General features: G+C 39.2%; 3 protein-coding genes across 7 annotated transcripts in view; 2 read left to right on the top strand and 1 right to left on the bottom strand.

Moving 5' to 3' along the window:
- Positions 1–11,443, top strand: part of LOC102130709 (protein FAM24A) — a 16,373-nt gene extending 4,930 nt beyond the window's left edge. Inside the window, exons 2-3 of the mRNA XM_074000859.1 lie at positions 9,923–10,101; positions 11,097–11,443. Of these exons, the coding sequence (XP_073856960.1) occupies positions 9,923–10,101; positions 11,097–11,289 (372 nt within the window). The 3' untranslated portion in view covers positions 11,290–11,443. The remainder of the gene's footprint in view (positions 1–9,922; positions 10,102–11,096) is intronic.
- Positions 11,444–27,945: 16,502 nt separating this feature from the next.
- C9H10orf88 (chromosome 9 C10orf88 homolog) lies at positions 27,946–47,647 on the bottom strand. 2 transcript variants are annotated; one of them, XM_005566660.4, is made up of 6 exons: positions 47,446–47,647; positions 46,210–46,413; positions 45,332–45,404; positions 41,645–41,851; positions 34,096–34,550; positions 27,946–29,100 (listed from the first exon to the last, which is right to left on the bottom strand). In XM_005566660.4, the coding sequence occupies exons 1-6, from the start codon at positions 47,607–47,609 to the stop codon at positions 28,866–28,868; spliced, it is 1,338 nt and encodes a 445-aa protein (XP_005566717.3). In that variant the 5' UTR covers positions 47,610–47,647; the 3' UTR covers positions 27,946–28,865. The 2 variants fall into 2 exon arrangements, with proteins under 2 accessions (XP_005566717.3, XP_073859110.1); XM_074003009.1 differs by having other exon boundaries at positions 47,018–47,647.
- A 103-nt stretch (positions 47,648–47,750) lies between these two features.
- On the top strand, positions 47,751–60,582 carry LOC123566872 (uncharacterized). 4 transcript variants are annotated; one of them, XR_012418254.1, is made up of 4 exons: positions 47,751–48,006; positions 52,574–52,641; positions 57,820–58,375; positions 58,974–60,582. XR_012418254.1 is itself a non-coding variant. In XM_045361712.3 (3 exons), the coding sequence occupies exons 1-3, from the start codon at positions 47,776–47,778 to the stop codon at positions 57,878–57,880; spliced, it is 360 nt and encodes a 119-aa protein (XP_045217647.2). In that variant the 5' UTR covers positions 47,751–47,775; the 3' UTR covers positions 57,881–60,582. The 4 variants fall into 4 exon arrangements, 2 of the variants coding, with proteins under 2 accessions (XP_045217647.2, XP_073859120.1); XR_012418253.1 differs by having other exon boundaries at positions 57,820–58,010; XM_045361712.3 differs by having other exon boundaries at positions 57,820–60,582.
- The last annotated feature ends 366 nt before the right edge of the window (positions 60,583–60,948 follow it).

The following is a 60,948-nucleotide window of genomic DNA, read 5'->3' on the forward strand; positions in this document are numbered from 1 at the left end:
ATCCCAAGCCACCTAAAGCTTGTTCTGAGGCAGCAGAATATGAAAGTTAAAAAAATAGTTACTGATGCATATTTTCAAATACTTACTCAGTGGTAGGTACTGGAAATTTTAGCACATAATCACAGCCACCATGTGAAATCATTGATATTATCCTCCCTTATATTAATTCTGATTCGTGTTTTGGCATTTGCCCAGGATCATACAGGCTATACAGAGCAAACTCATAATTGAACTCTGGTTTATCTCATTCTAAATCCTGTTTCCTTTCCACTTTGATACTGTTTTTGGTGCCACACGTGAAATGTGTTTTGGTTCATAAACATAGATGAAGAGAGGCAGCATAAAGCATTGGAGAGGGCACTGTTATAACAGCCAGAAGAACTAGGTTCTAAGCCAGACTTTTACTAATTGGGTAATCCTTTGACAAAGTAGAAAATTACCTCTAACTTCATCTTTTTAAATGTGTAAACCAGTGGGTTACGTGAGACCATCTTGACTCTGCCTATAATTCTAAATGGCTCATTTATATTTAGTAATTCAGTAAACACTTTGAATAGGCTTCTAAACACCCTTATTTTGTGTTAAAGAATACTACAGTAAGCTGCTGTGTGTTAAAGTCTCAGATTGACATAGTTTATTTTGAGTTGCTTAAATAAATGCAACTTTAATTTTACCTTCTTTCGTGTATTTAGTATTTTTTTTAGTTTGAAAATGATGTTCTTTTATATAAATTGTTCTACTGAGTTTCATAATAAATTGAAACCTCTGACCATTACTGTATTAGGGAAAACTTGAAAATATATTTAAAGTTTATATTTGTTTTCCTGAATGCTTTACTCTTGCTGATAATACAAAGAAGTGACCTTAAATGGTGAATATTGTTTAATATTATTATTTGTTTTTCTGAAGTTTGTATTGTAATAGTTGCTCTCCTTTGGTGAAAGGCAGTGTGTGTTCATCAGTAAAGCTGTGATACACATGAGAGGAGTTTGAGCAAATTCTTCAACAAGCTCTCTGGCTCTAAAATCAAGAGTAGACCTAGACAGGATCCAAACCATAATGGAGTCCATGGGGTCAAAGTTATGTCCTGGAGCTCAGCCATTGATGAATATGGTTAGGTTTCAGCAGTGGGTAAGTAGAAATGGATGACTTTCCAGATACCATTAAAAATTTCAAAGTAATGGCTTTTTGTAAGTACATGTAGTGATGTAAATTTTTTCTTTGAAATTTTGTAATTGATTTAACTGTTATCCTTATTTACTTGTGTAAAAAATAGCATTTCATAGACTTACCGTCCTACAAAATATTTTGACCACAAATCTTCCACTTTTTCATTAATTCATTCACACATTCATTCCACAAGTATTTATTAAGCACCTTAGTGAACAAGGCACTAGTTTGAGTACATTTCAGGATGCAAAGATGATCAGTTTATAATTTGTCTTTAAGGATTTACATTCTAGAACATATAAGTGGGGAAGGATGAAGAAGATTAGGAAAGGCTCACTAAAGGAAGTGGTATTTTTATCTAGGCCTTTAAAGGACAGGATTAGGCAAGTAAATTTGGAAGAAGGCCAATTCAGACAAAAAATTGGGTGAATAAAATCTTGAATGCTAGAAGAATTGGATGTAGCTGAGAAATGAGTAGTAGTTCATTTCTCTGAAAAAGAAGGGTAATAGGGGAAGTTTAAAGTAGATTTCAGCTGGGTCATAGTGAGAGCTTTGAATGCTACTTCATTTATTTTTTGAGATGGAATCTCGCTCTGTTGCTCAGCTGGAGTGCAGTGGCACGACCGTGGCTCACTGAGAATGAGGGTCTAAGATTGAACATAGTAACATGATGCTGGATGGTGAAATGCTAAAACAATGAAACTGTTGGGACTTTACAACTAACTTAATATTGGTGTTGTGGGAGAAAATAGAATCAGATGTGAAATTGAGGCTTTAAGAATGGCAACACCAATAATCTAAATTCAACCCAAGGAAGGAGGATGCCTGAGGGGAAGAAGTTTAGTTTTGGGAATATTGAGTTTTAGCTGTGAATAAAACATTCCCTGGAAGGATGTTGCAAACATCTGAAAACAGAGGATTAGGAGAAATGGAATGAACCGTCAGTGGCTGGAAGGGAAGTTTAGTGGTGTTCCCACAGTAGCTGACGGAGTGTGGTAAAGGGAGGAACTGAAGCAAGGAAGAGAGACCCTTGGAGAGTAGCTGCATTTGTGCAGATATAGGGAGAGGAAAAAAGGAACCAGAAATGTAGAAGGCAGCAGTGTGATAGAGTAGCAAGAGAAAGAATTTGATGTTAGGTAAAATTACCTCAAGCTCTTGTCCTGTCTCCTCTTAATTCCGCATCCTTTGGGCAAGTTGATTCATTTTTTTTTTTTTAACACGAATTCTTCATGTACAAAATCTAAATCTGATATACATTCTTCTTTCCAAACCCTTTCCTGATACATTTAAAGTGTGAAATGCTGAGGTTCCCCACTGAAGGATTAAGACATATGAGTCAAGGAGATTGCAGTTATCTCTGGCAGACTTAATTTTCAGAGATTGTAACTGTTGTGTGTGTGTGTTGAAGAGTGATATATTTGCATCCTAAAAATAAAGGCATCCTCCCTGGAAACTACTTGTCTGAAATAAATAGAAATATTGTCTTTTTATCTAATATTTGTTAAGTTTTTTGGTTTTTTAGATTCAGGGGGTACATATGCAGGTTTGTTACATGGGTATATTACATGATACTGAGACTGGCTTCTAGTGATCCCATCACCCAAGTAGTGAACATAGGACCTAATAGGTAGTTTTTCAACCCTCCCCACTCCCATCCTCCCCCTTTTGGAATCATGAGTGTTTATTTGCATTTTTGTGAAGATGTTTGTTTTTGTGTAAAAGGATGTCTTACACTCATTTAATATTTTGGTGAATTTGCATGAGAACTAACTTACATAAGTTTGTTCATTTATGACTCTGACTCGGACCTCAGTGACATGAGAACGTGTATGTTATTTTTATCAGACTCATCCTAATTTTTTTTTTTTTTTTTTTGAGACTGAGTCTCGCTCTGTTGTCCAGGCTGGAATGCAGTGGCGCAATCTTGGCTCACTGCAACCTCCGCCTCCTGGGTTCAAGCAATTCTCCTGCCTCAGCCTCCCAAGTAGCTGGGACTACAGGCACATGCCACCACACCTGCCTAATTTTTTGTATTTTTAGTACAGATGTGGTTTTCACTGTGTTAGTCAGGATAGCATCCTAATTTTTTTTTGTAACATACGTAGCCATGAGGAAGCATTTCCTTCAGCATTTGGGAGAAATGTGTCTTAGTTAAAGGCTGAATGAACTCTTTAGTGTCTGATAGTTGCAGTCTGTTTTTTGATTCACAAAATGCTCCAATATAGTTATAACTAGAACACATAAGCTATATTTTATAAAATAATTAAAATAGTCCTGTTTGTAGTACAGATAATTCCAATGAGTTTTAATTCCTGATCTTCAATTTCTTCATTTTTACAGGTTAATGAAGACCTAAATTATATTTTATTTATATTAGAAATTCATAGGTATTGATTTTCTTGTGTTATTATATAAGTGCTATACGTATTTATATGTGTATAATTGCTTTGCTAAAATTATTAGTCCTAAGAAAATTCTGCCTGAATTTGCTCAACTAGGCAAAGTAGAGCACAGCACTTACAAAATCTCTGTTCAGTCTTTTTCTCTTATAACTTTTCTCTATTTGTATGTGCTATACCCAGTAAGCCAAGTCTGGATGCTGGGAAGTTAGGGCTGACAAATGCACCTTCAGAAGTGTCAAGGTAACCACTCCAGTTTGAAATAGCTGAAAAGGATGTGTGGGTGATCAATACGTTAAATCAAGATACAGTGTATGATTTTAATTTCTGCATTGCCTCCCCCTTGAGTGTGATTCTATCTTCCTCTTCCCCATAAGTGGCATACTGAGGCTTTCACCACTGGGTTTTCAGTCTACCTGATACAGGGCAGAGATTGAGTTTGCATGCTGCTGCCATATAACTCATCTTAAAGTATGACTGAAAAGATCTGTCCCAGCTGTTGAGACTATAATTTGAGGCTCTTGTAAGGACACCCTATTCAACAAATGATGCTGGGATCATTGGCAAGCCACATGTAGAAGAATGAAACTGAATTCTCATCTTTCTATACAAAAATCAACTGATCAACTCAAGATGGATCAAAAACTTAAATCTAAGATTTGAAACCATAAAAATTCTAGAAGATAATATCGGAAAAACCCTTCTAGACATTAGCTTAGGCAAATACTTCAACACCAAGAACCCAAAAGCAAATGTAACAAAAACAAAAATAAATAGATGGGACTTAATTAAACTAAAAAGGTGATGCACAGCAAAAGAAATTATCAGGAGAGTAAACACGCAACCCACAGAGTGGGAAAAAGTATTTGCAAACTATGCATCCATCAAAGCACTAATATCCAGAATCTATAAGGAACTGAAACAAAAGAAAAAAAAACATAATCCCATCAAAAAGTGGGCTAAGGACGTGAATAGACAATTCTCAAAAGAAGATATACAAATGGCCAACAAACATGAAAAAATGCTCAAAATCACTAATTATCAGGGAAATGCAAATCAAAATCACAATGTGGTAACACTTCACTCCTACAAGAATGACCGTAATGAAAAATTGAAAAATAATAGATGTTGGCATGGATGTGGTGAAAAGGGGAATGCTTCTACCCTACTGGTGGGATGGAAAACAGTATAGAGATTCCTTAAATAATGGAAAGCAGATCCACCATTTGATCCAGCAATTCTACTACTGAGTATCTACCCAGAGGAAAAGAAATCATTATATGAAAAAGACACTTGCACATGCATGTTTACAGTATGCAATTCACAATTGCAAAAATATGGAATCAGCCCAAATGCCCTTCAGTCAATGAGTAGATAAAGAAAATGTGGTTTATTCATACTACTCACCCATAAAAAGGAACGAAATAATGGCATTGGCAGCAACCTGGATGGAGTTGGAGACCATAATTCTTAGTGAAGTAACACAGGAATGGAAAACCAAACATCTTATATCCTCACTTATAAGTGGGAGCTAAGCCATGAGGGCACCAAGGCATAAGAATGATACAGTGGAGTTTGGGGACTCAGGGAGAAGGGTGAGGGAGGGTGAGGGATAAAAGACTACACACTGAGTACAGTGTACACTGTTTGGGTGAGGGCTGCACCACAATCTCAGAAATCACCACTAAAGAACTTACCCAACCAACCAAACACCATCTGTTCCCCAAAAACCTATTAAAAAAAAAAACCTTTGTTAATAAAAAGATAAACCATGTGATGAAAGACTTTTGAGAAATTATAAAATAATAAACATTAAAAAAAAAAAACAGATTGGAGCTCTCCTCATGAACCCACTTGTGGAAGTCATTGGTCATAATGGAATGTAGGCGCTGTGAATGCAGAACCCTGTACATGTAGCCTCTGACCAACTGCCTGACAGCCTTAAATTTCAGAGATGAGGCCAGAGATTCCCAGCACGTACTCCCGAAACAGTCTGCTTTGTCAGAATCACCTGGGGGACTTGTTAAACATGAAGGTTCCACAGCCCTAAACGCAGATCTAAGGAATCAGAAAAGAATGAGATGTGGTCCCTGAAGAGCCATTGCAGGAGATACCAGGGCTATTATTAAACAGACTGAACATGGAGTCCCTGTTTTGGGCTCTATGATGGTTAATATTGAGTGTCAACTTTATTGGATTAAAGTATGCAAAATATTGTTCCTAGAGGTGTCTGTGAGGGTGTTGCCAAACGAGATTAACATTTGAGTCAGCGGACTGGGAGAAGCAGACCCACCCTCAATCTGAATGTGCACCATCTAATCAGCTGCCATAGCATCCAGAATAAAAGCAGGCAGAGGAACTTGGAAGGACTAGACTGGCTGAGTCTTCCAGCCTACATCTTTTTCCCGTGTGGGATGCTTTCTGCCCTCCAACATCAGACTCATAGTTCTTCAGCTTTTGGACTCTTGGACCTTCAATACAGACTGAAGTCTGAAGTCTGCACTACTGGCTTCCCTACATTTGAGGTTTTGGGACTCGGACTGGCTTCCTGGCTCCTCACCTAACAGACCGCCTATTATGGGACTTCACATTGTGATTGTGTGAGTCAGTTCTCCTAATGAACTCCCCTTTATGTATTCATCTATCCTATTCTGTCCCTCTGTGCCTCTGCCTCCCCTGGGGAGATGCTTAGAAAGGCAAGTTCATGGACTCCCCCCACCAAACCAATGAATCAGATCTCTATGGTTAGGCCCAGAATCTGTGATTTAACAAGCTGTCTAGATGATTCTTATGCACACATAAGTTAGAGAAACCCTGCTTCAATAAATGGGTAAGTCTCAGAAGAAACAGACTCAAGATTCCAAAAACTCTGAGTAGGTGACTGTGCAACCTGTGTGTGCAGGAGATGCTCCTGAAAGTTGCTGTTTAAATGAGAACTGTGGGATCTAGAAGAGAAGTAGGAAAGCTCTTTGATTTGTTGAGGAGTCAGAAATCTTGAAACATGATGAAACCAAGTGACGATTCCAATTGAACAGTCATTTGACTGCAGACTTTTTCTAGCAGAGACCCATTGGTAAAGATTCCCTCAAAATCGTCCTCACTTTCACACCTTCTGCCTGGATCCAGCCTGTGGACAGAACACACCTGTGGCTGGAGAAGAGCCACAGCAGAAGAGTTAATTACTCACATTGGCATCAACAGTTTTCCAAACTGTGACACATCTGTCCTTATAGAAACCTCTGAGACTCTTAACAGCCGCCACCGCCATCATTGTCAAACCTCACACCATTCATTATCCCTTCACTTTAGAAAAGAAGCAGCAGGCTTAGGGAGGTGAACTGCTTTATTAGTCTTGGTATCAATAGATGGTGAGGATGGGCTTGAAATCCAGGACCCCTTTCATTTTCCCTATTTCCATCTATCCTGTTCCCCATGCCCATGTAGAACCTTCTTATTTAGAATTGATTCTCTTTCACATTTGGAATCAATGGAAAAGTGAAGCAACTCTTCTGCCATAGCAGCCTCTCAAGGTAAAGCAAATGCTAGCATCTTCCCAGTTGTCTCTTCCTTTTCTCATGTCCCTACTTCCTCATACTGAAAGACAGTCCCGTGCCTGAATTGAGCAAGGAAGCCTAGGATTTTAGTTTTCTGCCTATTCTGACATAATCTCTTCAAATCCCCTCAGAAGATATATGCTCAAGATGGGTTCCAGGAAAAAACACTAGGAAAAGAAACGTGAATTCTCCTTCCACCTTAGTCAGTTACTTGCTATGTAACTTTGGAGAAGTTATTTGACCTTACTTGACCTCAGTTTTCTCTTCTGTAACCACTGGTCTATGTTTAAAAGCACAGGCTCCCCAGCCAGATTGCATGAGTTTCTTCCTAAAATCCCAATAAACATCTTCCAAGGGTGTTCCGTAACAGGCAGGAAAAAATATATATATAAGCTTATACTAGAGCTCTAAGCCCTGCATGTTTGTATCCTTAGCCAGTTTTTCCCAAGTCCTCTCCTGCCATCTCCCCTTTCATGCATCTCCAGTCAAATGGCCTTTTTCTTGTTCCTTGAACACACCAAACTTATTCCATGTTCAGGGCATCAGTTCATTGTCTCTTCTCATTCGGGCATGACTTTTCTGGTTACTGGTATTATGGGCGATTTTTCATTGAATCGTGGACATTTTGACTGTTATGCTAGGAGACTCTAGATCCTATTTAAATATTTTATTTTATTACGTAGTCACTGCCTAGGTTTAGCATGCAGGTCCTGGCTTACTTTTGTGGGATTAGATGCCAATGACAATTTAATTTTCAGAGGTTTCGTGGTCCTATTTTGGTCTACTTCATTTATCTGGTGCTACTGGGGCTTCTAGGTCCCCAAAAGTGCTGCCTGAGGGACAGAAGGAGGGCCCCCAAGCTGGAGTCCAGGGGGGTCTCTAGCACATGGGAACAGAGTGCTTTCTGGGCTAGGTCACTGAATGTAGTCAGATCCCCCTTTAGGGTCTGAGGAGGGGAGTCTCAGGACTAGCAAGGAAGATGAGCACTGCCCCTGCAGACTTATTGCCAGTGGGATTCGCAATCCACCCAACTTGCTACTGCTGCTGGGAAAGCCTGGGGTTGTCAGCAGGACTCACATTAAATCTGGGAGTGGAATAAGCTAGCTTGAGCATTGGAAAACACCAGATCTATCCACCTCCCCTGTTCTACTGCTGTGGAGCTTACCCAGGCCTGGGGTCCCTAGTAGTTTGCTTTCTTCTTTCCAGTTGCAGAGTTCTCCTTTGTTTGATTCGTGTTATTTCCAGGGATAATAATTATGCTTAGCAGGGAGAAACATGTCCACACAATCGTCCTTGAACCTGGTGTCTCTTCATCTAATTTTACTACACTGGCTGGATATGAGTACCTTAAAAATCATACAAACCTAACTAGAACAGATATCCTGTTCGACTTTCATTTTTGTACTTCTTTTAACTATAAAGCATTAAAATCGTTCCATGTCAATGGAAGTGTGCCTGAATCCTAGCAAATGGCTCCATATTATTTCACTGTGCAACGAAAATCTAAAGTCTAACCAGTCTTCTATCACTGAACATTTAAATGTAAGATTATTTTACCCTTCCCACATTTCTTTTTCTTTTATTTGCTAAATTGAGATCTCAAACTTGCTTTTGATTAGCAGTCAAACTCCAAAAATTAATGGAAGGGAAATAAGACCTGAAAAGGTAAAAGACTTAGAATTAAGTGATTCAAAATAGTATTTATATTTCACAAGAGCAAAAATATGCCTATGGAATAGAATTCAGAACTCCATGAAAGAGAGCTGGTGTCCAGAGAGCTGATGTCACACAGCCTGTGGCATGAAGGTTGGAGTAGGCCCATTCTACCAGCTCCGGCTGAACCTGAGCCTCCAAAAGTGAGCTGAGCTGTTCAACCTTGGATCTTAATTACTCCTAGCAGGGATAATTAGATCCCTCTTTCGCAGATTACAGGTTTGAGAAGTTCCAAATATCCCATGCCGTAAAGCTTTTTTTTTTCCCCTTAATTTTATTGTTACAATTGGCCTTTATCTAGCTCTGGATGGTTGAACTGTAGTAAGTATGCTTAGCTCCCAGATTGGTTATTCTTCTCTCCTGGCTCACTGTTCCCCAATTTCAGAGTGTTAGATTAAGCAAATTACTTATTCCAAACAAACTGCATTTCCTGGGAGAATTGAGTATTTATTAAATAGGCAGAGGTAGGCCTATGTTCTACTAGGAAGACAGAATGAAGGACAGGGGCTCCTGGATAAACTGGCTCCTGGTCTCTGCAGACCACCTCCCATCTCTGAGCCCTGGCAGGGGTTTGGCTGGAAGTGTCAGGAATCTCCTTAAACCCTGAGATAACCCAGCTGTCGGTGGGAAGATTGAAAACTGTTTTTCCCAAAATACTTATCACTTACAAAATAGATTTTCATATTCTCAGTATTGTTAGACAATACTTTTTAAACTAATTATCTTAGCTTCATAAAATAATTTTAAACCTAATGTACAGTGAGGGGTGACTTCTGACCCTCGGAGTGAACATATTTCAGGGCCCAGGTGGTGGGGAGTGAAGCCATCAGCTCCAGGGCAGTCCTGTGGTCATTTCCAGCTGCACATCATGCCTGTGAGAGGGAAAGATTCTTCCCCCTGTCTGTCATTATGATTTCCTTCCCTCTGGAGTTTGCATTGAAGTCCATTTTTATCCATAAATAAACCCTTTTGTCTACCCCTGGGCCAGCTTAGGATCCTAGGTGTCTCTGGAAAGATTTGCTTGCAGTTTACATGCATAAAGATCTGTGTTTGGGGTTCACTCTTCCTCTACTAACGGAAGCTTAGTGGCTGTGTGGGGACGGAGGCCATGTTCTGCTTCCCTGCACTTTCTCCCTAGGCGTGGGAAAGATGTTTGATCTCAGGACGAAGATCATGATCGGCATTGGAAGCAGCTTACTGGTTGCCGCGATGGTGCTCCTAATTGTTGTGCTCTGTCTTTACGTCAAAGTAGCCAAGGCACTAAAGTGAGTCACGTGGGGAAAAGTGAATCACACCTCCTCAAATGGGATACCTGGACTCCCTATCTGAGCAAGGTCATTCCTTGCTGCTGTGGCCATACCCCTGAGTGAGTGAGGTCAAGAAGAACAAGCAGTTTTGAAAAGGCAGAAATGGCAGCTGAGTGTAAAATATTTTTCCCTTCTGCCTGGGGTTTGTCGAATGTTCTCAGTTTAAGGTTGTGAGAGTCAGTGGTGCTTGGCTGTCACTGGACCTCAATGAGTTTACCATCAGGTGTTTAATTCAGCACCTTGGCCAAACCTCCCTTTGTTCAGCACCGTGGCCAGTGCCTCCCTCTGTTCAGCACCTTGGCCAGTGCCTCCCTGGGCACTGTAGGCTGAAGACTATAGGGGAGGCTGCATGAATGAGCCTCTGCCTTGTGCTTATGCGGTGGACGGGCTGGATTGATCTCCTCTTGCCTGAGTTGGGAGCTCTCAGAGTGTTCCTTCATTTCTGGTGGCCTTGAGGACAAAGAGGTGGACTTTTAGGACTCTAGGACAGCTGACATATGTGAATATCCTGGGGCACAGCAGAAAAGGGAATGTAGGTTGAACAAAAGACAATTACAGTTTGGGCAGAAGACCCTTCAAGTACCAGAGAGGTTGGTTGTAAGACACAGTCCATTCTAAGGAGTTCACAGTGACACATCCCGGAGCCTGGGGCACAGCTGAATACAGCACCTTCCCATTGTTCCTCCATCTCGGGGGCCTGCAGTGACCAGCTGGGTGACCTTGCTTGCAATTCACTTACCCTTACTTTTGTAACCTGAGTTTACATTTATAGCAATCGTAGGAGAGGCAGGGATTCAAGAGGAATTTGATACAGAGGAGAGAGCCTTAATGTAGGGTTGGTGTTCATGTTTGATTGGCTTTAGCACTAAATTTCCCAGATACCCCAACAGTTCTAACAAAAGGACTGAGAAGAAAAATTCTAAGCCTGTGGTTTGTGTGTGTCTTTTCTTAAGAGCTGCAAAGGACCCTGATGCTGTGGCTGTAAAACATCACAACCCAGACAAGGTGTGGTGGGCCAAGAACAGCCAGGCCAAAGACACCACCATGGAGTCATATCCATCTCTCCAGTGCTGTGAAGGATGTAGAATGTATGGCAGTTTTGATGCCCTGCCACCTTGCTGTTGTGACACAAATGAAGGCCTGTGACTTGGGAAAGGTGGGCACAAAAATCTTCATGAGCAATATTTCTTTCTTAGTAGAACATTTTATTATTCAAGTCAAGTTCTAGAGTGTTTACATGCTATTATATAATGTACAGTGTTATTTTCTGTACTTTTGCATAAATGTGCAATATTGGAAATAATCCTCTGCCTCCAGTATTTTTGTTAGTTATAAACGTCGCTTATTTAAATATGTATGTTACCCACTTTGGGATTTGGGGTCACTAGCTGGTAATATTACATTGTGGTAAAAGAAAGTTAGAAAATGAAAGTGTCCAGCACATCTCCCACCCTACAAGGAAAATGCACATTGATATTAGGACATTTCCAATGTCAGTCCCAACTGATCTCCCCCAGCTGGAGTAGCTCTTTTGGCTCTCCTGAGAGCTTTGGTCGCTGGCACCCCGCTCCTCCACCACAGATAATGGTCCATTCATCCAAGACAGTGAGAGGAGCCAGGCAGGGCCTCCCTTGCATTAAAGTCATCTGATCTGTGTAAAAGAAGGCCTGAGCTCAGTGGCCTCAAAGGGCACATTTAAAAACCAGATTCCCCTGCTGCCACCCGCAGAGTGTCAGAGCAGGTGCCTCCTTTGTGGATCACGGTAACACTGATGTGCGTTGATCCAGCCATCAGCATCTTCAACTATAACAGGGACTCCCACCAAAGCCCAGACTTTCTGGACAACAGTGAGAAAGCAAAGAAACTTTATCTGAGGATAACAGGTAAACATGATGAGGAATATGAGCCCCCTTTAATTATCAGGCCCAGAGAGGAACTGAAATGAAACAGCAGTCATGTCTCACTGCCCCCTTGAGCTAAATAATAATTACATCCTGAAGCCACTTGCTATATGGGCTCTGGACTGATGCCAAGAAGCCATAAAAAGCCACACGCTGGACACCAAAACTCACACCCCATAATCCAACCCTTTAGAACCAATCACTAACCAATGTCATCTCTATAAAGCAGTGAGAATTCCTGTTAAACAACCCTGTATTAGCCACTCCTGATCACTTTTGCCTTTTTTTTTTTTTTTTTTTTTGAGATGGAGTCTTGCTCTGTCCCCCAGGCTGGAGTGCAGTGGCATGACCTTGGCTCACTGCAGCCTCCACCTCCTGGGTTCAAGCTATTCTCCTTCCTCAGCCTCCTGAGTAGCTGGGGTTATAGGCATGCACCACCATGCCTGGCTAATTTCTGTATTTTCACTAGAGACAGGGTTTCACCATGTTGGCCAGCCTGTCTCAGACTCTTCACCTCAAATGATCCACCCACCTCGGCCTCCCAAAGTACTGGGATTACAGGCATGAACCACCGTGCCTGGCCCCCTTTGCCTTTAAGAACCTGCTAGTAACAGGCCAAGCAGAGCATTTCCCAAAGCACTCTTGAAGTGCATTCCGGCCGCGGTCCTCAACCTTGGACCAAATAATCTCTCTATGTTAATTTTGCTTCAGTTTCTTTCCTTATGTCAAGGACAGCAACACGCAGCAGGAAGCCCCCCTTCACTTCTTTTGCTCCCAGCTGCCTGCTGTTCCGGATCCTTCCCCTGAGCCTCCTGGAACTGCTTTCAAGCACGAGAAAGGCATAACCGCCATGTACACTCCTCTCATGAACTAAACCCTTGCTTGTGAACATCACATGTAGAAAATATAAAGAATTATTCTAGCCTGGGTAACATAGTGAGGCCCCGTCTCTACCAAAAATAAAAATAAAAATAATAAAATCCCATGTCTCATTTTCTGCCTCTGAGTCTCTTCTTTGGCCTCTTGAACCTGGTGTCATCTCCATTGGAGTTGATAGGCGTTCGGCAGGACAGTGGCCCAGCTGGACCCAGAGTTTGCCCAGGTGCCATGTCCCCACCTTGCTCTACTGATCCTCTGGCCTCCCACAGGCTTCCCTTCCCAGGCCAGAGCTCCTAAGGCCTCAGATGTCACTGAGGCCTCAAATGTCAAAGGCCTCAAATGCCAGTTCATGATTTGCAGGAACAGTGCAAAGGTCCAGCTTCCTGTCATTTCCACAGCAAATTTCTCAATGCCTCCTGGGTGGCAGCTGCTAGAGATCCCCACAAAGATCTTCCACTGGGGGTAACCCTTCCAGAAAGGAGTTGGGGAGAGAGAACCCTTGTGGGGACTGCTGATAGGAAACCAGTCATACAGCTGCTCTATTCTCACACAAATCTACCCCTTATATGGATGGAACTGACATTTCCCTGGAGGTGTCCAGACAACTGATGAAACACAGAGCCTATAAAAGCTGTCGGTCCTTAAGGCTGCCCAGCCCGTGGTGAAGAAGGAGCTTGTAAGGAGGCTTATGCCTCTGGCCCTTTTCATTGTCTCCTGATTGGCAGAGTTGTTGATGGAGGCTGAAGGTAAAACATTTTTTTTTTTTTTTTTTAAGTCAAAATACTGCCATTCAAAAGGTCCCTACCAGATATTTTAGAACTTCTTGAGTCCTCTGCTGGCCCCTGTGTGGAAAAAAAATTACTCTTAAATATTATTAGTGGGAGATTAAGTTAGTATCAGATTCATTCATGGTGATACTGCAATACATATAAAAAGCACATGGAATTTAACCAGGTAATTTTACTTCTAAACACTTAGCTTGGCCGGGCGCGGTGGCTCAAGCCTGTAATCCCAGCACTTTGGGAGGCCGAGACGGGTGGATCACGAGGTCAGGAGATCGAGACCATCCTGGCTAACACGGTGAAACCCCGTCTCTACTAAAAATACAAGAAAACTAGCCGGGCGAGGTGGCGGGCGCCTGTAGTCCCAGCTACTCGGGAGGCTGAGGAAGGAGAATGGCGTGAACCCCGGGGGGCGGAGCTTGCAGTGAGCCGAGATCGCGCCACTGCACTCCAGCCTGGGGCACAGAGCAAGACTCCGTCTCAAAATAAATAAATAAATAAATAAAAATAAACACTTAGCTTTAGAAAACGACTATAATAGTGTCCAAAGATGTATGTACAAGCATGTTCATTACACTATATTAATAAATGTAAGAAATAACAAAAATCTCCATTTATTATGAATCTTATGGTAAATACATACAAAGAACACTGCATGGATTTTAGTTTTTAAAGGACAGTGATCCAGGAGGAGGAAACAGAGAAATATGGCAGAATAGAAGCCTCCACCAATCATCCTCCCCACAGGAACACCAAATTGAACAACTATCTACACCAAAAAAGCACCTGAGTAAAAACCAAAAATCAGGTGAGTGATTACAGTACCTGTTTTTAACTTCATATCACTGAAAGAGGCACTGAAGAGGATGGGAAAGATAGTCTAGAATTACCAACACCACTCCCTCCCCTATCCCCTGGCAGTGGCTGCACGGTATGGAGAAAAAAAATCTGTGCACTTGGTGGGAGGGAGAGTGCAGTGATTATGGGATTTTGCAGTGAAACTCAGTGTTTCTCTGTCACAGCAGGAAGCAACACCAGGCAGAGCGCAGCCAGTGCCCAAGGAGGGAACATTTAGACCAACCACAGCCATAGGGGAATCACCCCTCCCAGTGGTTGGAACCTGAGTTCTGGCAAGCCTGGACACTGCAGGCTAAAGTGCTCTGGGTACAAAATAAGCTTGAAAGGGTGTCTAAACCACAAGGACTGCAATTCCTGGGCAAGTCCTGGTGTTGTGCTGTGCTTGCAGCCAGTGGACTTGGGGGGCATTTGACCTAGTGAGATACCAGCTGGGGTGATCAACTTGCACCATGCCTCCCCCAGCCCCAGGCAGCACAGCTCACAGCTCTGGGAGAGACCCCTTCCCCTTGTTTGAGGAAAGGAGAGGGAAGAGTATAGAGGACTTTGTCTTGCATCTTGGATACTAGCTCAGCCACAATAGGATAGGGTACCAGGGAGAGTCCTGAGGCACCCAATCCAGGACCTAACTCCAAGATGACATTTCTAGACACAATCTGCGCCACAAGGGAGTCTGCTGCTTTGAAGGGTAGGACCTAGTCCTAGAAGAATTCATCACCTATTGACTAAAGAGCCCGTGGTACCCAAGCAGTACTTGCCATGGGCCTTGGGTAAGACTCAGAGACAAGCTGGCTTCAGATGTGACCCAGCACATTCCCAGCTGTGGCAGCCATAGGGATGGACTCCTTCTGCTTAAGAAAAGGAGAAAGAAGAGTAGGGGGACTTTGTCTTGCAGCTTAGGTACAAGCTTGGCCACAGTGGGGTAGAGCATTAAGTGGGATCTTGGGGTCCCCAGTTCCAGGGTTTGGCTCATTTCTGTGCCTGCCCTGGGTCAGAGGGGAGCCTGCTGCCCTGTAGAGAGAGTCCCAGGCCTGGCAGCATTCACCACAAGATGATTGAGGAGCCCTTGGGCCTTGAATGAACATTGGCAGTAGCCTGCCTTACTACCTTGGGCCTAGGGCAGTGGTGGTCATAAAGAGAGACTTCTCTGCTTATGAAAAGAAGAGATATTTGTTTTGGGGCTTGGGTGCCAGATCAGCTGCAGTAGAATAGAACACCAAGTAAATTCCTAAGATTTCTGACTCTAGGCCCTGGCTCCCAGACAGCATCTCTGAACCTGCTGAGGACTTGGGGGAAATTGTTCCTCTGAAAAGAAGGATGCCATCCTGGCTGGCTTTACCACCTGCTGATTGTAGAGCCCTAGGGTCTTAAGCAAACATGGGCAGTAACCAGGCAGTGGCTACTATGGGCCTTGGGTGAGATCCAGTACTATGCTGACTTTAGTTCTGATGGAGCACAGTCCCATTGCTGGTGGCCACAGGGGTGCTTGTGTCACTTCATCCCAACTCCAGACAGCTCAGCAGAGAGAGACTCCATTTGTTTGGGTGGAAGTAAGGAAAGAGACCAAGAGTCTCTGCCTGGTAATCCATTTCATTCTTCTGGATCTTGTCCAAGACCACCAAGGCAGTACCTTTATGAGTCAGCAAGAGCCATAGCCTTAATGGGCTTGGGGTGCCTCCTAATGCAGATATGGTTGCAGTGACCAAAAACTTAGATTACAATAGGCACTTGCCTTCAAACATCTAGAAAGCCTTCCCAAGAATGATGGACACAAACAAGACCAGACTGTGAAGACTACGATCAATACCTAACTCTTCAATACTTGGACGCAAACAAACATCCACAAGTATCAAGACCATCCAGGAAAACGTGACCTCAGCAAATGAACTAAATAAGGCACAAGGGACCAATCATGGAAAGACAGAGATATGTGACTTTCAGACAGAGAATCCAAAATAGCTGTTTTGAGGAAATACAATGAAAGTCAAGATAACACAGAGAAGGAATTCAGAATCCTATTGATAAATTTAGCAAAGAGATTGAAATTATTAAAAAGAATCAAGCAGAAATTCTGTAGTTGAAAAATGCAATTGACATATTGAAGAATGCATCAGTCTCCTAACAATAGAATTGATCAAGCAAAATAAAGAATTAGTGAACCTGAAGCCAGGCTATTTGAAAATACAAAGAGAGAAGAGACGAAAGCAAAAAGAATGAAGCATGCCTACAAAATCTTGAAAATAACTTCAAAAGGGAAAATCCAAGAGTTACTGGCCTTAAAGAAGAGGTAGAGAGACAGGGATACAAAGTGCATTCAAAGGGATAATAAAAAAGAACTTCCCAAACCTAGAGAAGGATAGATATCAACATTCAAGTAGAAGAAGGTTACAGAATGCCAAGCATATTTAACACAAATAAGACTACTTCAATGAATTTAATAATCAAATTCCCAAAGGTCAAGGATAAAGAAAGGATCCTAAATGCAGCAAAAAAAAAGAAACAACATACAATGGACTTCCAATATATCTGGCAGCAAACTTCTCAGTAAAAATATTACAGGCCAGGAGACAGTGTATTTAAAATATTGAAGGAAAAAAACCTTTTATTCCAGAATAGTATATCAAGCAAATATATCCTTCAAATGTGAAGGAGAAATACTTTCCCAGACAAAAAAAAAAAAAGCTGAGAAATTTCAACATGAAACCTGTCCTATATAAAGGGAGTTCTTCAGTCTGAAAGAAAAGAACATTAATGAGCAATAAAGAGTCATGTGGAAGTACAAAACTCACTGGCAATAGTGAGTACATAGAAAAACATAGAATATTACAACACTATAACTGTGACATGTAAACTACTCATATCTTGAGTAGAAAGATTAAAATATGAACTGATCAAAAATAATAATTATGACAAGTTTTCAAGACAGGCAGTACAATAAGATATAAAAAGAAACAACAAAAAATTAAAAAGCAGGGAACAATGTTAAACTGTAGAGTTGTATTAGTTTTCTCTTTGCTTGTCTGTTTATGCAATCAGTGTTGACATCAGTTTAAAATAATGAGATATTATATTATTTGAAAGCCTCATGGTAACCTCAAATCAAAGAACATACAACAAATACACAAAAAATAAAACGCAAAAAATTAAAATGTACTACCAGAGAAAATCACCTTTGTTAAAATGAAGACATTAGTAAGAAAAGAAGAAAGAGAAGACCACAAAATAACCCAAAAACAAATAAAATGGCAGGAGTAAGTCCTTACTTATCAATAATAACATTGAATATAAATGGACTAAACTCTCCAATCAAAAACATAGAGGGGCTGATGAATTTAAAAAAAAAAAAAAACAAGACCCAGTGATCTGTTGCCTGCATGAAACACACTTCACTTATAAAGACACACATAGACTGAAAATAAAGGGATGGAAAAAGATATTCCATGCAAATGGAAACAAAAAAGAGCAGAATATATTGATGCAAAAAATGTGTATTTCAAGACAAAAACTATAAAAAGAGACAAAGAAGGTCATTATATAATTATACATAGATAAATTCAGCAAGAGGCTATAACTGCTGTACATATATATGCACCTAACACTGGACCACTGAGCTACGAAAAGCAAATATTATTAGAGGTAAAGAGAGAGATAGACCCCAATACAATAATAGCTAGAGACTTCAACATCCCACTTTCAGTACTGAACAGATCATCCAGACAAAAAAAATCAATGAACATTGGACTTAATCTGCACTATAGATCAAATGGATGTAATTGATATTTACAGAACATTTCATCCAATGGCTTCAGAATATACATTCTTCTCCTCAGCACATAGATAATTCTCAAGGGTAGACCTTATGTTATACTACAAAGCAAGTCTTTAAAAATTCAAAAACTTGAAATAATATCAAAGTATCTTCTCTGACCACAATGGAATAAAACTGTAAGTCAATAACAAGGGGATTTTTGGAAACTATACAAACACATGGAAATTAAACAATATGCTTCTAAATGACCAGTGGGTCAATGAAGAGATTAAGAAAGAAGGTGAAAATTGTCTACAAACAAATAATGAAAACACAACATACTAAAGCCTATGGAATATAGTAAAAGCAGTACTAAGAGGAAAGCGTATACCTTTAAGCCTACATCAAAAAGTAGAAAAACTTCAAATAGACAACCTAACCAAGCATGTTAAAGAATTAGACAAGCGAGAGTAAACCAAACCCAAAATTAGTAGAAGAAAAGAAATAATTAAGATCAGAGCAGAAATTAATGAACTTGAAGAAAACAAAAAAATCAACAGAATGAAAAGCTGGTTTTTTGAAAAGATAAATAAAATCAACAAACCTTTAGCCAGGTTAACTGAAAAAAAGAAGAGAAGACCAAGTAAATAAAATCAGATATGAAAAAGGAAATATTACAACTGGCACTGCAAAGATTCAAAGGATTATTAGAAGCTACTATGAGCAAATATACACCAATAAATTGGAAAACCTAGAAGAAATGGATAAATTCTGGTCACATACAATCTACCAAGATTGAACTTAAAAGAAATTAAAAACCTGAAAATGTCTGAATAGATTGGTAAAAGTAATGAGATCAAAGCTGTAATAAAAAGTCTCCTAGCAAAACAAATTCCAGGACATCATGGTTTCACTGCTGAATTCTACCAAAAATTTAAAGAGGAACTAATACCAATCTTACTCACACTATTTTAAAAGATAAGGTAGGAAGGAATACTTCCAAACTCTTTCTATGAGGCCAGTAATACCCTGATACCAAAACCAGACAAAGACACATAAAAAAAGAAGGAAGGAAGGAAGGAAGGAAGGAAGGAAGGAAGGAAGGAAGGAAGGAAGGAAGGAAGGAAGGGGGGAGGGAGGGAGGGAGGGAGGGAGAGAGAAAGAGAGAGAGAGAGAAAGAAAAAGAAAGAAAGAAAGAAAGAAAAAGAAAGAAGGAAAGAAAGAAAGAAGGAAAGAAAGGAAACTAACTACAAGCCAATATCACTGATGAATATTGATGCAAAAATCCTCAACAAAATACTAGCAAACTGACTTCAACAACACATTAAATAGATCATTCATCATGATCAAGTGGGATTTATCCTAGGAATGCAAGGATGGCTCCATGCACTTAAATCAATCAATGTGATACATCATACCAACAAAATAAAAGACAAAAATCATATAATCATTTCAGTAGATGCTGAAAAAGCATTTGATAAAATTCAACATTCCTTCATGATAAAAACATTTTTAAAAACTGAGTATAGAAGGAAAATACCTTAACACAATAAAAACTGTATATGACAGACCCACAGCTAGTATCATACTGAATGGGGAAAAACAGAAAGCCTTTCCTCTAAGATCTGGAACACAACAAGGGTGCCTATTACCACCACTGTTATTCAACAATAGTTGAATAGAAGTACTATTGAAGAGGTACTATAATAGGTACTATAAGTCCTAACTAGAGTAATCAGACAAGAGAAAGAAAGGGCATTCAAGTTGGAGAGGAAGAAGTGAAATTATCCTTGTTTGCAGATGATATGATCTTTTATTTGGAAAAAACCTAAAGACACCACCAAAAAACTATTAGAACTGAAAATCAAATTCAGTAAAGTTTTAGGATACAACATTAACATACAAAAATCAGTAACATTTCTATATGCCAACAGTAAACAGTCCGAAAAAGAAATCAAGAAAGTAATCTGATTTATAATAGCTACAAATAAAATACCTAGGACTTACACATGGGCTGCATGAGGTGGAGCTTCCTGATCCCCAGGCAGGGAGCAGAGAGGGATGCTCAAGCTCAGGCCAGCCAACTACACCCTGCCCTGGAGTGACTTCACCCACCAGAGTTGGCTGCCACTTTTCCAGAAAGTTCAAGAATAACTCACCCCTTACTTAGCATATAATTAGGCATAGGCAATAATATAGATAGCTAGCAGTCCACAAGTGCCACTCTACCTATGGGATAGCCCTGCTCTGTCCATGGAGTATCCATTTCATTGCACATTGTTGCTCACATAAATGTGCTGTCTTTCACTGTTGGCTCACTCTTGAATTCTTTCAACTGAAGCCAAGAACCCTCCCAAGCTGAGCCCCAATTTGGAGTTTCACCTGCATCAGGTTCATGAGGAGACTTCCACTCCAGTTTTCTTTCCAAGGCCCAGAGCTGATCATGTCACTCTCTTAAACATCATGCATAGTTCTTTAGTGATTCCCTGGTGCCATGAGAAGCAGCTTTCAAAGTCTTCCCATGGAATTTTTTCAAAATTAGTTATGCACCACATAAGGATGCTCCAGTCAATGACGGATTGCGTATGTGATGGTGGTCTGTTGTGCTGAACCCCTACAGACTCCAGTGGAGATGGTACCAGGTTCAAGAGGCCTAAGAGACCCAGAGCCAGCAAATGAGACATGGGGTTTTATTGGGGGCTACATACAGAGGAGAGTCCAGTGGCAGTGGGCTGGGCAGAAGAACTGCCCAGCCTGCAAAAAGCATGCAGTTTATACAGCATTTTCACACTGTACCCTCCCGCTAACCTCCACCTGGCAATCTCCATCTAACCCAAAACAATGGCCTCAATCCTCTGTATGACCTGAGCTCCATGGGATGGACCAGGGGTTCAGATGTTCCTCATAGATAAGGAATGAGTCTCCAGGTTGGCCACTCCTTGATTCCTTTGCTCAGAACTCTGAACACACATTCAAGTGTGCCTGCCATACAGGGTCATTCTCAGGATATGGTCAAGTCATCGCTGTCAGGTGCATCTACCATACACGGTCCCGTAAGATTATAATGAAGCTGAAAAATTCCTATGGCCTTGTAATGTCATTGCTGTTGTAATGTCTTAACACTGGATAATAATAAATTGTTACTGGCTTATTTACTATTTTCTGTCCCTATTTTAGACTCCTTCTACTATATAATTCTACTATATATGTTCCTATTTTGTACTCCTTCCACTTATACAAAAAGAGTAAGCTGTAAAACAGCCTCAGTCAGGTCCTTCAGAAGGTCTTCCAGAGGAAGACATTGTTATCACAGGAGATGACAGCTCCGTGGGTATTACTGTTCCTGAAGACCTTCCAGTGGGACAAAATGTGGAGATAAAGGACAGTGATATTATTGATCTTGACCCTCTGTAGGCCTAGGCTAATATGTCTTTTTGTTTCTTCATTTTTAACAAAAATGTTTAAAAACCAAAAAAGTGTAAATTTCAAAACAGAAAAAACTTACAATGATATAAAGAATTTTGTACAGCTTACAATGTGTTTATATTTTAAGCTAAATGTTACTACAAAAGTGAAAAAGTCAAAAATGTATAGTTTATGCAGTTAAAAATTACAAGCTAAGGTATTTATTTATTTATTTATTTTTGAGATGGAGTCTCGCTCTGTCACCCAGGCTGGAGTGTAGTGGCGTGATCTTGGCTCACTGCAAGCTCCACCTCCTGGGTTCACGCTATTCTCCTGCCTCAGCCTCCCGAGTAGCTGAGACTACAGGTGCCCGCCACCACACCTGGCTAATTTTTTGTAGTTTTAGTAGAGACAGGGTTTCACTGTGTTAGCCAGGATGGTCTTGATCTCCTGACCTCATGATCCACCCGCCTCGGCCTCCCAAAGTGCTGGGATTACAGCTGTGAGCCACCACGCCTGGCCTTTTATACCATATTTTTACTGTACTTTTTCTATGTTTAGATACACCAATACTATTGTGTTACAACTGCCTGCAGTATTCAGTACAGTCACATGCTGTACAGGTTCGTAGCCTAAAAGCAATAGGCTATACCATATAGCCTAGTTGTATAGTAGATTATAATATCTAGGTTTCTGTAAGTACACTCTATGATTTCACACAACAATGAAATCACCTAGTAATGCATGTATCAGAATATTTCCCTATCTTTAAGCAACATGATTGTAATAATTGTAATAATTTCAGTAAAGCATTGTATATTTTTATAATGGAAAATATGTGTGCAAGTAGGAGGACAAATACGATGTAATTTCGGTTTTCAAAACTTGGAAAGATTAAAAATATGAACGTGAGAAATTAATGTCCATAGGAATTATTTCTAGTACTCAAAGAATATTAAATTTACCTCATTGACAAAATAGGATGTGTACTTATAAATAATTTAACTTAAAACATTTCTATAGCTACAGCCCATAATCACTAGAACTTTAAAATATGCAAAATATTTACTGCTGGAAAGAGCAGCAGTAAAATATATGAGGTATTTTTTTTTAAAACAGAAATATGGGTGGGGGGGATACTTTAAAAGCAAGTTTAATTTTTTTCTAAAAGCGAATGAGTTTTAACTGCACCACTATCGGGAGAACCCACTCCCGATGTTTAATGTGAGTTCTTTTCTATTTCCTAAGTGTCTCGGCTGGGAAGAGCACAAGAAAGAGAAATTTAAAGCTGGGTGTTGAGGGGAGACATCACATGTTGGCAGGATCCGTGATGTTCCCCAGCCGTAAAACCAGCAAGTTTTTATTAGCAATTTTCAAAAGGGGAGGGAGTGCACGAATAGGGTGTGGGTCACAGAGATCACATGCTTCACAAGGTAATAAAATATCACAAAGCAAATGGAGGCAGGGCGAGATTACAGGACCACCGGATGAGGAGAAATTAAAATTGCTAATGAAGTTTCGGGCACGCATTGTCATTGATAACATCTTATCAGGAAACAGTGTTTGAGAGCAGGTAACCTGTCTGACCACAATTTATTAGGTGGGAATTTTCCCATCCTAGTAAGCCTGGGAGCGCTATAGGAGACGGGGCTTATTTCATCCCATGGGCTTGGACCATAAAAGACGGGACGCCTTAAAAGGGGCCGTCTATAGGCCTACCTTCAGGGCGCATTCTCTTTCTCAGGGATGTTCCTTGCTGAGAAAAAGAATTCAGCGATATTTCTATTTGCTTATGAAAGAGGAGGAATATAGTTCTGTTCCGTCCGGTTCACCGGAGGCCAGTTCAAAGTTACCTCTCTTGTTCCCTGAACATCGCTGTTATCCTGTTCTTTTTTTAAGATGCCCAGATTTCATATTGTTCAAACACACATACTCTACAAACAATTTGTGCAGTTGACACAATCACAGGGTCCTGAGGCGACATTCATCCTCCTCAATTTACAAAGATGATGACGGGATTAAGAGATTAAAATAAAGACAGACAAGAAATTACAAGGATATTCACTGGGGAAGTGATAAGTGTCCGTGAAATCTTCACAATTTATGTTCAGAGATTACAGTAAAGACAGGCATACGAAATTATAAAAGTATTAATTTGGGGAACTAATAAATGTCCATGAAATCTTCACAACTTATGTTCTTCTGCCACGGCTTCAGCCGGTCCCTCCGTTCGGGGTCCCTGACTTCCCGCAACACCACTATCTACTTTATTAACAATATCAAGTATTAAGGAAAGGTATTTGAATTGTAATACATAGGTATTGCTTTCCTAATTAATACATGTGGACTCAGAAATTTTTAGGCTTAACGGAACTTTGCTATCTTGCAAAGAGAACAAATCCAAAGTGTTAGCTCACATTAGTCTGAGCTAAAGGTTTTGTCTCTCTGTAAGTTTTTGGGTTCACAAACTGGACAATTCAGAGAATGGTATCATCTTTTTCAATATTGAAAACATGAACCTTTGTACATCTTGTAATGCGACCACATTGTTTCAGATGTAACTGAGATGAGACTTGTCCCTTATCTGGACATTACGGAAGATTTCAGGTTTAGTGTCTTTGAAAGGAAGATACAGAAGAGGCACAGAGATGTCTCATATATTCCCCATCCTCACATGTGCATAACCTCTTCTACTATCAACACCCTCACCAGAGTGGTACACTTTTAACAACTGATGAACCTTCATTGACATCATTATCACTCAAAGTTCATAGTTTATATTAGGATTCACTCTTGGCATTGCACACTCATGAACTGAAGAAATGAATGAATTTTGTGTATCTTCAGTGTGAGATTGTGTTATGTGATAGTAGTGACCATCAATCTTGGCTGCAATCAAGGCATATCTCTAAAAGGAAACAAGACATTTCTTCAAACTGATTCAAACATAGGACCTACTGATCTGAACACAGGTCAAAGTTCAAGTAGCAGTTGAAGTAAGAAAAAAGCTATTTCATGAATTAAGAACTCATTATGGCACATTAGGCTTAAGTGAAGCCCTAAATATCACTTTTGAAGTGTTTTTTCTTTCATTAAGCATGCACAGGATTTTTGTCAGTTGATAATATACAAATCACTAACATTTTAAGACAAATATACACTAAAAATTCACCATTACCTGCGTGGCTTTTGACTAACAATATAATGTTTTTATTTTTTAAAACAACACGTAACTGTTTCTTCCCGACTCCTTATGACAGATGTTATTATTAGGTAACCGACTCAAAAGCGATGTATTTTAATTCCCAAATGAGTAATTAGATAAACCAGCAACTCACACAATATTTTTAAAGAAAAAAATTATTTTTAAAATAGAGAAATATTATCTTAACACAGAAGAATCCTTATTTTTAAAGGTCAGGAATCTGAATTCTGACATTGCATGGGACAGAGGGAATGACAAATGCACTCAAGTGATAACTGTATGTTGGCTACATTGAGTCATTTTCTCCACATGACCTAAATATCTTATACTGAATGTATTGAGCTTGACAGATGTTTTGTTTTTAAGGATAAGTCACAATTAAATAGAAACTGTTTAATAATTTATCTTAGGAGAAAATGATCCTGGCTTTAAAAAAAGAAAATTATCCTGGTATACAAGAAGTCCTGTAATGCCTAGCTTTTTATCATTATTTATATGGACCATGAAGAATTATAATTCTGATTTATAACCAACTATTTTTATGTTAAAACAAAACAAAAAGAAATAGGCCATGAGAAGACATGGAGGAAACTTAAAGATTGCTAAGTAAAAGAAGGCCAATCTGAAAAGGCTACAGACCATAGGATTTCAACTATATGGAACTCAGGAAACAGGAAAACCATGGAGATGGTAAAGAGAGCAGTGGCTGCCAGAGGGATGAGTAAGTGTAGCACAGAGGATTTTTAGGGCAGTGAAACTAGTCTATATGATATGATAATGGTAGATACATGTCATTATACATTTGTCCAAACCCATAGACTGTATAACACCAAGAGTGAATCCTAATGTGAACTGTAGACTTCGGGTGATAATGATGTCAATGTAGGCTCGTCAATTGTAACAAATGTACCACTTTAGTGAGGATGTTGATAGTAGAGGAAGTTATACACATGTAAGGACAGGGAATATATGAGAAATCTCTGTAACTTCTCTTAATTTTGCTGTGAACCTAAAATGGCTTTTTAAGTCTGAAATCAAGAAATTAAATGTATTAACTTCTACAAACACATTCACTGCAAAGACTTGCATAATGCATCTATAAGTTTGAAAACAGTTGAACATTTGTGAATGTCAATATGTAAACATCCTAGTAAAATACTGTTTTTCAGTTTCAAGGAAGGAAACTAATCTCCCTGTTAATCAAATGTTTTGGCAACTATGAAAAATACTGACCCTTAATAAATGACCCTGCATGGCTCCTTAACTGTAACACTTTTTTTTCTGTAGAGACAGGGCCTCACTATGTTTACTCAGGCTGGACTCAAACTCCCTGCCTCAGCCTCTCAAAGTGTGAGCCACCAGGCCCAGACAGACTATAATAGTTTAATTTCAGAAGTTTTCTACCTCACACTGGGAAGCCAAACTAAATCAGCCATTTGAAATAGAAATACTTCTAGGGGCTGGGTGCGGTGGTTCACGCCTGTAATCCCAGAACTTTTTGAGGCTGAGGTGGGTGGATCATTTGAGGTCAGGAGTTCAAGACCAGATTGACCAACAGGGTGAGACCCCGTCTCTACTAAAAATACAAAAATTAGCCAGGCATGGTGGTGTGCGCCTGTAATCCCAGCTACTCAGGAGGTTGAGGTAGTTGAATTGCTTGAACCCAGGAGGCGGATGTTGAAGTGAGACGAGATCGCACCACTGCACTCTAGCCTGGGTGACAGAGTGAAACTCTGTCTTAAAAAAAGAAATAAAAAGAAATACTTTCAGGGATATTTTGTCTTTGACTTTTAACATAAACACTAAGCTAATTCAAATAACGGTTCCTCTATGTTATGCTGGCATTGTTCCAAATAACAAATGCATAAGAGTATGTAGAGAAATCACAAATTTATCAAATTTCAAATTGCCAAATATTACTCTTTAAAATTATTGTGATCTTGCTTCCCAATTACTTCATCATCAAATGCATGCAGAAGGAATTCAGAATTGGCCTTTCAACTGTCTGCCTCTAACTTCATTCATCATCCTTGCTTGGAATACAGTAATTGCTACTACATCATAGCGAGGCACTTGGTGAATCAATGAACAGACTGCAACTATCACAAGATGCAGGACTATCAACTAACAGATTCAAACTTGAGACAGACTTCTCAATGAGAACGGAGATACTATCTTATATATGTTATGAACATCCCATAAATAATGGCCCTTCAAGGACTAGCAAAAGGGATATGCAAATCCTGACATTACTATGGTCACAGTTTGTTCCATATACTGTATCACCTTTGTAGTATGATAAAAATGAACAAACAGCATATAAATTAGCCCTCCTTTTGTTACCAACAAAGCTGGTCCTCCAGAAGATGGGGTCTTTCCCTGTTGGGTGTCACAAAGCCGATACATGAAACCAAAAAAGAGTGACAAACAGTGCAGGTTTTATTCAATTGCCACAGAATTGAGAAGCAGCAGCATGGCTCACAAATCAACTTTTCAACTAATGAGGAGTGAGGGGGTTAAAATATAATTTCTCTAGTAAAGGTGTTTCACATTAAAGCAAAGGGAGGAATATTCATGGATTTTTCAGAAATGGGCAGGGAACTTCCTAAAACCAGAGTGCTGCCTTCCTTTTTGTCCTTTCATGGCTTCTTCTGGTCATTGTCATGGCGATTGTCAACTGTCATGGAGCTGGTGGGAGTGTCATTTAGCACAGAAATAAGATTATAAAAAGGCTGAGGTCTTTTAAAAGTCATTTGGTCAGCTATCGCGGTTGTAACCAGTCTCCTCTGGTCTGGTTACAAAGGGAACTTTTCAACACAGGCACCCTGTTTCTTAAAGATAAGCAGAGTTATTGGGGCAGGGTAAAAATTCAGTTATGTCACGCAGGAATTACATCAGGTAACACTTTTAAAGAAGAAATTTGCCAAAACATTAAATGAGTATGAGATACCCATTTTCTAAAAAATAAGACATTTGAAGTAAAGATTAGTTGAAAATAAAACAGTTCTACTAACTAAAGACAAGTAGTTCCCAGAGCAGGTGCATTTATTTTTATATGCAAATATATCACACTTCAATGCATATACAATAGTTACAAGATCCAAAACCTAAGCCTATCAGAGAGAATTGCAATCCCTTGACTCATATGTGTTCATCCTTAAATGGAGAGCCTCAGTATTTCATACAATAAACATGCCAGAAAAGGATTCTGGGGAGAAAACCCGTATCAGCTCAAAAGGAGAGGTTTTCTTACACTGTCTGGAGTTGTTACTGAGGTCAAACAAGATGACTGCATCTGTTTTACAGGAAACATCAAATCCAAAGTACTAATCATAACAAGGACTAGGCTGGTTCTGATGTTTACTTTCCTACCTACAGCTACTCTGTAATGAAACAAATAATATTAACAGCCCCAGAGTGAACTAATTTTACACATGCCAAATATCACATCTTATTCATTATCTCAGATAAGTAATACAAAACGTAAACTGGTAATCTGAATTAAAGGCTCCAAGTCTTAAGTATCCAATTTTCCAAGACAATTAGAAAAAGAAAAAAATTCAAATACTCTAAGCATTATTTTTCATACTTCTAAGACTATAAGATATTCATATAAATAAAAATTATACTTAAACACATATACAATACAAACTAATGAACTGTATTAGAAATCCTCAAGCATTTTGAACTCAAGACAAGTATACATACATTTCTGTAAGACTGAAAAATATCGTGAGCAAAAATAATTTGACTGTATCATATTAACTCGGTGTACAGTACTGGATTTAAAATAACAAGTGTAGTAAAAATGAAAACTGAGGTCACTTTGTGTAAGACAATGATCCCTCAAAGGACATTAAATACTTGCTTTTTATAAATATTTTTGGGTTTTGGCTTTGTAATAAATATGTAATAAATATCTGCAGTACACTGTTTATGTTGAGAGCTTATCTTTCTCCATTTGAAAGTCTTTCTCCAGAGTCATAATGTCTCAGAGGTATCCCAGTGGGCGGGGAGTTGGGATTTTGCAGCAAATCCATTAACAAAGCAATCTTATCATCAATGTGCTCCTGGAGTTTATATATTCGCTGGTCAATGTAATCCATAAGTTTCTTTTCCATCAGTTCCATATTTTTAGAAAGAATCTTTTCCAAGTAGGAGCAAACAGGTTGCTCTTCCATTCTAAAAATACATTTTTAAAAATATGTAAATTTTCCCTAATATTACAACAAAATCAACCAAGCTTATAAAACGAGCAGCCAACATAAATTGCTGAGATTTGTCTCCACAGCGTGCTCTGTCTTCTTACAATGCATTTCTAGGTTCTAATATACATCCACAATAGGCAACCACAGCCCTAAATGCCCAACACATTATTGTTTAATTCTTTTTTAGTATACAATTGAACAGAAATATAAAAGTGAAAAGGAACCCCCAAAGAGCAAGTCTTTAGAAAGGGTCTTTTTGATTTTGAGCTCCAAATCAAAACTGATCTTGCCCAATTTTCTTCTAAAGTCAACATGTGTATTTTCTAATACTTCCCCAAGCAACCCTATAAAGTTTTTCTTCCTTCATACAAACAACCTTACTAAACTACTGGTAGGTTATTTTTTAACCTGATATAAAAACACTTGAGAATTTAACTAGAATGGGCAAACTAACAAAATAAATAAAAAGAACATCAATTTCTAACGTTCACCATGAACATTAGAATAGTAAGTCTCAGGACAGGCACGGTGGCTCACGCCTGTAATCCCAGCACTTTGGGAGGCCAAAGTGAGTGGATCACTTGAGGTCAGGAGTTCGAGACCAGCCTGGCCAACATGGTGAAACTCTGTCCCTTACTAAAACTACAAAAATTAGCTGGGCATGGTGGTGGGCGCCTGTAGTCCCAGCTACCTGGGAGGATCGCTTGAACCCAGGAGACAGAGGCTACAGTGAGCCGAGATTGCGGCACTGCACTCCAGCCTGGGTGATAAAACAAGACTCTGTCTCAAAGTAAGAACAGGAACTCTCAGAGAATGTGGTCCGCAGAACCTTGGGGTCTCCATGATTCTTTTGGGAATTCACTGAGGTCACAAGTAGGTTTATACTAAGATATTATTTGACTTTTTCATCCTCATACTCATGAAAGAGGCTAAAAAATATATGTTACTGCTCTGATGACTAACAGAATCTGTAGTTGTGTATTCTTCTCTTTCCTAAAATTTCACAAAGGAGTAGAGATTTAGTGTATAAATATATGCTTTTTCAGAGATTAATCCACTCTGTTCTCAGTATTCCTACTGTACTCTTACTAGTTATATTTGACTATACATGTATGATTCAATATATATAAGGCAGCCAAAAGCTATTATGTATAGATTCACGTACATTTAAAATAATACTATTCTCAATAAAATTTTAAAATCTGGCTTTTTTTCATAAAGACTGTTATTTATGTTAATACACAGTGGGTTTATTGTTATTTTTAAACAAATATTTTTATGTAGCCTACATAAGTTTATTGGAGTCCTCAATTATTTTTAAGAGTGTAAAGAACAAAAGTCTGAGAACTACTATTTGAAATAATTATGGATTCACAGAAAGTTGCAAAGATACTAGTTTCTCAGTGCCCTTTATCCAATCCTCCCAATGGTTACATCTTATCTACCTATAATCCAATATCAAAACCAGGAAATTGATATTAGTATGTGTGTGTATAGTTCTATGCCATTTTATCACATGTACACATATTTATTTAACCACAACCATAATCAAGAGGCAGAACCATTCTTTAACTACAATGATCTCCTTCCTGCTACCCCTCTATTGTCATATCTACTTCCCTAAAATCTTCTTTCCCTAATACCTGGTAACCATCAACATGTTGTTCATCTCCACAATTTTATTATTTTGAAAATGTTATAGAAGTGAGATCATACAGTATGTGACCTTTTGAGATTATCTTTTGTCACTCAGCAAAACGCCTTTGAGAGATGTCCATGTTGTTTTTTACTGCTCATCAGCATTGCATGATATGGATGTACCACAGTTTAACCATTCACCTATTGCTAAGACATTTTAGTTGGGACTTTTGGGATATTACAAAGAAAGTGTCTAATTAACAACTGTGTACAAGTTTCTGTGTAGACCTGAGCTTTCATTTCTCTGGGATGTCCAGGAGTATAACTGCTTGGTTGTATGGTAACTGTATGTTTAGTTTTTAAGATATTGTCAAAATAATTTTTAGAGTGACTGTACCATTTTATATTCCTACCAACAATGTATGAGAGATCCAGTTCCCACACATCTTTGTCAGCATTTGGTATTGTTACCATTTTTAAAATTTAGCCATCCAAATATGTAGTGATACCTTGTGGTTTTAATATGCATTTCCCTAATAGTCATGAAATCAGTGTTGATCAACTTTCCGTGTGCTTATTTGCTACTTGTATATCCTGTCTGTTGAAATGACTATTCTTTTGCCCATGGTTGAATTGGATTATTAGGTTTTATTTTTATTTTCTTTTAACAGAGTTTTGAGAGTTCATGTACTTCAGATACAGGTCATTTGCTGGATTTGTACTTTGCAAAGAATTTCTCCCAGTTTGTATTTTAATTCCCTTAACAGGGTCTTTCACAGACAAAAGTTTTACATTTTGATGGGGCCCAATGTATCAATTTTTTATTTTATGGATCATGCTTTTGATGTCATATCTGATAACTCATTTACTAGTCCTAGGTCCCTAGAGTTTCTCCCATAGAAAAGCTTTATAGTTTTTTATTTTATATTTTAGTCTATAAGTAATTTTGTGTTAATTTTTGCATAAAGTATAAGGTTTAAGCCAAAATTCATTTTTTGCCTGCGGATATCCAACTGCTCCAGCACATGTTAAAAACACAATTCTACCTCTATCGAATTATTTTTGCATTGTCAAACATCAGTTGGTGTACTTGTGTAGAGTTATTTCTGTGCTATCCATCTATAAGTCTATCCCTCTGACAATAACAGTGTTGAATACTGTGGCTATATGTCTTGAAATCAAGTAGTGATTTCTCTTATACTTTTTCAAAAATTTTTACAGTTCCTTTATCTTTTCATTTAAAAAAGTTCCCCATTTCTAAATTTTAGAATCATCTCATTCATATTTATAAAAAATCATGCTTGATTTTTCATAGGAATTGCATTAAATTTATATATTAACTAGGAGAGAATTGAGGCTTTTACTATGTTGTATCTTCAAATCCATGAATATGGTATGTCTCTCCAGTTTTTAGGGCTTTTCTTTCCTTCATCAGTATTTTAAATTTTCCAGTTTACATATCTTGTATATATTTTGTTAGGTTTATAAATTTTTTCATATACTGTATAAGTACTGTTTATAGATTTACATATTTACATAAATTTACATGTATTTTTGTGTATTTTAATTTTGGGGGGCATTCTAGTTTGGTGTCAGGCTAATACTGACTTCACAGAATGAGCTGGAACATCTTCCCTCCTCTTCTAGCTTTTGAAAGCATGTAAAATTGATGTTCTTTAAATGTTCAGTGGAAACCTCCAGTATAGCCATCTGGGCCTGGATATTTCTTTTTCATGAGCTTTCCAATCATTAATTAAGTATTTTTAGTGGTTATAGGACTATTCTATTACTTATTTCATGTTGGCTGAGTTTGGTTGGTAGTTTGTAGTTTTGGGGAAATTAATCCATTTCTCCTAAGTTGTCAAATTTATGAGCATAAATTTCTTTGTAATATTCCCTTCCTTGTTATCTTTTAATGGCCTTAGGATCAGTAGTGACATCTCATTACATTCCGGATACTGATGATTGTATCTTCTCTCTTTTTATCTGTTGATAGTCTTGTTAGAAGTTTATCAATTTTATTGAAATTTTCAAAGAACTGGCTTTTGGCTTCACTGACTTTGCTTGTTTTCAGTTAAATTGATTTCTGTTCTTTATTATTTCCTTCTTTCTGCTTGCTTTTAGTTCAGTTTGCTTGGCTTTAAAATTGTAAATTCAATTTCTTTAATGGTCATAGGACTATTCAGATTATTTTATTTTGGTTGAATTGTAGTTTTATGCTACTGATTTGAGAACAATCCTCTTTTCTAAGGTAATCATTTAGTGCTATAAGTATCCTTATCAACACTTCTTTAGCTGCATCCCACAAATTTTGATGTGTTGTATTTTCATTCATTTCTGTGTAATACGTTTAATTTCTATCTAGACTTTTTCTTGAACCATAAACTTAAGAATACTGTGTAATTCCCCAAAATCTGGAAATTTTGTTGTCTTTTATTGATTTCTAGTAAGATTCATTTATGGTCAGAAAACATACATTGTATTATTTCAATCCTCTTGAATTTGGTCACATTTGCTTTGTGACTCAAGATATAATCTGTCTTTGCAAATCTTCCATAGATGCTTGAAAAAAGTGTATATTCTCCTATTGTTGGTAGAGTTCTCTACAAATGTCAACTCAATCCTGCTGGTTGTTAGTGGTGTTTAGTTACAAAATAATCCAACTACCTCATTTTCAAATAAAATCTCTTACGCTAAAGAATATTAAACAGTGTGGCAAAATGTTTAAGCCAAAACCACACCTAGAGTCCTGAATTCTAGTCTAGAACACCATTTTGACACACTATATATTAAGCAATTAGGAACATACTAAATACTTAGCTACCTCTTAATCAAATATGTACTGCCAAAATAAGGGATTAAGAAACTGGGGATAATAGCCTGTTAACTACAAATTATTATTATCGTAATATATTTTTTAATAATTCAGGAATTTGCCTAGATCAAACATAATCTTCAAGGAAAATGTCACAATGACATGCTTAACATACCCAGGCACAAAATAGTACAAATATATAAAAACAACATAAAGATTATGATTCCCACAGCTCCCTTCCATTCATGCAAATTACTTTCTATTCCAACTGTGAACTAATACTTGTGACCCTTCCACAAAATGCCTGAGAAGTGTGCAAAACCTCCAGTTATAGGGACTTCTTTCAAAGTAATCCATTAGTTATCCCCTTTAAGTGTTAATGGTAAAATGTAAAACTTGCTAAAATTTTCTCTGGAAACGCATTTTAGGAGTACTCATTGAGACAAATCTGTTTCCTTTTATCTGATTTTTCCACCTACCAAATCAAAACTTCATATGTCTTAAAATAATACTTACCCAACACCAAGAATGCGTTCACCATGCTTGGTGATGTTTTCCTGACACTCGGTCTTATTTCCCACACGGAGATGATTAACTTGACTACATAAATTCTGGAGAAAAGGTAGCAACTCAGAGTTAGGTATATTTGAGTTGTCACTTGCTTTCTTTGGTAAGAAAGAGGACATTGCATTTTTAAGATCATTTTCAAGAAGTGAATGGTTTTGAGGCACAATTTTACACTCATCAAGCTTGGTAGAATTCTCTCCACCAGGTAGTTGTGTACTCTTATCAATGTAAGTTTGTAAGTTTTCAGTCACATTCCCAGATGTCAATCCAGTTCTAAAAGGAAAAGGTGTGGAGGATGACTTGTCTAAGGCTCCTAAGGTAGATGAGGATTGTAGTCCAATCATATGCTTGTATCCAGAATTGCCCAACACCAACTGAAGCTGCTCTCCAATGGGAATACAATTCTAAACAAAGTAAACAAGTAAATGTTAATATTAATAATACTGACAGCTAACTTTTGGAGTAATTACTATGAGTTGGGCACTGTGTATTGTTTCATTTGATCCTCAAAACATCCTTATAAAGTAGGCCACTAATACTATCCCAATATTAAGCTGAGGAGACCAAGGCTAAAGGTACGTAGCCAAGGTAACCAGCCAGTAAGTGGCAGAATTGGGACATGAATGCAGGCCACTTAACTCCAGTCATGACTTTCAATTATTTCATTGTAGTTTTTCCCAAAATAAAATATTAAATACTAGCATGAATAGTCAAACTGCACTGACACTAATGTTTCCACTACAAATTCTCTTTATGATAATAAAATGTACTACTCTCAACTGAGTCACAAGAACAGATAAGTTTCTTAAAATTCAATTATATCATTTCCAACTGTCAAAATATGGTAAGTCACTGACTTTTATCCAGTAGACTCTTTTGCAATGAATTTTTCCTGGAAACTACACAGATAATTATGCTATTTAAAGTTAGATGCTCTATGGATACATTTGTGACATTTTCAATGACTGAAATTAGCTACTTCTGGCTGGGTTTAAGAATTCCCAGGATAATAAGAGTTGTTTTGCAGCCTCAATTCAACTGCTTATGCAGTATTATTTCCTGAGAAGATTCTGGCTTACCTTGAAAGGATGATTACAATATCTCCCTTTTATGCTCTTTAATTTTTCCATTAGATAAAAGAAAATACCTCTAGCCTAAGTGTTAAGGCATATGGCTCTACTCTAAATTCAAAACATAAAAGTCTACTATAGATTCTTATCAGGGGGTATCATCCCACACTTATTGCTGTTCAACAGCTGGTGGAACAGACTGAAAAAGCAATATGTAAATTAGCTGAAGAAACTCAGTTCATATACTTACAGATATTCTAAAAAGTTATTACTAAACTAAGCCAGAACAACATTCATTTATTCAACAGATATTTACCAGGAATCTACTCTGTGCTAGGTGTTGTTTCAAGCACTGGAAATAAAGCAGTGAACAAAATAAATTAAAATCCCTGACCTCACAGAACCTGTATGACAAACTACAAAAGAAAAGAAGGAAAAAGGGGAAATAAAAGAAAGAAAGTAAGAGAAAGAGAAAAGAAGTGAAGAAGGAAGAAAGAAGAGAAAAAAATAAAGAAAAGAAAAAATGTATCATGAAATGGAGATGGTGATAAATACTTTAAGGAAAAATAAAGCGGAAAGGAGAAAAATAAGGGCCAGGGAAGCTGGGGGAAGATTTGTAATGTCATGTCCCCATCTAACTTTTTACAAACTGCACTTTGGAAAAGTGCTCTTTATAGAGAAATGTTAACCTATTGTAAGTTTATCTTGTTTTATAAAATGCAAGTTTTGAATAAACCTGAATATTTAAATATTCCTGGAATAAGATGAATTAAGTAAAATTACAAAATGTTAACATTGGACAACTCCCCATAAGCTCAAAGGAAGTTATTCAGTTATAACAGGAAAGTCCATTTATTTCTCTATGACATTTCAAAACAAAATGTACAGTGGAAAACTACATTAAAAGTAATAATATTTACACTACAGTCAATATCAAAATTACGGGTGAACATTAAGGAGGCAGAACATTTAAACAGAAAAATCTACATGTAAAGGTATTTGCTATGTAAATTTTTCCTTTCTGACATATAATATTCTGTTTATAAAAATTCACTGATTATGAAAATTAGTCATTGGTTAAGAATGTAAAATAGTACAGTAGTGATGAAAAACAGTATGGAGGCTCCTCAAAATATTAAAAATAGAACTACTATATGATCTAACAATCCCACTTCTAGGCGTATATCCAGAAGAACTGAAATTGGGATCTCAAAAAGATTATCTGCACTCCCATGTTCACTGCAGCAGTACTCACAACCGCCAAGATACAGAAACAACCTAAATGTTCACTGACTGATGTATTGATAAAGAAAATGAAATATCATTGAATGAATATCATACAATGAAATACCATTCAGCCTTTGAGAAGGATATTTTGTCATGTGACAATATGATCAATCTGGAATACATGCTAAGTGAAATAAGCCAGGTACAGAAGAATAAATAATGGATGATTCCACTAATGTGACGTATCTAAAATAATTAAATTCAGAAAGAGAGAGTAGAATGGTGGTTGCTAGGAGATGGGGGGAAGGAGAAACGAGGAATTGCTATTCAATGAGTATAAAGTTACAGCTTTACAAGATGAATCTGTTTTACAGACCTTCTGTACAATAGGGTCTATAGTTTACAACACCATATTGTACATTTAAAAATTTGTTAAGAGGGTAGATCTCATGTTAAGTATTCTTACCACAATTTTAAAAAGGTCATTTTCTGAGATGAGAGCTCTTTAGATGATCTTTTCTCTTTGGATTAAATATCAAGAAATTCAGATACGTCTACATGCCACCATAGGAAATGAAGAATTCTCAGGTGGCCGTGTTGGTTAAAATTCGTGGTGAAGAAAAATTACTTATAAATAAAACTATAAAAATTTAAAGACACGGCCAAAATAAAAATACATCTAGTTTTATTTTTTCCTAAAGTCAAGATTTTAAAATAGAGAAATCAGACAGTAAACTAATATTCTCTAATTGTTTCCAAAATTTGTTCACAAACAATTGCTTCCTTTTAAAAATCTTCCATTAAAAGAGTTATTATTAAACTACAATGTACATAAAACTCACTTAGACATGACTGTTTAAAACACTGATTCCTGGACCCCACCCTCTGGGAATGAGTAGTGAGGGCCAGGAATCTGCATTTTGAAGACCTTCCAAAGGATTCTGACACAGTTGTTCAATGATGGACTGTACTTGAAAAAATACACTGCCCTAAATAAATTCTTAATAAAGCTCAAATCTCACAACTTGTCAAAGTCTTTATTTATCTTCAATATTCCTTTACAAAAGTATCTTCTAATTTCCTCTTTATCTCTAAACTTGAAAAAAAAAAGCCGTGTGCACTTAGTAACTCCACATCCCATATACCCAGTTACTACCTAAATACCTTACTACCTAATCCCTCACAACTTGGTTCATGTCTCGTCACTATTCATACTTACTCCCCGAGGATCTCCAAGAAACAGTTGATCAATTCAATAGGTGTGTGTGCATATACACACATACATACATGTATATATACATGTATATACACACATACACACACACACATATATATGTATGTATGTGTCACATTACAAAGTTTTGGTCAACAATGGACCCACATATGACAGTAGTCCCATAAGATTATAATGGAGCTAAAAAATTCCAATCGCCAAGTGGCATCACAATAACACATTACTCACATGTTTGTGGCAATGTTGGTGTAAACCAACCTATTGCACTGCCAGTCATATAAAAGCATAGCATGTTTTGGGAGGCTGAGACGGGCGGATCACGAGGTCAGGAGATCAAGACCATCCTGGCTAACACGGTGAAACCCCCTCTCTATTTAAAAAAAAAAAATACAAAAAAACTAGCCAGGCGAGGTGGTGGGCGCCTGTAGTTCCAGCTACTCGGGAGGCTGAGGCAGGAGAATGGCATAAACCCGGGAGGCGGAACTTGCAGTGAGCCGAGATTGTGCCACTGCAGTCCAGCCTGGGCAACAGAGCGAAACTCCGTCTCAAAAAAAAAAAAAAAAAAAAAGCATAGCATGTACAATTATGTACACCATATACTACACAGTAATAATAATAATAATAAATGACTATGTTGCTGGTTTATGTATTTATGATACTATATTTTTAGTCTTAAAGTATATTCCTTCTGCTCATATATTCTAAAAGTTAACTGTAAAACCACCTCAGGCAGGTCCTCTGGGAGGTCTTCCAGAAGAAGACATTGTTATTATACAATATGACAGCTCCATGGGTATTACTGTCCCTGAAGATCTTCCAGTGGGGCAAGATATGGAGGTGAAAGACAGTGATACTTATGATCCTGACCCTCTGTAGGCCTAGGCTAATGTGAATGTTTGTGTCTTTGTTTTAAGCAAAAAAGTTTAAAAATTAAAAAAAAAAAATACAAAAAAAGCTTAATAGAAAAAGGATATAAAGAAACCAAATATATTTTTACAGCTATATAATGAGTTTGTGTTTTAAGCTAAGTGCTACTACAAAAGAGTCAAAAACATTTTTAAAATTTAAGTGTAAAAAGTTAAAAAGTTACAATAGGCTGGGCATGGTGGCTCACGCCTGTAATCCCACCCAGCACTTTGGGAGGCTGAGGAGGGTGGATCACCTGAGAACCTGGAGTTCAAGACCAGCCTGGCCAACATGGCAAAACACCATCTCTACTAAAAATAAAAAATTAGTCCGGTGTGGTGGCATGTGCCTGCAATCCAGCTACTACTACTAGGGAGGCTGAGGGAGAAGAAAGGCAGAGGTTGCTGTGAGCCAAGATCATGCCACTGCATTCCAGCCTGGGCGACAGAAGAAGACTGTCTCAAAAAAAAAAAAAAAAAAAAAAATTACAATAAGTTAAGGTTAATTTATTATTGAAAAATAAAAAATGCTTTAAAAAATTTAGCATAGCCTAAATGTACAGTGTTTATAAAGTCTAAAGCAGTGTACAGTAATGTTCTAGGCCTTCATATTCAGTTACTGACTTACCTAGAGTAACTTCTAGTCCTGCGAGATTAGTTCATGGTAAGTGCCCTACAGAGGTGTGCCATGTTTCATCTTGCATACTACATTTTTACTGTACCTTTTCTATGTTTAGATACACAAATCCTTACCATTATAACTGCCTAGAGTATTCTGTAAAGTAACATGCTATACAGGTTTGTAACCTAGGTAGATAGTAGGCTATATGATCTAGGATTCTGCAAGTACATACTATGATGGTTTCACAACCGTGAAATCCCCTAATCACCTATGTTCTCAGAACATATCCCCACTGTGAATTGACGCATGACTGTGTATATGTACTTGGAGCCATAAACAAGACACATAAGTCTTGTCTGCATGAAGCTTATCTTTTAGTGAGATAAACATGCAACCAATACAAAAACAACAACAAACTGGTCAAAAGAGCACTGATGAAACTGATATGGATTTGGAGGTACATGCTACTTTACACTGGTTGGCTAAGAAAGTTGTCATTAATGATGTAACATTAAAATGAGATCTGAATAAGAAAAATGCAGATACAGAAGTATCACAGAGAGGGGGTTCTGGACACAGAGAGCAGTTATGAGTGCAAAGGTCTGGAAGTGGGAATATATTTAGATATTTATGGAATATAAACATCAGAATGTCTGGAGCAAGCTACCCAAGGAAACATGGCAGGAGATGAGGTTGAGAAGGCAAGCAGGGCCTACATTTTAGAGATCAAGGTAAGGAATCAGGATTAACTCTAAGTACAAAGGGAGGCAAGCAGTCAGGGGGCTTTGCACAGGAGAAGGATGAGATCCAATTACCCTTTGAGGTCATTCTCGGTACATTGTGGAGAATGGATTGTAGCAGGGCAGGAGGGCCAGTTAGGAATCTCCTGAGGTGTCCAGGTGAGAACATGGTGTGGGAGGAAGAAAAGTACACATTTCCATCTTTTTTGAAATTCTTCTTTCTGTGGTTTCCATAATCTTCAGCTCTCCTGGTTCTCTTAACTCAGCCCATATTACAATACTGGGACATTAATATTTGTGAACCACACAAAATCTACAAGGAGTTCTTGCATTATTTAAAATTTTCACATCAATTCTGTGATCCCTACAGTGTTATCATTTAGATTTTGTATATGAGGAATTCATATTGAAAAAAATATGAATCAACTTGCCATAGGATGCAGAACTAAGAAGAGGCAGGACAAGAGCTTGAAGTCACTTTGCCTAACATCAAATCCTTTCTCTTGCTACTCTATCACACTGCTGCCTTCTACATTTCCGGTTACCTTTCTCCTCTCCCTGTATCTTTACAAATGCAGCTACTCTCCAAGGGTCTTTCTTCCTTGCTTCAGTCCCTCCCTTCACCACAGTACCTGTTAGCTACTGTGGGAACACCCCTAAACTTCCCTTCCAGCCACTGAAAGTTCATTCCATTTCTCCTAATCCTCTGTTTCCAGATGTTTGCAACATACTTCCAGGGAATGTCTTATTCACAGCTAAAACTCAATGTTCCCAAAATTAAATTCCTTTTTCCTCCAAGCATCCTCCTCCTTTGGGCTGCATTTATATTATTAGCATCACCATCTTCAGAGCCTCGATTTCATGTTTAACTTGTTTTTTCTATCATAATACCAATATTAAGTTAGCTGTCAAGTCCCAATGGCTCCATCATTTTAGCATCTCACAATCCAGCATTATGTTACTATGTTCAATCTTAGACCTTATTCACTCTTATCTGGATGAGGGGAATAACGTGCAGCTTGTCTTCTCCTTATAGTCTCACCTTCTTCAGATTCACCTTACACATGACAGTGGCTTAACATTTCTTGAAACATAAGTCAAAAACATCTACAAATTTAAAGTAGGATCCAAAGCTCTTTATGATCTAGCTGAAATCTACTTTAAACTTCCCCTATTACTGTTTTGCTTCAGAGAAATGAACTACTATTCATTTTTCAGCTATATCAAATTCTTCTAGCATTGAAGATTTTATTCACCTTATTTTTTGTCTGAAACGGCCTTCTTTCTAATTTACTTGCCTAATCCCACCCTTCATTTTAAAGGGCTAGATAAAATACCACTTCCTTTAGTGAGCCTTTCCTTAGTGTTTTCATCATTCCCCACTTACATGCTCCAGAATGTAAAAATTCTTAAAGACTACAGACTAACTGATCATCTTTGCACACTCAAAATTGCTCAAACCAGTGCCTTGTTCACTGCAAGAAAAAAAACTTGCTGAATGAATGAATTCATAAAAAGTATGAAAATGTGTAGTCAAAACACTTTGTAGAAGGGCAAATCTATAAAGTTAACTTCTATAAAACTAAAAGATAACAGTTAAATCAGTATAAAAGGAAAATTTTAAGTCATACATTTCTTTACAAAAAGCAATCGTTCTGAAATTGTCAATGGCATCTGGAAAGAAATCCATTTCTACTTACCCGCTGCTGAAATCTAACCATATCCATCAACTGCTGAGCTCCAGGAGATAACTTTGACCCCATGGATTCCATTATGGTTTGGACCTTGTCAAGGTCTATCCTTGATCCTAGAGCAGGAAAGCTTGTTGAAGAATTTGCCAAAACTGATCTCATGTGTACCACAACTTTACTGATGAACACACGCTGCCTTTCGCCAAAGGAGAGCAACTATTATAAAACAAAAGTTCCAGAAAATAATGATATTAAAAACAATCATCATTTAAGGTCACTTCTTGGTATCACCTAAACAAGAGTGAAGCATTCAAGAATCTAAAAACTAACTTCAAGTATATTTTAAACTTTTCTCTAGAACAGCAATAGTTAGGAAAAATTCCAATTTATCATGAGGCTCAGATGAACTATTTAAATAAAAGAGTCCTTTCAAAAATTAAGACTTCATGTACAATAACAAATGAGGTGGTTAAATAAATGTTTACCTATTTAAAGAACTAAAAATAAACTACAATAGTCCCTCTTTACCTGTGGAGAATGTGTTCTAAGACCTCCAGTGGCTCCCTGAAACTGCATATAGTACCAACCTCTGTATTTTTTCCTATACATACATACCTATAATAAAGTTTAATTTATAAATTAGGTATAGTAAGCGTTTAATAATAAAACAGAATAATTTTGACAATATAATAAAAGTTATGTATATGTTACTGCCCATTAGCCACTTATAGCCAAATGTATCATCAGAAGGTCAATAGTAGCCTAGTGCTGTATTACAATGCCTATGTCATTCACCTCACTTCATCTCATTACCCTTCCTGTAATGATGTGATATGGTAAAATGCCTACATAATGAGATGGAGTGAGGTGAATGATATAGGCATTGTAATACAGCACTAGGCTACTACTGACCTTCTGATGATACATTTGGCTGTAAGTGGCTAATGGGCAGTAACATATACAGTAGGGATACACTAGACAAAAGGATGATTCATGTTCCAGACAGGACTGAGCAGGATGGCAGGAAATTCCATCATACTACTCTGAATGAAGCACAATTTAAAACTTATGAATTGTTTATTTCTGAAATTTTCCATTTAATATGTTTGGACCTCGGCTGACTGTGGGTAATGGAAACCGGGGAAAGTAAAACCGCAGATAAAGGGGAACTACAATACACCTACCAATCTGAGACCTTAACATACCACAACTTGCTACTTAACAAAAAATCAGACTGGCCAGATGCCCATGCAAAATGTTTACTGAAATAATAAGTAAAATTCAATCCTTTCAAATTCAGAACTATAAGAGAATATCAGAATGATGTAACATAGCTTGCTGGATTACACATAGAAATGACGACTTCAAGGGTGATTTTCTAACTTGTTAAAGGACACTCAATTAGTAAAGGACCAGCTTGAAACCTAGCTCTTTTGGCTTCTATCCCTGTAGTTTATCCAACATTTTATTCTGTCCATATTTCTGAAACGAGACATTTCATTTGTGGTACAGACAACAGAGTAGCAAAATTGAAAGGGAACAGGCTTTAGAATCAGACAAACCTGAGTTTAAATTATGACTCTGGTACTTACAACCTGTGTGACCCTGGGCAAATGCTAAATCTGAGTCAGGATTAAAATGAGAGAAGACAGTAGCAATGATTTCACATAGTTGTTGTGAGGATTATATGTTAAAATGTCCAGTAGCGACCACTAAGTGCTCAAAAACTTGTAACTGCTCAAAAACCTTGCGTCAGAACAAGCTTTCCTATCAATCCTAGAGTTTCCCTGAAATAACCCTTTGCATTCCCATGTACTTTCATAGAACAGTTTAAAAAAAAAAACCATTCACCTTCAGAAACACACACAGGTTCATATATCAAACAAGGACATAGGTCAATACAGACTCATGATCCAAGATCTCTTGAGTGTTGAACCAAAGACGTGACTGTCTTCAACATTTTAAGGAAACACCCTATTAACCTCCTACCTCTCAACTTCTCTGTAGTTCCCCTTTCTCTTCTTAACCCCATGGCCTTTTTCAGCATTAAATATAATACTTATTATACTCATTGGTCTCCTTATTGTCTGTCTCGCCCACTAGAACACAAGCAACATAAGGGCAGACATTTCAGTTTATTTACTTATTGCTAATTCCTAAATGACTGGTATAGTACCTGACATTAAGAGGCACTCAAATCTTTGTTGAATGAATATATCACTTTATTCAAATGGTTTTAGAAGTTATTTAATATATACTATCCAAAACAACATCTTGGGATAATCAGTTCCGTGAGTTTGCTATCTGCCTGTGAAAATCACTTATTTTTTCTTATTGTAAAAATAAGTTTCAATCTTCTATAAGTAATGATAGTAAGTACAGAATTTTAGAGATAAAAAAAATCCAAGAATTTTCTTCAGCTAATTTTACCCCTGAGATAGGTCCAAAATTTACCCAAGACTAATCCACTAGTCAGCGACAGAACTGAATTAACACTCAGGGCTGAGGACTTCCAACTCATTACCTTATCCCTAGACTCTGAAGACACAACTAACAGTTACCTTAACAATATTTTTCATGCTGAAGACAACAGTCTAATCCCTTAAACTTATTGGTTCTCTTGCTTGAAACTTCTCTAATTTCATTCTTTTTTTCTTTTTTTTTTTTTTTTGAGACGCAGTCTCGCTCTGTCGCCCAGGCTGGAGTGCAGTGGCTGGATCTCAGCTCACTGCAAGCTCTGCCTCCCAGGTTCACGCCATTCTCCTGCCTCAGCCTCCCGAGTAGCTGGGACTACAGGCACCTGCCACCTCGCCCAGGCTAGTTTTTTGTATTTTTTAGTAGAGACGGGGTTTCACCGTGTTAGCCAGGATGGTTTCGATCTCCTGACCTCGTGATCCACCCATCTCGGCCTCCCAAAGTGCTGGGATTACAGGCTTGAGCCACCGTGCCCGGCCAATTTCATTCTTTTATAAATGGGGCCAAAACTGCTTATGGGTTTTTGCCACCACTATACAGAGTTTTAAAAAATGTTTTTTGCTCAATTTCCCAACACTTCAAAATACACAGCACTACTATATTAACAATACATTATCCAAAGTTAATAAATGGTCAAATTCTATTTTTATTATTTTTTTAGTGAGATGGGGTTTCACTCTGTTGCCCAGGTTGGTCTTGAACTCCTGGGCTTGAGCAATCCTCCCACCTCAGCCTGCTGAGTAACTGGGATTATAAAAATGTACCACTGCACGTGGCTCATCGTTAAATTTTAAGAGAAAAAGTCTACTCCCTGGTCACCGGGTGAAAAATTAAAAAAAAAAATTTTTTTTTAATACAATGTTAAAAAGGGCTGATAATTTTTTAGAAAAGCAATTTCTTTTTATATGTTTACTAAGTATTTCTGAGCCTCATCTCTACTAAAAATTAAAAAACACCAGGCATCGTGGTGCATGCCTGTAGTCCCAGCTACTCAGGAGGCTGAGGTGGGAAGTTACTTTGAGCCGGGAGATGAGGTTGCAGTGAGCCATGATTGTCCCGCTGCACTCCAGCCTGGGCAACAGAGCAAGATACTGTCTTGAAAAAAAAACAAAAAAAAACAAGCAAGTTGGACTAATTGTATTACTAATCCAAAAGAAAACAAGCATACACAGAGTACAAAAACAACTTAGTTGTCAAATTAGTTAACAACTGACAACTTACCTTTATTTTACAAGCATGTGTGGAGGACTCCAATTTTAGATATTTTTTGTACAAAATAACCTTTTCATGTTCACTAAAAATAAAAAAAGAATTAATTTTTTTTACTTACATATGTTGTCACTTTTAATATTTACACTTACAAATAAATGTTTCCAGAACAGTATTTAAATCCTAAGATTCAGTTTTCCTGGTGAGGCATGAAGAGTTGGGATCCATTACTGAAGCACATTGCCTATGACTACATCTACCACTTACTAGGTTCAATGAGAAAATTACATTATACAACATAGGTACAACCATGTAGCCAGACTGTATTTTAAAGCTCAATAAACACAGCAATTGTTTCCAACATGCAGGATACAAAACAGTCATATTTTGGGTTACATTAAAGACACACTGGGGAAAAATCTTCATAAGAAAAAAAATTACAAGTTGCGTTACAGGTTAATAAATAGGTTTATGTAGCACAGTCTTAGATCCCTCCACCATTTCTAATGGGCTTCCAAGAAGAAAATGTGTTCAAAGTTCCAGACTGACTACCAAGTTAACTTTTGGAAGACAGACTGCTGTGAGTTTAAGGAAAGAGACACACCTCTCAAAATTTCATTCTAATAAAACTCTTCCACTAACTAGCTATGACCTCCTACCAATTCACCTCCACTGTTAGTTCTAAACTTCAACATTTAAAAAATAACCAGGCTGATCTACACTGTCTTTAAGATCTCTAAAGTTCTAAACTTCTATGCCTACTGGCACATTTTTATCTTTTCTCCCATAACATATGGCATCAATGTCAGAGAATCAACAATTATTGCAAAAAGTGAGAAAACTCAAAACACTAATTCAGAAGAACATTTTCCCGTGTACAAGCCACACACCTGTCATCCAGGACAGTACAAACATTCTTGCCCCTACTGGTTCCACAGTACTCCTCTCCTAAGTACACTTCCATATTTCTTGCTGAACTTAAAATGCCAATAGAAGCGATTTCTTCACCTCCATCAGGGCCACACCTCAGGTAAAGGAAGCAGGGCTTTTCATCTTGGTTGTTCAGGTTTCTCTTCAAAATCACCAGATCCTGGCTGAGAGGAAAATTGGTGAAAACATCACACAGTATACTTCTCTGAACATGACTCATAACCCACTTGTTAGATCATGAGGTTGCTTTCTTCTTTTTTTTTTTTTTTTTTTTTTGAGACGGAGTCTCTCTCTGTCGCTCAGGCTGGAGTGCAGTGGCCCGATCTCTGCTCACTGCAAGCTCCGTCTCCCGGGTTCACGCCATTCTCCTGCCTCAGCCTCCCAAGTAGCTGGGACTACAGGTGCCCGCCACCACGCCCGGCTAATTTTTTTGTATTTTTAGTAGAGACGGAGTTTCACCGTGTTAGCCAAGATGGTCTCGATCTCCTGACCTCGTGATCCGCCCGCCTCGGCCTCCCAAAGTGCTGGGATTACAGGCGTGAGCCACCGCGCCCGGCAGGGGCTTCTTTCTTCTAACTCACTTCCACTTGCCCTTGAGGTCCAAGCACCTTCCCAAGCATCCAACAAGCACTCAACACAGAATTCACACGGAAATGGAGGTGTCACACATCAGGGCTTTCCCCTCTCATTTTTCCCTTAATCATCAACATTGTACTCAATCTCCTGCCATTGACTCTCGGATAATTACATAAATTACTGGACACCTACTGTGTGCACAGGAGTAGGAGCAGGGCACAATAAACGACAAAAGTGTATTTTTTTCGAAATTAAGTCGACGACGGTCGTCTATAGCTAGACGTTTTACACAGCCTATTTTGGTGGAGAGGAGGTGGCTTGTTTGAGGGTAGGTGGGCGGACTGACTTTGACAGCAGCCCTGAGGAGCTGTCACGCCTGTCCCGCACGTTTATGAAATTCCGAGTCCGGGTCACCTTCCCCCGCTCACGCCCGGTAGCCTCGGCCCCTTCCCGGCCGGACCCACCCCGGACCACCTCGCAGCTCCCCTCCCCCACTAGAGACCCGGCACCAACTGCTCTCCCGGATCCCGGGCTCAGACCCTCTCGCCTCCCCTCACAGCTCCCAGAGGAGCGGGGCAGTTGCCGCGCGTAGCGACCCCGTCCCCGTCGGCTCGGCGCACCCTGGAGTAGGCGGCGCCAGCAGCTCCTCCCAGTCGAAGTCACCGGGGCCGAGACCGGCCCGGGTGAGAAGGAGGTTGTGGGTCAGGGCCCCGCCTGCAACATCCCAAGAAGAGGCCAGCGTGGGGCGGCGGGTGAGGCCCCGGTCCTCGGTCCGTGTCTCCATTCTGCCGCCTTCAGTCAGGCCAGCCCAGCCCCGGAACCTCTCTTCCAGTGCTTGAATTTCCGCCGGTACAACGTGAAAGTGGGCTGCAAAGCGACTTCCGGCTCACTCCGCTTCAAGTACCGGCCACTTCTGGCTTTGGTTGGGAGAGCAGGCACCAGAGCTACGCATGCGCATGTGCCTGCTGGACTCAGGCGCGGCGCTCGTAGTGTGCGGGGCAGCGGAGGAGAGCGGAGCCTGTGGACTGGCAGACCCTCGCTCGCTCGCTCGCTCGCTGGAGACTATGCGCAGGCGCGGTGCACTGCGCGCCGGCACTAGGGTGTTTTTGCCGTTGGCTGTGGAGAAACAGCAGGCGGCGTGGACTGCCGTTGCTGAGCTGGTGTGGAATGTCTGTGGTCAGGTAGGTGTGGTCTCGTCGCTCTACGCGGCGTGCAAGACCGACTCCTGACCTCGTTCTTTCCCGAGGGGACGCCAGGGCCTTTTCTGCCTCCGCTCCGTCGGGTCTGCAGCGTTTGTGGCAGCGAGCGCGGTGGAGGCGCTGCCAATTCTGGTTATTTTTACTCCGAACTCTCCTAGCCTCCCTCACACATATTCTCGCGTTAGAGTGGAGGTTGAAGCGGATGATGAGGTTTTGGGGTTGAAGGGCGTCTGTGATGGGCATTGAGCCATGCTGGCCTTCGCCGGGTGCCCATCTCAGCTGCCACCCCCTGACCCCATGTGTGACCTGCCCCTCGGGCCGCGGGAACCCTGGCAGCCAGGACTGGACGCTCTGGGTGACAGAAATCTGAAATGCAAGAAAGACCCAGGGACCGAAGGCAGGGGCTGCACCATGAGTAGTGTGGAAAGGGGGTCTCAGGACTCCGTTGGAGTAGAATGTGAATTCAGTCTTGAAGGAGCTTAAGGCTATGGATACAGAATAGTGGGAGCAGATGGAACTTTCTAGATGCCCCACAGGATGGGACTGTATATAGTGTGCCCCCTCATCCTCTTCCTGTAGAGGCTTGTGCAGATTATTTTTCTGTCTTTTGAAAAAAGGAAACTCTGAAATTCCACTCGTCTATAATCTAGAGTTCCAAAGTTGTGTTTAAGGTGGTATCCTCTCTAGGAAATAACGTTTTTGCTCACCCATAATCTAATTTTGTTTCAGAGCTGTCTATTCTGGGTTCATGACTCAGGGCACATTACTTTAATCTTTTTGCTTATGTTTTCATTTGAGTTTATGTACTAGGTCGTGTGCCCTCTAGCTAAAAACGAGAATAGAGTAACCTTTGTATTCTGTTTACCTGTGTCAAAGCAAGAAAAATGATGACCAACTGTATTTTTCTATAAGTAATCACCAGAATGTATGTATGGTAGGTGAATTCACCAAGATTGAAAGAGAGAAATGTCACCAAAGGTCTATCATAGCAGAATTGCAAAGTCCTCGTTTGCAAAGGTTTTTTAATATTTCGGACTCATTCTAAGTTGTCTTTGTCATAATTTTTGTCGTGTACTTCCTGCTTCTTGTGGTCATAAGTTAACATTGATCCTAAAAATGTGGACAGTCAGAAGGAAAATAGGCTCTTCAGAAACTAATCTGCAATTTCATGAGCAATATCAATATTGTAAACTGGATTTTGACTTCCTTAAATAAAGCTGAATGGCTAGGAATCAGAAAATGAAAGATTCCTATGGTCTATCCTTTCCTTTATTTCCATAGAGCCAATAAACCACCAGTCTTCATTTTCCTAAAGAAAGATTTTCCTATCTCGCTTTTTCTGTTTCCAAGCACTAGCTTCATCTGAACAATTTCAGGAGTTTCTGTCAGTAGCTGTCATTTTCATTCCTTCCATTTCATTCTTTGCACTGCCCTTTTCTCCTTCTGATGATTGATGTTCCTGACTGAATCAACACCTTCACTCCTTAGCATAGCAGGCAGAGTCCTTTATACTATGAACCCTGCCTACCTTCCAGTTTCCTCTATCTAGAATGCCGTTTTTTTCAATAGTAGGAAAAATCCTATTTATCATGTGAAACCAAGCTTACTTCATCCTGCTATAGAATTAAACAAATTCCTCTGTGCTGCACTTACCACTTTTTTGGTAGTATAATTCTCCTTTGGTGTCAGACTTTGCCAGTTTATATATCTGTGTTCCCTACTATCTGCATGCTTGCTGAGATTAGGCATTATGTTGAGTACAGGTTTGTTGTATGGAATTGATAGATTGGTGACAGCTTTTATCACATAAACTAAGAGCAGCAGAAAAAGGAAAATTAGTACATTCAATCTTAAGCTTTTTTCCAAAGCCAGGGTGGTTATGGTTCAAAGCTGACTTCAATCTTAATATGATCCATTATTCTTGTCATGAATTACAAATGAGTTTTTTGCTTTACTTTTCCCTTTGAAATAAATCATAAAATATAGTTGGTGATATGGTTGGCTGTGTCCCCACCCAAATGTCATCTTGAATTGTAGCTCCCATAATTTCCACTTCTTGTGCGAGGGACCCCATGGGAGATAACTGAATGGTGGGGGCAGTTTCCCTCATACTGTTCTCGTGGGAGTGAATAAGTCTTGGGAGATCTGATGGTTTTATAAGGGGAAGCTCCTTTCACTTCGCTCTTATTCTCTCTTTCCTCTCCCTTGCTCTTCTGCCATGAGTGCGAGGCCTCCCCAGCCACATGGAACTGTGAGTGCATTAAACCTCTTTTTCTTTATAAATTACCCGGTTTCAGGTATGTCTTTATCAGCAGCATGAAGATGGACTGATACAGTTGGAAACTTCCCACCAGTAATGATATGCAAGAACTCAATATTTAGGAGCATATTTCAAATCTGTTTTCAGAATATGAGCCAACACACATTTGAAAGGTACATTTTAGAAAAAGTAACTTAGAGTACTAATTTTCTTGAGCACATTCATTTAGTAATGCCACAGTTTAGATGTTTTGACTATCTTAAGTAGAGTGAGTTCTTACTGTATATGCCCTGCCTTTTACACAGGAGTATACTTCCCAGCAAGGTGGTTATAGGAACTTCCTTCTCAGGACCACTCAAGTTGTACCTTTTCTCCTGCTTTCCCTCTCTTCTGGTCCTTGCAGGTCCCACAGTTGCCAGGAATTCCTTCTCACCCTGCTTCAGTACAGGGCCTGCAATTAAGGGAGGAGTGGAAAAGAACAACCTCCCTATCTTTTTCTCCCACCTTCATTTATAGCTGCTTTCTACCTCATTTTAACTGGAACCTCTGTTCTAGTTAGAATCATTGTTAGACTGTATATTGTTTTCAATACAACCTTTCTGAGGAAATATAGAAATGCTGCAGAGGCTCTTGAACTAGAGCTGAATCTGTGCCCACGTCCATGGTTATCACCTGTATGACACCTTCTTATCCTAAAACTCTTATGCAGCAGTCTATGGTCATACCACCCTGAACACATCCAATCTTGTCTAAAACTGTTATGCAATAAAGTGTTAACTCAGGAAGTCTGGGAGGTTCAAACCCTGTAGCTTCCAAAGAAGTTGGCTCTTGATCAGCTTTGGGAAGATGACCACTAACCTGTTGGAATGCCCTGCCTGATAAGAGTGTCTTTGTATACCTAGCTAGCTTATATCAACTGTGTGATTTATATAGTAAGGCCACGCTTGAGCCACACTCTATCAGTTTGATCTCTGGAGGTCAATTTTAAATAATTATTTAAAATTAATTAAATAATAATTACTCTATACCTATCTAGATACAAAGAAAGGTTTTTGGGGGTGAGGTAAGTAGGAATCACATAACCATAGCTTGCTGCCAACTGTGGGCTTTATAACAGAGTTCCTTGACACTTCGGTTCCAGAGCCCTTTTACACCTTTACATCTTTCTAATTAAAAAATCAGCAACATTGTTCTTGAGTCTATAGGAATGTACACTAATGGGAATGAGTATTTAAAGAGTGGATTGAAAAGATAACCACTAGGTCCCTCCCCCAACAAGTGGGAATTATGGGAGCTACAATTCAAGATGACATTTGGGTGGGACACAGCCAAACTATATCACCAACTACATTTTATGATTTATTTAAAAGGGAAAAAGGAAAAATCCACTTCAGCTTCAGGACATCTGGCTTAAAATGAACTTTCTTAATGAACCCATTTCGTAAAATGGTTTTATCCTGTTTTCTTAGGAACTTGGCAATAACTTAGAGGGTTTTAGAGTCTTAAAGGAAGGTCTGGGTGAACAAACTCTTTTTTTATGTTAATGAAGGAAAGTAGCATCCAAGCTAAATCAGCTGTAGGATTTGTTATGTTTCGTTATGCATTCATGGCACTTGCACCTTCAGAAGACGTAACTCATCAAAAATTCTACATAATATGCTGTCAACTCATTTGTAATATTGCACGTTTCCTACAGAAATAACCCATCTTTATGCAGAATGATAGAATTTTGAGGTAAGTTTATTAACCTCCCTTCAGGAATATGTTGTACTGTTGGGTTGCAGGTTAAGGGGAAGCCATAGAGTCCTTTTTACCAGTTTTACTTTTGATAGCCGTGCTTTTATATACAGCATACAATGATGTAGTGTAAATATACCTGACAGCAATACCTTAAGCATGCCCTTACAATGACCCTGCATGGCAGATGTACCTGAATGTGTGTTCTGAGCTAGGGAATCCAGGGCGTGGCCAATCTGGAGATTCGTTTATTATTTATGATAAACATCTGATGCCCGGCCTTTCCCGCGGAACTTGGGCAGCACAGGGGATTGAGGCCCTGAGTTTTGAGTTAGATGAAGGTTGCCAGGTAGAGGTCATTATGGGGAGATTGTTAAGTGAAAATGCTGTATAAACTGCATGTCTTTGCAGGCAGTTGTAGTTTTCATGCCCAGCCCCTGCCACTGGGCTGTGCAGTTATGTTGTCTAGTCTGCTGCCACTGGCCTCTCCCCTGTATGTAAGCCCCTGATAAAACCCATGTCTCATTTGCTGGCTCTGGGTTTCTTCTTTAGTTTCTTGAACCTGATGCCTTCTCTAGTGAGGTTAATGGGGCTTCTGCACAACATATGAACAGCCAAAGGTAAGTTTTATTAATTTTTAATTATATTTTTCTTTACTTATTGTGGACATTTTACTTTTCTCACTTTCTCTCTTCAAATCAAGTGTGAGCTTTTTAAATAGCAGCAGCTGTCTTTAGTTACATGTGAATCCCCAGCATTTAATGCATTGTCTGGTACACAAATATAAAGTGAATATTGAATGAGTAACAGCCTTAAAATACAAAGCCCTCTTATTAAACTGTTAAATTGTTTATAATTACTTTATAAATTATAATAATTTATAATTATAAATTTATCTTTACAGTTACTTTAAACATATAACAGTGGTAGGAAGTAAGAACACAGTGAGAAAGCAGTGGAAATCTGTGGGAACTGCTTTTTTCCAAAGTTGTGTTGAAAGCTTCAGAAACTACGGAATTAAAACCTATTACATCATTGTTTCTAAATAGCAGAGGTGGATAATAGGCAGATCCTTCATTAGCAGAGATGGATCTTGTAGCTTTGTTCTTTCCTCAGACATTTTGGTGGTTCTTAGGGTTACTGAGATTGATGATTCTTCTAGGTCTACCCACTTTCAGCAGATTTGTTAATTGCTTTGAACCTCACAATACCAGGAACAGAGTAATCTTGGGGAAATAAACACTAGATATTGTCAGATTAGTTCAAGATATAGTAGTGTTTGACTATCTGGCTCACATTTTAGGATACCTTTATGATGTTTTTATAAAAATTCAATAGGAAGATAAGACTGGTGACTTGAAAATGATTCAACTGCAAATAACATTGATGTTGAGTTTTTAAAAAGGGAGCCATTGTCTTATAAATTTTATATGGACCTCTATTTTGTAGGAGGAGTTGTTGAAATGGATGTGAGCGATACCTCATCAGAGGGTAAAATAGGAAGTTCGTTTTCACAGGCCCATGAATTTTTGGTGGCCAAGGGACAAACATTTATTAAATGTCCACTAAACTATAAATAACATGTTTTAGACCATCTCAGCAACTGGAAGTGAGATTTTTGCAGAGGTTATGAATGAGTCATGCTGGCAAAGCAAAGGTGAAACAGTTTGAGGCAATTTTTTTTTTTTTTTTTTAACAGAGTCTTGCTCTGTTGCCCAGGCTGGAGTGCAGTGGCGTGATCTTGGCTCACTGCAACCTCTGCCTGCTGGGTTCCAGCGATTTTCATGCCTCAGCCTCCCAAGTAGCTGGGGCTGCAGGCGTGCACTACCATTCCTGGCTAATTTTTGTATGTTTAGTAGAGATGGGGTTTCACCATGTTGCCCAGGCTGGTCTCAAACTCCTGGCCTCAAGCGATCCACCCATGTGGGCCTTCCACAGTGCCTGGATTACAGGCGTGAGCCACTGTGCCTGGCCATCCAAGGTATTTTTAAAGGTGAAATTCTTTTTGTAACTAGAGTTTCAGAAAGCTTAGCTATATGAATTGGTAAGGAAGGGAAAAGGTGGGCAAAAGTAGTTGGGGGTGGAGTTTTACTTGCCATTGCTGTGATTAAGAAAAGCTGGGCTTTGGCAGCTAGACTGTTAGAAATTTCTGTTACCAATTACAGAACCCTATTGCTAAGTTGATAGAATACTGTGAAGGAAACTAGAGGAGAAAGCCTTCTTCTAAAGATACTGGGGATGGCAGAGGTGGAATCTCAGATTTTCTAAGATGTCTGAGTGTCCTTTTGAGGATGTCATTCATTTTAGATATCAGGGTATTTAGACTCAGAGTTGTCACCTTGCTCTTTCTGCTTATTCCCGGATGAATACAGTTCCCCTTAAGGACTATTAACATGTTTGGAACAGGAATCTATATCAAAGTAAATGGAAAGCTCTCTTAGGAACAGCATGGGAAAATCTAGCTGAGGCTGAAATTGGAAGTAGGTGCTGGGTACTTCCTGCAGCCTATATGGTAGTCAGGAGACCTAAGAGGTAAGGCAAGAACCTCATGCAATGCCCAGGGCCCTAAGTGGCAGCACTGAAAGAACAGCCAGTAAGGTGAGGTGGGTCAAGTAGCCTTACCCTGAATTCAAAGCAGAATGACTATTCCAGCATGAAGCATTACTACCAATGTCATTGCTTCTCTGAGGATCAGAAGGGATGGAATGATGACAACTGAAACCGAACTTATTCAGTGACACTGCCTATGTGACTTAACCAGTCTAATATAATTGTGATTTAAATCAACTTTAACAACAAATCTTTAATAGGAGTGACACATGCCCCTTCAGGGTATATGTTTGTATGTGAGGAAAGTTGGCTTCATCTCCACTGGGGATGAGGATTGCTTTTTGGCTCATTTATTGCCCCCTATAATTAATGGCAGTGACACCAAAAACCCGGTTAGTCCGAACATGAGTACTTGTACCCAACAGAGCAATAAAAGTTTGAATCCCTTTCCTCTGCAAAGTTCCTCAGCATACTCAGTTTTTTCCTTAAAGCAGCTAAAGTTTAGGTAAAGAGAGAGGCAAAAGGTGGCACAAAGGGGCAGAGTCACTGAGTGCCAGGAAGCAAGATTTACTTTAAGATTCAGGCTGGGCATGGTGGCTCATACCTGTAGTTCCAGCACTTTGGGAGGCTGAGCCAGGCAGATTGCTTAAAACCAGGAGTTGGAGACCAGCCTGTGCAACATGGTGAAACCTCATCTCTACAAAAAATACTAAAATGAGCCGGCATGGTGGTGTGTGCCTGTGGTCCCAGCTAGGAGGATCTCTTAAGCCTGGAAGGCGGAGGTTGCTGTGAGCCAAGATCGTTCCACAGCACTTCAGCCTGAGTGACACAGCGAAACCATGTCTGAAAAAAAATAGAAGCAAGCAACTGCCTGCTCAGGCACACAAAATGAACTGCTTTACCTCTGCCCAAGCTGTATATCTTCATTGATAACACCACTTCTTTGAGCTTTGGGCACTTGGTGACATAGTAGCCACAACCACATTGCCTATCAGCTGGGGGTAAGTAGGGATTGCTGTCTCTTTGTCCTGATAACATTCCTTCCTCTTCCCACTCAAAGAAGCAGCAACCAAGTTGCCATTTAGGCAGCTTGTTTCAATCCTGCCTCTTACCACTCAGACAATAAAAATTTAACAAGTAGGATGCTGGTGGACTTTTACCCTTCACCTATCTACAACTTGGACAAAAGCATTTGCTTCTAGGTCTTGGGTAGTTTTGAGTATCCTAACTCGGCCCACAAGGACCTTTTGTTCTTTCTTTTCTAGAAAGCAACTGCATTCTATCTTAATCATCATCATTACCAAAACTGTCATGAACTATATAAGGTCTGAGATTTTACCCTGTGTACTTAGCTTACTCACAAGCTAATCAGTTAGAAGCTGTTACTCTTTCATGATTAGTGGCAGAAGATGTAAGACTCCTGGGTCAGAGACTAAGGACTTTATTACTCACAGCAAAGCAATAATCACAGCTTCATGTTGGCTTTTTCTATTTCCCATTCCTTTACTCCCACAGTGATGACACAGGGGGCCCATGATTGGTGCCTATATACTCAGGGAGTTGCACTGCAAAACAGAAACACTGTGTTTTTTGTTTGTTTGTTTGTTTGTTTTGCAAGATCCACTGTGTTTGTAGCAAACAGGAGCAAGCTTGCTTTCTGTCTGGAGGAAGACATGATTTCATTTCTGAAAATTGCTCACTGCACTTCATCTCTCAAGATTGCTTATTGAAACATCATCCTAAGAAATAACTTAGGTGTAAAGAGCAGTCAGGGTTTTATTATTGCCATACTAAGGGCAAAGGGATACTAAGGGCACATGGAAAATTGCTTCTCTCAGCAAGTATAATCTTTAATGGAGGGGAATTTGGCAATATCTAACAAAATTGCATATGCATTGGCCTTTTGACTCTGCTCCTGTTTCTAAGATTTTTAACCTGAAGATAAGTGTTAAGTAATACAGAAATATAAACACGCAATATTTTTTATTTCAGAATCATTTTAAAATGTTGGAAACTTAAATGTCCAGACATAGGAGAGTGATTGAATTAAATATTGTACATCCACACAATAGAGTACTATGCTGCCACAAAAAAGAATGAAGATTTCTATGAAGTGATACAGAGTGATTTTCAGGATATACTTTATGCAGGGGGAAAAAGTAAAGTGAAAAAAATTTATATAATGCTACCTTTGTATAAGAAGGAAGGGGGAGTTTAAATACATGAGCCTATTTTCTTTTGTTTTTGAAATAGGATCTCGCCTTGTTGCCAAGGCTGGAGTGCAGTGGCACAATCACAGCTTATTGCAGCCTTGACTTTCAGGCTCAATGATCGTCCCACTTTAGCCTCCCAAGTATCTGGGACTACAGGGATATACCACCGTGCCTACCTATTAAAAAAAAAAATTCTCGAGACAGAGGTCTTGCTGTGATTTCAGAGTTGGTCTCAAACTCTTAGGCTCAAGCAGTCCTCGTGCTTTGACCTCCCAAAGTGCTGTGATTACAGGTGTGAGTCACCACACGTGGCCTCCCAGGCCTATCTTTGCAAAGAAATAGAGGAAAGAAATCAAAATAAAATGTGATTGGTTACCTGCAAGAATTGGATAGGAATGGCATAGAGAAGATGGAAAGTAACCATGTTAATGTTTTGTGTACTTAAATATAATAAAAGTCAACAAAGATAAGGGACAAAAATAGCCCAGGGAACTTCTGAATGCACTATTTTGAGCACCAACCCATTCATGCGCAGGGGGAGACATTTCAGCTAAAATAACTTAATTGAAATTTGAACAACTTTTCATTGCAGGTAAGACAGAGTGAGTTTTTAGTTTTATTTCTGCCAAGTTAACTGTTTTCTTTAAAAAAAAAAAAAAATCAATTTAAAAAATCCAGAATCTGTACAGTATATTATGCACAATGTTGAGAACATAATCCAAAATTACTTGATAGACAAAACACAAGAAAGTGTGGCCCATTCTTAAGAAAAAAGACAGTCAATGGAGGAAAGTGAGAAGTCAAGAGCTGTGGTTTGAATGTGTTCCCCAAAAGTTCATGTGTTGAAAACATGATCCCCAATGTGACACTATTAAGAGATGGGGTCTTTAGGACATGATTCATGAGGCAGATCCCCCATGAATGGATTAATGCTATTATTGCAAGAGTGAGCTGTCACAGGAATGGGCTCCTACTGAAAGGATGTTTGGCCCACTATTCTTTGTCTCACATGTTTGCTTCCTCCTTCTACCATAGGATTACCCTCTCCAGATGTTGGTGCCTGGCTCTTGGACTTCCCAGCCTCCTAGAACTGTGAAAAAAAAAAAATTAAAGAAATTAACAGGAGGTGGCCAAGATGGTCAGCTAGAAGCAGCTAGTGTTTGTGGCTCTCACAGAAACGAATGGAAGGAGAAAGTAAATACAGCACCTTCAACTGAAACATGCAGGTACTTGCTTTGGGAATAATCAAGGAAACAACTCAACCCACAGAGAACAGAGAAAATCAAGGCAGGAAAATGGCCCATCTGGGAGCAACACAGAGCCAAGGGAACCTCCCCTGCCCAGGGAAGTGGTGAATGAGTGTGTCACCCCAGGAAGCCACACTTGTCTCATGGATCTTTGCAACCCTTGGGTTGGGAGATGCTGTCGTGAACCCGTTTCACCAGGGCCTTCAGTCTGACTGACACACAGAGCTACAGGGAGTCTGAGCAGAGCCCCCACAAAGGGATACATGGAGACTTGAGAGCGTTAGATACTAGATGGCTTTCTGGGCATCCCAGCAAAAGCAAATGCAACTCCAGCAAACTGGGAGGTGAGACACCCCAACCCATATATACTCCTAGGAAAAAGGCTGAATCCAGGGGGCTGAGCAGCAACAATCTACAGGCCCCACTTCCACGGCACCTCACGGGACAAGACCCACTGGCTTGGAATTCCAGCCAGCCACCGGTAGCCAAATTGGAGCTCCTGGGGGAGGGGGAAGGGCACCATCTTTGCTGTTTGGGCAACTTAACCATAGCAACCTTTGGGCTTTGGAAAGTCCAAGCCAACCAGGGGCGGAAGGGATTCCCCAGCGTAGCACAGCTGCTCTACAAAAACACGGCCAGACTTCTTTTTAAAGTGAGTCCCCGATCCTGTTTCTCCTTTCTGGGTGAGGCCTCCCAGCTGGAGTCTCCAGCCACCCCTGCCAGTGTTCTTGGGCCAACAGAGTTTTGAAACCTCCCTGGGACTAAGCTTCCAGAAGGAAGGACGAGCTGCCATCTTTGCTGTTTGGGTGACTTAGCCATTCCAGCCTTCATGCCAACCAGAGGGTAGAAGTGGTACCTAAGTGCAGCACAGCTGCTCTATGAAAATGTGGCCAGACGGCTTCTTTAAGTAGGTCTCTGATTCTGTTCTTCCTCATTGGGCAGGACCACCCAACTGGAGCCTCCAGCCACCCCTGCTGGCATTCTCTGGCCATTAGCACCTGCAGGGAGACAGGAACCCCTGTATCCACCAGCACTCTGCTGCAGCTGCCACACCATAGCACTCGCCAGCACAGTGGACCCTAAACCATGAGGAGCCACAGGACAATGGCAGGGCTTGATGCAAGTCTCCCAGAGTTAGAGAACGCAGTCCAGGAGTTGGAATCTGAGCTTTGGCCCCCTAAAATCTCTCAAAAAATGAAGCCAGTTGACAGAATTCATCTTATACCACAATCAAACCCTCAAGGTCATCAAATAGGATAAAACAAACAAAAAACCCAAAGGTCAGCAGCCTCAAAGATTGAAGGTAGAAGCCCACAAAGATGAGAAAGAATCAGCACAAGAATGACAAAAACTCAAAAAGCCAGAGTGCCTTCTTTCCCCCAAAGGACTGCATCACCTCCAGCAAAGGTTCAGAACTGGGCTGAGGCTGAGATGGCTGAAATGACAGAAGTAGAATTCAGAGTATGGATAGGTACAAAGTTCATTGAACTACAGGTGTATGTTGTAACCCAATACAAGGAAGCTAAAAATCATAAAACATAGCAGGAGCTGACAGACAAAATAGTCAATATAAAGAAGAACATGACTTAGCTGATAGAGCTGAAAAATACATTACAAGAATTTCATAATGCAGTCACAAATATTAATAGTAGAAGAAACCAAGCAGAGGAAAGAATCTCAGAGCTTGGAGACTAGCTTTCTGACATAAGGCAGACAAGAATAGAGAAAAAAGAATAAAAAGGAACTGAAAAAACCTTCAAAAAATACGGGATTATGGAAAGAGACCAAATCTATAACTGATTGGTGCACCTGAAAGAGATGAGAATAAAACCAACTTGGAAAACATATTTCAGGATGGCATTCATGAGGACTTCCTTAACCTAGCTAGAGAGGCCAACATTCAAATTCAGGAAATGCAGAGAACCCCCAGTAAAATACTTCACAAGATCATCCCCAGGACATATAATCCTCAGATTCTCCAAGGTCAAGATGAAAGAAAAAATGTTAAAAGCAGAGAGAAAGGCAAGGTCACATACAAAGGGAAGCCCATCTTATTAATGCTGGACTTCTCAGCTGAAATCCTACAACCCAGAAGAGATTGGGGGACAATATTCAAAATTCTTAAAAGAAATGCCAACCCAGAATTTCATATCTGGCCAAACTAAGTTTCATAAGCGAAGGAGAAATAAGATCCTTTTCAGACAAGTAAATGCTGAGGGAATTTGTTACCACCAGACCTGCCTTACAAGAGCTCCTAAAGGAAGCACTAAATATTGAAAGGAAAGACCATTTACCAGCCACTACAAAAACACACTGAAGTACACAGACCAGTGACACTATAAAGGAACCACATGTAAAAAGTCTGCAAAATATCCAGCTAACATCGTGAGGACAAGATGAAATCCACACATTATCAACACTAACCTTAAATGTAAATTGACTAAGTGCCCCCAATTAAGGTGGCAAGCTGGATAAAGAACCAAGACCTGTTGGTATGCTGACTTCAAGATACCCATCTCACATGCGGTGACACACACAGGCTCAAAATAAAGGGATGAAGAAAAATCTACCAGGTAAATGCAAAACAGAAAAAGGCAGGGGTTTCAATCCTAGTTTCTGACAAAACAGACTTTAAACCAACAAAGATAAAAAAAAAGACAAGGGCATTACATAATGTTAAAGGGTTCAGTAAAACAAGATCTAACTATCTGAAATACATATGCACCCAACACATAAGCACCCAGTTTCATAAACCAAGTTCTTGGAGACATTCAAAGAGACTTAGACCCCACACAGTAATAGTGGGAGATTTTAACACCTCACTGACAATATTAGATCATCGAGACAGAAAATTAACAAAGATATTCAGGACCTCAACTCAGCACTAGATCAAGTGCACCTGATGGATATCTACAGA

Source organism: Macaca fascicularis, chromosome 9, assembly GCF_037993035.2.
Source record: "Macaca fascicularis isolate 582-1 chromosome 9, T2T-MFA8v1.1".
Taxonomy (NCBI): domain Eukaryota; kingdom Metazoa; phylum Chordata; class Mammalia; order Primates; family Cercopithecidae; genus Macaca; species Macaca fascicularis.

What these genes read in the sequence shown, in the direction of transcription:
- C9H10orf88 (XM_005566660.4), bottom strand. Translation starts at nt 47,609, where the DNA reads ATGGAGACACGGACCGAGGACCGGGGCCTCACCCGCCGCCCCACGCTG. An exon ending in TGTACTGTCCTGGATGACAG is followed by an intron (nt 45,405 to 46,209) that starts GTGTGTGGCTTG and finishes TTTTATTTTTAG; the next exon opens with TGAACATGAAAAGGTTATTT. An exon ending in TGGTTAGATTTCAGCAGCGG is followed by an intron (nt 34,551 to 41,644) that starts GTAAGTAGAAAT and finishes TACTTTGTTTAG; the next exon opens with AATTGTATTCCCATTGGAGA.
- LOC123566872 (XM_074003019.1), top strand. Translation starts at nt 47,776, where the DNA reads ATGCGCATGTGCCTGCTGGACTCAGGCGCGGCGCTCGTAGTGTGCGGG. An exon ending in TGTGGAATGTCTGTGGTCAG is followed by an intron (nt 48,007 to 57,819) that starts GTAGGTGTGGTC and finishes CTTCTACCATAG; the next exon opens with GATTACCCTCTCCAGATGTT. An exon ending in CCTTCAACTGAAACATGCAG is followed by an intron (nt 58,011 to 58,973) that starts GTACTTGCTTTG and finishes CTCATTGGGCAG; the next exon opens with GACCACCCAACTGGAGCCTC.